Raw genomic sequence first — 71,875 nt, forward strand, 5'->3', positions numbered from 1 at the left:
GGTGGCATGGGTCTCGGCTTGGGTGGCGGTGACTCCCCGCTCACCATCTCTGCTTATAGTGCAGACCCCAAACAGGGTCTGTCCCTTGGCCTGAACCTAGGTCTTGGTGGAGGCCTGGTTGGAGACAAAGTTCCGGCGAGACGAGGTGGCAGTGGCAGGCCCATCAAGCCACCACGGAAAGACTTGCCAGACTCCCAGAACCAACATCAGCCAGTGCGGCGTGGGAGGCTGAGCCAGCAGCTACGATACTGCAGCACGATTCTCAAGGAGCTGCTGTCGAAGAAGCACACAGCCTACGCCTGGCCCTTCTACAAGCCGGTGGATGTTTCCTTACTGGGACTGCACGACTATCACGACATTATCAAGTGTCCCATGGATCTAAGCACTATAAAGGTGCGCGTCGAAGAGTTTTAGATACATAACCATTTAAAAATGCCACCATGTGCTCAATCAGATCTTCATGTATTTCTCGATCTTGCAGAGGAAAATGGATCATCGGGAGTACCGGGATGCATTGCAGTTTGCCGCTGACATCAGGCTAATGTTTTCAAACTGTTACAAGTACAATCCCCCAGATCACGATGTGGTGTCCATGGCCCGAAAATTACAGGTATGGACACTTCACGATCATGATATATGTCTATCTTCTTTAAGACGAACACAATCGGAAATATATTTAAAAATATCCTGTCTCTACCAAGCTTTATAATGGTAGTGAATAGGGGGCGAAATTGTGATCACGATTTAAGTGAGATTAATCATGCCGCCCTACTTTTTCTTCCGTTTATACTGAAAGTAAGCACGTCAAAAGTTGGATATTAAAGGTTTCATCTCTCTATTTCAGGATGTCTTTGAGTTCCGCTTCGCCAAGATGCCTGACGAGCCCCTGGAGTCCCTCCCACCTGCGTCCCTGGGCGGCGGCCTGGGCGGTCACTCCTCCTCTTCCTCCTCCTCTTCCTCCTCGTCATCAGAGAGTGACGTGAGCAGCGAGAGCGAGAGCGAGAGCAGCCCGAGCTCCGACAGTGAGGAGGAGAGAGCGCATCGCCTGGCCCAGCTTCAGGAACAGGTGTGTACACAGGTAGCGACTGAACTTTTCCAACAAAGTTCGCTAAAACCGGCACTGTCAGATTTGACGTATTTGTACGTTTACTGAGAGCTGCAGTGGCCGTGGGTTTAGAAACACAGTGACACTCATTCACTCGCTTGTCTGCAGTTGAGGGCGGTGCACGAGCAGCTGGCTGCGCTGTCCTCTACGCCCATCGTCAAGCCCAAGAAGAAGAAAGAAAAGAAAGACAAGAAGAAAAAGAAGAAGCCGGAAAAACACAAGAGGAGCAGGAGCATGGTAGAGGATGAGGTTGTCATTCGGCCGCCAAAAACGCCAAAACTCTCCAAGACACCAAAGAGCAGGAGCAACAGCAAAGCAGCGACTTCCACTCAGGGCAAGAAGGGCTCCAGTAAGAAGAGCAACAAGAGCAAGTACGTCTCCACTTACTGATTTACACAGTAGCTAATTCATAAATCATCAACACAAATAAATGTATCTTATTCCTTCTCATGTTTCCCTTAGATCCTCAAAGAAATCTCAAGCTGCATCGTTTAACCCCCTACCCATGAGCCACGGTGGTCTTACGCCACACTATGACTCGGAGGAAGAGGAGGAGACCAGCCCCATGAGCTACGACGAGAAGCGGCAGCTCAGCCTGGACATCAACAGGCTGCCGGGCGAGAAACTGGGCCGCGTGGTCCACATCATCCAATCGCGAGAGCCCTCGCTGCGCGACACCAACCCAGAGGAGATCGAGATCGACTTTGAGACGCTCAAACCGTCTACGCTGCGGGAACTAGAGCGATACGTCATGATGTGTTTACGAAAGAAACCACGGAAACCTTATGGTAAGAGCACATTTCATTTAAATTAGATTTATATAGTGTAGCTGATTTATAAAAAAAGATATAAACTTCCTCTAAAAAAAGAATGTTTGTTCTTGGGCGGCTAATGGGAATCTGAAGCTAGACTTTAACCCATAATGCTTTGTGTAGCCCCACCTTTCCTGGTTTCAGCACGCTCCTTAGGTCGACAGTCATCTGCTCTTTACCCTTCTGTGAACAAACACAATGCAGTTCTTTCATTCCTCCACTAATGTAGAGTCATCTCCCATGTGACTCGTGTGTCAACATAGGTACAGTGTTGAATAATTACATGGCAAGATGAAACAAAAGAAACGAAAAATACATTTATTTGATCAAAATACAGTAAAAACAGTATTGTGAAATATTATTACAATTTAGGAGAACTATTTTTTTTATTTTTTTATTTGAATATATTTTAAGATGTAATTTATTTCTGTGATGCAAAGCTGAATTTTCAGCGTCATTACTCCAGTGTTCAGTGTCACATGATCCTTCAGAAATCATTTTAATTTGCTGATTTGCTGCTCAAGAAACATTTCTTATTATTATCAATGTTGAAAATAGTTGAGCTGCTTAGTTTTGTTTGTGGAAACTGATTCATTTTTTTTCAGGATGCTTTGAATAGAAAGTTCAAAAGAACAGCATTTATTTGAAAGAGAAATCTTATAAATATCTCTTAATTTTAAGACTATTATAAATGTCTTTACTGTAACTTTTGAAAAATTTAATGTGTCCTTATGGAATATTAATTATTAACTGTTCAAAAAAACAAATCTGTAGTGTGTATATATTATATTGGCATTACTCTCTAGATAGGAGTATATGCAGCCTTTTTATGTTTTATTTTTAATTATTATTTTATATAACTTAATGGTAGCAAATGAGACATGAATGAGACAGAACTGGGGAAATTATGCATTTGGCATAATACTGATATTGATCTGATACTGATTCTCTCAAAAAGACTGCCAAATTTAGTGGTTTAGATGATACACCTTGGTGTATGACTTATAAATATCCACCTGAATACTGGAAACGTTTGTTTTTTTTTCCCTACTCTTATTTACATTCATTGTATCTTTGATTTAACATTTAAGCCACTGGTACAGGTAGAGACACCCTTGACTGATTATTTCTAGATAAAACACTATAAATTACTTAATATTCGACAATATTGTTGATTTGATTGCACTTACACTATCAGATGAGAACTGAATTGAGCTGGATGATGAGGACATCACTGTTTTCTCCAGAGCTGCTTTATAGATTAATTGAAATCATTCCATAATTGATGATCTTTAGTTACAGTTATTGAACCAAACTAAATCAACACTGAACTAATTTCAACTGAATAATGACACTGTTGTCTTTCTAGAGCTGCTTCAGCAGAATTGAACTGTTTACATCATTGATCATTGTTTATCACTGTAAACAAATTTGTATTGTATGAAGTGCTATATAAATAAAAGTTACTTAACTTGACTTAAATACTTCAGAAGTTGCATAGGAAATTTGACCAAATGTGTGTTTTGTGTTTTCCAGTGGCAGTCAAAGGTGCTGCGGGTAAATCTCGTGAGGAGTTGGCTCTGGAGAAGAAGAGAGAGCTGGAGAGAAGACTACAGGACGTCAGCGGCCAGCTTAACTCCGGCAAGAAACCACAGAAAACCAAAGGTAGGGACTCTGAGGTGTTCACAGATTCAATCAGAATCAGGTTAATCAAGACAGATTAGATTAACATCTCTCTCTTGCTCTTTCAGTGGAGAAACCCACTGCGGTGGAACCCCATGCCATGGCGTCTCGTCTCAGCGCCAGCAGTTCCAGCTCAGACTCCTCCTCATCGTCATCCTCTTCCTCATCCTCTGACACCAGTGACTCAGACTCAGGCTGAACCAATCAAAAGAAACAGACAATAATTAAAACACGCACTCCATCCTAGAATAGAAACAACTAGTGAAAGAGAGAGAAATATGAATAAGGAAAAGCAGGCTTTCTCTTTAGATGTATAGAAGCAGTGTGAGGTCAAAGAGAATTCTGGGAAATGTTGGACGGAGAAGGAAGTGATGGAAAAGCAGACCGGGGCATCCTTGTCTAATTTGGGACTCATTTCCGTTAGGCCATCCTTCTTTACCTTGTGTATATATATGTACAAAGATATATAAATATCTATTTTTCTTTTATAAAGAAGAATTTTAAGCAATTCCCTGGTAGGGAAGAAAACAAAAATCTGACTTTTTCTTTTGTGAATCTTCTTTTGTGTTGCTTTTTTTTCTCTCCCTCTTTTCGTTTGACCTATTAGTTGTTTGTCCTAAAGAAAACAAAAGGCTTGGAGTGGAAACTACTGTCACTTTTGTTTGCATGAGCGAGTGCGTGATGTGTACGTGTGCCATTGAATCCAGTGGTTTTCCCGCCCACTCCGAGTAATTTACACACTTTGCACATACGTGGATGTGTGGCCGCTTGGTTGTGCATTTGAATGAAAAAACAAAGCTCCACCTATTCAAATGGCATCTGTACATCTTGAAGTTAGGAGAACATGAAATGACATCATCCATCTCTGTTCGATGGGCGGCATGTTGGCTTTAGTGGCGTCTTAAAACTTGAATCTGATCACCTCTCCATCCAGCCTGCTTTATTCCCCATGGTCAAATGAATGGGTTCAAATCTGCATTAAACGTACAGAATCGTGCTCTTAGAATTCAGCTGGGCTACATGAGCATTTGTTTTTCTGGATGCTTAAATTATTTTTCCGTTCGTGTGGTTTCGGTCAGGATTTCAAGAGCAGAACAGAGTCTTAGATGCACTATCAGAAGCTGCTTAATAAGGTGTTGATATGAGTACTGTTTTGTAAATCTTGGTTTTTGAGTTTTAGTCTGGTTTTGTTTGTTCTGTTTTAGTGTGTTAATTATTATTTGCCCAGAGAATTAATGCACAATTTTTGATTTTTTTGATTTTTTTTTAACAAAATGACCCTCACATTCAGAAATGAAATGCTTGGAAATATAGTTTCAATATCATAACACATGCAGTTACACAACAACAAAACAATTTAAAATTTGTATTTTTTCTTCAAAAATGTGTACATATGTAAGTTTCATGACCTCGCAGCTTGCATCTGTCATTATGACCTGATTTCTGTTTCCTGTGTTATTTTTTTCTTTTTTTTTCTTTGTTTACTTCTGTCTTCAGCTCTTCTGTTTAGTATTGTGGCTGGTTTTTTCCACAGCTCATTCTGTTTTTTTAAGAAAACAACAAAACATAACGAAATGAAACCTCACGCTATAAGCATCATCTCCACAGATGCTTCATGCGACCGTAGTTCTCATCTGAAAAATGACACATTAATAAAGAGGGTGAGATGTTCTTAAAACAAAATCTTGTGGCTGAGTGTTTCTTCAGGACCATGCTTTTTCATTATCATATTTCTATATGAACTTCAATGTAATATGTATTGCATCCAGGGATATTATAAACTTATTTAATGCAGCTAGTTGCCAAGGTGACATTTCTTATTTTCATCTAACTAATAACTAAGGCCCAGTTTCACAGACAGGGCTTAGATTAAGCCAGGATTAGGACATTTAAGTAGCTTTTTAAAATGTTCTTTAGCAAAACACATTACTGGTGTGCATCTTGAGACAAAACAATGGCACTGACATATTTTAAGATATGTCAGAGCAAGTTTCTTTCAGTTAAAACAGCTCAAACATACTAGCTTAAGCCTTGTCCGTGAAATCGGGGGGAAAACTATTACAAATAAAATGACCAAAACTTGAAAATTAAAATGGCTATTATAATAAAAACTAATTGAAAATATTAACGAAATGATAATAGTTTGTTAATGATATTAAAATAACTTTATTTATACATAACCTAAGCGGCATTAAACTATATGGCCCGGTTTCACAGTCAGGGCTTAGCCTAAGCCAGGATTAGGCCTTAGTTCAATTAGGATATTTAAGTTTTTTATAAACGTACACTAGAAAAACAACATTACTGGTGTGCATCTTGAGTCAAAACAGTGGCAGTGACATATTTTAAGATCTGTCAGTACAAGTTACTTTCAGTTGAAACAGCTCAAACACGCAATTTAGTCTAGGACTAACTTAAGCCTTGTCTGTGAAACCAGGGGGTATATCATATAAATTAATTATTAAAGTTATTTTTTACATTAATCTGTAAAAATGCATTGCACTCATCAGGATACTATCCTGAGCTACATCAGAAGGTGGCAGTAGTTGTTTTTTTATGTCGAATGTCTCTTGGAAGTTTAATAACACCTGTTAGCATTAACATCTGTTAGCATTAAAGGGATAGTTCACCCAAAAATGAAAATTTGATGTTTATCTGCTTACCCCCAGGGCATCCAAGATGTAGGTGACTTTGTTTCTTCAGTAGAACACAAATGATGATTTTTAACTCCAACCGCTGCCGTCTGTCAGTCAAATAATGCGAGTGGATGGGAACTTCTACTATAAGAGTAAATAAAACTTGCTTAGACAAGTCCAAATTAAACCCTGCGGCTCGTGACGACACATTGATGTCCTAAGACATGAAACGATCATTTTGTGTGAGAAACCGAACAGTATTTATATCATTTTTTACCTCTAATACACCACTATGTCCAACTGCGTTCAGCACTCGTTTAGTAAGGTCTGATCATGCTCTGACAGCGGCAGTGATGTCTAGCACTCATTTAAGTATACGCGCGAGACATCACTGCTGCTGCAGTTGGACATGGTGTTTTAAGGTGATGATACTCGGGGCAACTTTTTGAGCAATGTTGCCGGGCAGTGTTGCCGAGCAAAGTTGCTTGGGCACTTTCCCACTGAGAATGAGCAACAAATATATATCTGGATACGTTAGATCGGTCGTTGGCAATTTTTTGAGATCCTCCAATCACAATGTTAGCAGTCGATCACGTGACCGGTTCGGAGATTTCAGAAAAAATTAAAACAAGATGGCGGCCTCTCACCGGCAGTGGAGCGGAGAAAAGGAGTGTGAACTTTTATCTTTTTACGCTAGTAAGTTGTCATGCGTCAACCCAAAACAGGGAATTTACCTCATATATTGCTTAAAATACCAACAACTGTCCGAAAGTAATGTGTGTATGCTGTAATGAAGCTATTGAATGATTTCAGTTAAATACTAAAAAGACGGGATTTTTTTAACGTCTCCAGTAACGTAGGCTGTAGGGCGTTTGACATTTGAATAGCTTTTGATGCGATCGACGCGGGTTCGAATCCGCCTTTTGCCGAACTCGCTCTTCTCCCTTTTCCTGTCACAAATCAGATCGGAAAGGCATTTATTTTTAATAAAAATGAAGAAAATATTTGAAAAGTTGAAATAAAGTGCCTAACAAGTGTTTATAATAAAGTATTTATTGAGTTGGCAATAGATTTGCTCCTCTCTGATTAGTTGCTGCCAACTGTCCGTTGCCCTAATTAGTTGCCCTGTGTCTCATCAGGTTGCCCGTTGACGGCAACATTGCCCAGCAACATTGCTCAAAAAGTTGCCCCGTGTATCATCACCTTTAGAGGTAAAAAATGTTATAAATACTGTTCAGTTTATCATAAAAACCAATCGTTTCGTGTCTTAGGACATCAATGTGTCGTCACAAGCCACAGGGTTTAATTTGGACTTGTCTATGCAAGTTTTATTTACTCTTATAGTAGAAGTTCCCATCCACTCGCATTATTTGACTGACAGACGGCAACGGTTTGAGTTAAAAGTCATCATTTGTGTTCTACTGAAGAAACAAAGTCACCTACATCTTGGATGCGCTGGGGGTAAGCAGATAAACATAAAATTTTCATTTTTGGGTGAACTATCCCTTTAACATAGCATTCCTTTTCATCTATGGCAGACGCTTACTTAGCAGCACAAGCCCCGAATGTGGTGGAGTAACATTCCTGTAGTGTGCTGAGGTAAGTTTAGGAACAGTCAACATGAGTGTATGGATGGGATTTGACAGTTTATTGGGTTGTCGAACAGATATTGTTTTGTAATGTACTTGATTTAACCTGAATTCTCCTTAATATTTTGTAGATGATAATGGTGTGAACATAATATTTTAGAAGATCTTTAGCTTTCCTGTACACTGAAATGGTTTTGGATAAAGATAAAAAAGTTGAAGTAGTGTTTTTACAGGACTTGTGCACTGTTCCTGATCCTATGGGTAATTGATACTAAATTATGAGGAAGTATCCATGGTCAGTGAAGCGTATGAATGCTTTCATTATTCAAACACTCTCTTCGAACAGCACAGCTTCTGCACCGAAGAACACTGAGATGAGGACACTCAGACTCGGACTTGTCCTGGTGGGCTTTGCGTTTTGTTGTGTTTCATCTAAAGGTGAGTTTAATAACCTGAAATATCTGTTATATGAAGACAGGACTGACTTGTAAGGACCAGTCTCACCATTTTACGGTAACTACCTAATCACATGCTCAGAACAATTGTAGCTTCTGATTTGTGTAAATCTGAAAGGGTTAGTTCACCCAAAAATGAAGATTCTGTCATTAATTACTCACTCTCATGTTGTTCCAAACCCATAAGACCTTCGTTCATCAGTACACAAATTAAAATATTTCGAGAGCTTTCTGTTCCTCCATAGACTGCAATGTTATTACCACTTTCAAGGCCCAGAAAGGAAGTAAAGACACTGTTAAAATAGTCCATGTGACTACAGTGGTTCAACCTTAAAAGGTGCCCTAGACTCTGCATAGTTGAATAACAAGAGTTCAGTACATGGAAATGACATACAGTGAGTCTCAAACTCCATTGTTTCCTCCTTCTTATATAAATCTCATTTGTTTAAAAGACCTCCGAAGAACAGGCGAATCTCAACATAACATCGACTGTTACATAACAGTCGGGGTGTACGCCCCCAATATTTGCATATGCCATCCCATGTTCCCAACATTATGAAAGGCATTAGACAAGGGCAGAACGTCTGGATGTGCACAGCTGAAACAACAGACTAGGTAAGCAAGAAAGGACAATAGCAAAAAATGGCAGATGGAGCAATAATAACTGACATGATCCATGATAACATGATATTTTTTGTGATATTTGTAAACTGTCTTTCTAAATGTTTCGTTAGCATGTTGCTAATGTAGTTAAATGTGGTTAAAGTTACCATTGTTTCTTACTGTATTCACGGAGACAAGAGCCGTCGCTATTTTCATTTTTAAACACTTGCAGTCTGTATAATTCATAAACACAACTTCATTCTTTATAAATCTCTCCAACAGTGTAGCATTAGCCGTTAGCCACGGATTACAGCCTCAAATTCATTCAGAATCAAATGTAAACATTCAAATAAACACTGTACTTACGCGATTAGACATGCTGTATGACGAACACTTTGTAAAGATCCATTTTGAGGGTTATATTAGCTGTTTGAACTTTTTTTTATGTTGTTTAAGGCAAGCGCAAGCTCTTGGGGGCGTGGAGCACGAGATTTTAAGGGCCACACACCCTGAATCGGCTCATTTCTAATTATGCCCCAAAATAGGCAGTTAAAAAATTAATTTAAAAAAATCTATGGGGTATTTTGAGCTGAAACTTCACAGACACATTCAGGGGACACCTTAGACTTATATTACATCTTTTAAAAAAAAGTTCTAGGGCACCTTTAATGTTATGAAGGGACGAGAATACTGTTTGATCTTTCCAAGAACCTCAATGCAGCAAAATAAAATACCTCATTGTTGAATATGCACAGATTTCTGGATGTATTGAACCCTCAAGAATGTATCTTAACTGGCATATACTGACTCTCATTTGAATAACTTTGTTCCCTTCAGATGTTTACGTGTTCCAGGGCATTGACGAATGCGAGTATAGCAAAGAGGATTTGTCTGACATGGTCTACAGAGTGAAACTGGTCTTCAACCAGAAGCTTCTGTGCAGTTATGACTCAAGGCTGGGGAAATATATTGGTTATGATGAATATGGAATCAAGAACGCCGATCATTTCAACAGTCAGATTTGGAAGATGAAACAGCGCAAGGAAGAGCTGGAGACACTGTGCAGAGCTGATGCAAGATTTTATGTCAACAGCACATCGAGAAAGGGTAAACAGTGTGTTTTTCATCCTTCTTTTATCTTCTGCTTTTTCATTTGAACACAATAATGACATTTTAAGGAAATGAAAGCAATGAGTTGAGATAGTCTGAAGTGATCCAATAGGTCATATTTAGTGGATGAATCTTGTTGTCTTTCAACAGTGCCGCCCATTGTTACCGTACGCTCCACTGAGAAGGCTCATTATGGTCAGCTTACCACCTTGGTGTGCCGTGCATACAATTTTTACCCACAGGCCATTAATATGACCTGGCTAATGGACGGATTGGAGGTCACTGGTGACGTGATCTCTACTGAATTCATGGATAATGGTGACTGGAGCTACCAGATGCATTCATACCTGGATCTGGAGCTCCACAGAGGAGTCGCAGTGAGCTGCCGAGTGGAGCACAGCGGCCTGGAGAAACCTCTTGTTGTTCAGTGGGGTGAGTGAAGATGGTGAGCTGTATTAATAATTGTTTTCGATAACTGTTGGAATTTACCAGTGGTAGTTGGTGCTGATCACCAGCCGATCTATGAATAAAAATAAAGCACAATGACACAATCAATCAACTTCATGCAGAGAACTGACCATGGGTTATTAATGTTAAAGGCTTAGTTCACCCAAAAAATGAAAATTTTGTCTTTAATTACTCACCCTCATGTCGTTCCACATCCGTAAGTCCTTCGTTCATCTTCATATTAAGATTTTTTTAATGAAATCTGAGAGACGCATGTTCTGACGTGGAACCTGGAAGTGCTGAATGCAAACGGTGTAAGAGAATGACACAAAAGAGAAGAGATTGTTGAATAAAGTTGTTATTTTTGTTTTTGCACACAAAAAGTATTCTTGTCGCTTCATAACATTAAAGTTGAACCACTGTAGTCACATGGACTATTTTAACAATTTCTTTAGTACCTTTCTGGACCTTGAAAGTGGTGGTTAAAGGGTTTGTTCACCCTCATTTCGTTCCACATCCATAAGACCTTCGTTCATCTTCGGAACACAAATTAAGATATTTTTGATAAAATCTGATGGCTCAGTGAGGCCTCCATTGCCAGCAAGATAATTAAATTAACACTTTCAGATGCCCAGAAAGCTACTAAAGACTTATTTAAAACAGTTCATGTGACTACAGTGGTTCAACCTTAATGTAATGAAGCAACGAGAATACTTTTTGTGAAAAAACAAAACAAAATAACAACTGGTAACACTTTAGAATACTGATCCTTCATTAATGAATAACTACACAGGAACAAATGAGTAATGCATTATTAACACTCTAGTAACTACTATTAACTAACAATAAACTCTGATGAATGAATTAGTAAGTAATAGTGCTCAGTTGAAGGTGGTATTAGCTAATCAGTAACTACTGTTTTTTCATACCTACCAGAGAACTACTAAGAACTACATGTTTGTAATTAATGTGAATGATGCATAATGTATAATTAATTCTAAAGTGAAGTAACCCACTAGTAATGACTGAAGTATTACCAAATCCTTCAGAAGAAATTACTAATTATTTGGATCAGTATTCTAAAGTGAAAAACATGATAACTCTCTAGTAACTACTGGAGTCATTGTAAACTTTTGATGTTTTTGTAAAGTATTGGATAGTAATAACTCAAGAGTTACTATATAACTCTAAAGTAACTACTTCTTATTTGGATCAGTATTCTAAATTGAAGATCATGGTAACCCAATAGTAATTAATCAAGTGTTACCAAATATATCATAAGGAATTACTGTACAAAAACATACAAAAACATCAAAAGTTTACAATGACTCCAGTAGTTACTAGAGAGTTATCATGTTTTTCACTTTAGAATACTGATCCAAATAATTAGTAGTTCCTTCTTAAGGATTTAGTAATACTTCAGTCATTACTAGTGGGTTACCATGAACTTTACTCTAGAATTAATTATACATTATGCATCATTCATGTTAATTATGAACCTGTATAGTTCTTAGTAGTCGTCTGGTAGGTATGAAAAAACAGTAGTTACTGATTAGCTAATATTGAACTACCACCTTCAACTGAGCACTATTAATTACTAATTCATTAATCAGAGTTTATTGTTAGTTAATAGTAGTTACTAGAGTGTTAATAATGCATTATTCATTTGTTCCTGTGTAGTTATTCATTAATGAAGGATCAGTATTCTAAAGTGTTACCTAACAACTTTATTCATCAATATCTAGTGAAGGGCGTTTTCAAAACACTGCTTCATGAAGCTTCGAAGCTTTATGAATCTTTTGTTTTGAATCAGTGGTTCGGAGTGTGAAAGTCACATGATTTCAGTAAATGAGGCTTTGTTATGTCATGAGCGTTTTGAAATTTCAATGGTTCGTGTGACTTTGGCAGTTTGATTCACGCTCTGAACCACTGATTCGAAACAAAAGATTCATAAAGCTTCGAAGCTTCATGAAGCAGTGTTTTGAAAACGCCCTTCACTAGATATTGTTGAATAAAGTCGTTATTTTGTTTTTGTGCACAAAAAGTATTCTCGTTGCTTCGTAACATTAAGGTTGAACCACTGTAGTCACATGAACTGTTTTAAATATGTCTTTAGTAGCTTTCTGGGCATTGAAAGTGTTACTTATCTTGCTGTCAATGCAGGCCTCACTGAGCCATCGGATTTTATCAAAAATATCTTAATTTGTGTTCTAAAGATGAATGAAGGTCTTACGGGTGTGGAACGACATGAGGGTGGGTAATTAATGACAGAATTTTCATTTTTGGGTGAATTAACACTTTATCTAAAATTATTAAAAACACCTTTTTTATTGAAATGAAGCTAAAAATGAAATAAAATAAAATTTTCCATTTTTCCATTTAATATTTATAAGTTAAAAACACTAAAATTACACACTGGAATAAATAAATAACTAAAATTAAAACTGAAATATAAATAAAAATAAATTAAACCTATATAGTAATTTAAAAAAATGAGAAAAGCACATAACAAAATGACTAAAAATGAAACTAAAATTAAAACAAAAAGTTAAAAAATAAAAAAGCTATTTAAAATGATTGATAAAAACTATAATAGTACATATAAATAATGTTAAAATAACACTAAAACTGACGAGGCATTCTGTCCACGACCTACCAAATATGGTCTGGTCCAAATTTTCCAACACTTCCACTTTTACCTCTGCAAATACATGTTACTGCGTGATGTTTGTGTTGGTGAAGTTCTGGTTCTTCTGTTGAACTGATGTCATGTTGGAATTACTGTAGAAATTTCCCACAAGTACCCACTGAGCAAATTACGTCCAGAAGACGTCTTTTTGAGGTCTTGTCTCAGGTTGAAAAGACGTCCACTGAGGGGCCAGAATGAAAGTTTTTATGACGTCTTTTTTTGACGTCTTCTGGACATCCGATATAGACGAACACACAGAATCACCAAAGGAGAAAAATCACAATTTTTAAGCCACCATCGTGGAGATGAGTGTTTGCTTTAGTTGGGCTCTTGACCCTTAACATATTAATATTAGAGTTTGTTTGGGCTGTTAACTAAGTCATAACAGCCAGACAAGTAAAGAGAAATGATCAGGTGTTGGTTATGGTCTCACATAACCAGTATTTGACCTGAATCACTGAACTCATGAAGAGCCCAATCTATGAGTTAGATTTACATTATTGATTACAGCATCACTGTGATTCTACAGCAGAAGATCAGCTTTTACAATATGATTCAAATGATTTCAGAAAAGGTGTGATGAACAAAAAAAAGTATTCATTTTAGGCACACACAGACATCAAGAATCAGCCTGTGAATCTCAACAGTGGTGACCATCAAAAGGCATGTTGCAGTGCATTCTGGGAGCCACCAATCAAAATTCACCCATGGCTCCCATCATGCATTGCTGCATGAATAAATTATGAGCTTAATTGTCTTAGTAATTTCCTTTATTCTCATATTTTATTTTGTTCTGTTTATGTGACTTTTTAGTAGCTTGTTTTCTAATGTTCAGAGTTGATCTGTTGATCAGAATATGTTGCTTGTCACCGTCATTGAGATTCACAGGCTGATTCTTGATGTCTGTGTGTGCCTAAGAGAAAAAAAAATTTATCATGTGAAATCCTTTATATTATATTGATAAAGCTGATCTTGTGCTGTAGAATCACAGTTCTGCTGTAATCAATAACATAAATCTAACTCAGAGATTGGGCTCTTCATGAGTTCAGTGATTCAGATCAAATAATGATTATGTGAGTCCATAACCAACACCTGATCATTTCTCTTTACTTGTCTGGCTGTTATGACTTAGTTAACAGCCCAAACAAACTCTAATATTAATATGTTAAGGGTCAAGAGCCCAACTAAAGCAAACACTCATCTCCACGATGGTGGCTTAAAAATTGTGATTTTTCTCCTTTGGTGATTCTGCGTGTTCGTCTATATCGGATGTCCAGAAGACGTCAAAAAAAGACGTCATAAAAAATTTCATTCTGGCCCCTCAGTGGACGTCTTTTCAACCTGAGACAAGACCTCAAAAAGACGTCTTCTGGACGTAATTTGCTCAGTGGGTAAAGTCCACAATAAACATGCATTTCTTTGTTATGATGTTCTGATGGTTTTCTTGCATTGTTAGTTTATTGATTTGCATGTAAACTCTTAAAATAGAGTACTTACTTCTGTCACCTTCTGTTCGTTCTCTTTCTCTGGTCTTTTCTCATGCTCAGACTCGACCTCTCTCGATACCAGAATTGCAAAATTAGCTGTGGGTTGCTCTTTTTTCCTTTTTGGCCTTATTGTGGCTTTTTCTGCTGCATACATCTACTACAAAAGAAAGCACAGAGGTAAACGTCTACCACTACTGATGCTGAAATAATGATGTGATCATCCAGGATAGATGTAAAGGCAATATTTAAACACTTTTCTTGTCTTCCCCCAGGTTTTTCTTCTCTTCCCCTCTTTTGAGCATCTTTTTCATTCATTTTGTGATGTTAAGGGTTGAAAAATCAACTTTTACATAGATTTGTGTAAATGTTTGATTCCACGTTGTATATTATTGCTCATCTTAATAAAGAATATTTTTTTTAACGTACCTATGCATGATTGCCTCTGACTCATATTTGCATATCAAAGACCAATGCTCTAAACAAAACATATATAGACAGAAAAAAGAAAAAAACAAAACAAAATATAAACCTCAATGCTGCAACATCAAATAAGTTTATAAAATTGTGTCTGTAGAAACATGCATATCTTTAGGGATTCATTGATGTACAGTTTTATTTTTTTAATCATCTGGTGTTGAATGATATCATTTAGGGAAGAAAAGCTGCAGAAAGAAAACTTTCTGACTGCATTTACTCTAACAGCCACAAGGGACTGTGGTTAATTGTTCTGTTCATTTCCCCAAACGCACAGCGGAGGTTTAGATTTCAGAGCAGGTGCAGTGTGGAGCTTATTCACTGTCATTATCACTCCTGAACTCAGAAGCCCTTTTGTGTTAAAGCTCTTTATGTTTCCCTTAAGTATTTGACCTAAGAACAAACATTTTCAATCAACAAAAACTAAAGCTTTTTTTGTAGTTTACGCATTTTATAAAGAAAGCAAAATATGAAGAAAATTAGATGGCATAGGAATTATATTATGTTCAAAATAAATTATTATATACTTATTTATATATGTTGTACATAGTACAATATAAATTAATTTAATTAATAATATTGACATATGTATTTAATAAATAATATATATTTATATACAGTGCTCAGCATAAATGAGTACACCCCCTTTGAAAAGTAACATTTTAAACAATATCTCAATGAACCCAAAAACAATTTCCAAAATGTTGACAAGACTAAGTTTAATATAACATCTGTTTAACTTATAACATGAAAGTAAAGTTAATAATATAACTTTTGCTACAGTATTCTGACTGATAAGTAAAGCTTTGCTGATCTTCTTGAAGCCTTCACCTTTCTGGTGTAAAGAAGTTATTTTCTTTCTCAGGTCTTGTGACATTTTTCTTCCATGTGGTGCCATTGCTGACAGCATGAAATGGGTTTTAACACCCTTTTATAGTCAACTGTCTGCTGGACACCTGTGTAATGAATAATTAGACTCACCTGTGGTTGAATTCTTGTTAAATTAGACATTTGTGGTCTAAAATTTAGCTTTGCTCCAGAGACTTTCAGTGGGGTGTACTCATTTTTGCATCACCCTGATTTGAGTAAAACTGAAAATTTTGTTATCTAAGTTATATTATTAACCTTACTTTCATGTTATAAGTTAAACAGATGTTATATAAAACTTAGCCTTGTCAACATTTTGGAAATTGTTTTTGTGTTCATTGAGATATTGTTTAAAATATTACTTTTCAAAGGGGGTGTACTCATTTAAGCTGAGCACAAATTTATATATATATATATATATTTATATATATATATATATATATATATATATATATATATATATCCCTTATTTTTATGATCATTATCATTCTTATTCTTATATATAACAATAAAAATTATTAAATTATAAAATTAAAACTATAATTTATTTTAAATAAGTTTAAGATTTATTGAGGGACAATTTTATTGTTGACCACAACTGCTCTAGAATTAAATTTAATAATAATAAAAAAAAATGCTCGTGTATTCTTTTCACGATAAAACCACAGACCGTAAAATATAAAAACCAAGGGCGGCTTGTATTTTGAAGAGGAAAGCTGGTCATTTTTTTCTCCAGTTGGACACTTCTGCCCTCTTGTGGTCAGTTATGGTATTGAGCTTTTTTTATTTTTTTTTATTTTATTTTTTGGTAATAATCTATCTAATTAGCCCATTATCACTCCCTCTCTCCTAACTAGTAACTGCAATCTTTACACTCAAAAATGCTCCTTGTTCAGTTTACTTAAAACGAGTCAAAGCAATGCAATTCTCAATCATTTCGTAAAATCTAATTTCATTTCTTTCAGCTCTTTTAAATTTGTAAAATGAAAAATGTTTACTTTTGTTTGGGGACTATATGAATAACACTAACACTTACCTCGTGTAGTGTGCTGGACGATTTATTTATTTGAAATTGAGTAGCAACAACAACAGTAAAAGTAAATTATATTTATAAAATTGGCGGAGCTTAATGACGACAGAAGGTGTAAAATAATTTTAGTCTAATGATTTCCATGCGTGTATCCAGGTCATTTATACTCATGTGCTCCTACAGCTTGACCAGGGTGACCAGAGGTTTGCCAACAACAGCTGCTTCAAACATTCTGCTGAACTTATACAAGAAAGTAAAGGTTTTCACGACATAAATGTGAGCGAATATTATTTTATTTTATTCATGTATCCTATCTTGTGTAATTGTAAATCGTTTTGTCCAATTCATGCCTTTGAATGTCAAGAGGTCGTGACAGTGAAGCGTGGGAAAAAATATCAGTGGTCTTTTAATGCCCTCTACTGGACATAATTAGGTACTACAACACACAGTTGACCATAATGGCGGCGTCCTCTCGTCTCATATCCAGGCTGACATTAGTGACGGGTGAGATTTAAAAACATTTACTTTGTCTTAATGGACCATCTGTATTTTATATAATTTAAGTCATAATACCATTTCAAAGTTGAACACTTTTGTTGTACAAGTCATACAGCTACCGTTCACTTTCAGTGCTCGTGAAAACAGCCTTTGTTTAGATCATGTTTTGAACTATTGAGTCTGTAAAAATGATTAACATTACATTCAAATGATTAACAAAACATTAAAAGCTACAGTTACAGTATTGTTTTCAGTATTTGTATATCTGTCTAACAATACATAAAATGCTTTTAGCTTTTTTTAACCATTATTAGTCTTAATGTTGCATTATAACAGTATGCAAAATTTAGTCATTTTGCTTCTACTAAAGTTTAAAGAAATTAATTGAAAGATATATACGTTCTTGTATATATCAGAGATTTATTGATCAGATTAATAAAGCAGTCATGGTCAGACAGTGTCCTTGTTTCAGGAGGTGGCAGTGGCATTGGCAGGGCCGTGTGTCAGAGATTCGCCACTGAAGGTGCTTCTGTAGTAGTGGCTGACCGCAATGAGGAATCAGCCAATCAGACCTTGGAACTCCTGTCACGTGACCACAAAGGTCAGGAGCACATGGCCCTGGGGGTGGATGTGTCATCAAAGGACAGTGTGGAGAAACTAGTGACAAGTATACAGGTATGACAGTTGTGTGTGTGTGTGTCGTTCATGGACTCTTCTTGAGCTCTGAGAGGTCGAACAATAAACCAGAATGTTCTTGATCTTGTTTTCTTACAGTGCCGCTACTTCCAGCCGCCCTCTGTGTGTGTGAACGCAGCCGGGATCACTCAAGATGAATTCCTTCTCAAGATGGAAGAAGATGATTTTGACAAAGTCATTGATGTCAATCTCAAGGTGCTCAAAGGTGCTTTTGGCACTTAAATCTTAAAGGATTAGTCCACTCTCAAATACACTTTTCCTAAAAATTTACTCACCCCCATGTCATCCAAGATGTCCATGTCTTTCTTCAGTCGAAAAGAAATTAATATTTTTGATGAAAACATTCCAGGATTATTCTCCTTATAGTGGACTTCAATGGCCTCCAAACGGTTGAAGGTCAAAATGACAGTTTCAGTGCAGCTTCAAAGGGCTTTAAATGAATACCAGACGAGGAATAAGGGTCTTACCTTATTGGAACTGGTGCTGCGTTCGTTTTGTAAGTAGAATAGGGAAGGCCTAGGACATACAGCGTAAGCTATAATGCAGATGTGCAGTTTTGGCGAAACTACTTGAAAGGCGATCATTTGTTTATATAAAGCATATACATTTACAATTTTTTCGAAAATGACCGACCGTTTCGCTAGATAAGACCCTTATTCCTCGTCTGGTATCGTTTAAAGCCCTTTGAAGCTGCACTGAAACTGTAATTTTGACCTTCAACCTTTTGGTGCCCATTGAAGTCCACTATATGGAGAATAATCCTGGAATGATTTTCATCAAAAACTTAATTTCTTTTTGACCGAAGAAAGAAAGACATGAACATCTTGGATGACATGGGGGTGAGTAATTATCAGGAAATTTTTATTTGAAAGTGGACTAATCCTTTAAATCTTTATTACTTACACGAAAGATTTAAGTGAGTCTTGTCAAGAAACGTGAGTTTCTATTAAAAAAATGTTTTTGATTTTGGTAAGCCATCACTTATGCTCACCAAGGGTGCATTTATTTAATCAAAAGTACAGTAAAAACAGTCATATTGTGAAATATTGTGACCATTTAAAATATCTGTTTACTATTTGATTAATATTAATATTTTTATATGTTAAAATGTAATTTATTCCAGTGATGGCAAAGCTGAATTTTCAGCATCATAATTCCAGTTTTCAGTCACATGATCCTTCAGAAATCATTCTAATATGCTGATTTGGTGCTCAAAAAACATTTCTTATTATTATTATCAATGTTGAAAACAGTTGTGTTACTTAACATTTTTGTTCAAACTTGATACATTTTGTTTTTCATTATTCTTTGATGAACAGAAAGTTCGAAAGAGCAACATTTATTTGAAATTGAAATCTTTTGTAACATTATAAATGTTTTTACTGTCACTTTTGATCAGTTTAATGCTTGCTGAATAAAAGTATTAATTCTTTATAAAAAAAAAATTCTTACTGACCTCAAACTTTTAAATGGTAGTATGTATATACAGTTCTTTTTCCTTTAAAGTTGTCCCCTTCTCCATAGTTTTTCTGAAAATGTTGAATAATCTATACAGTGTATCTGATCTTCTGTATTCATGATCTCTTTCAGGGCACTTTTCTTCTGACTCAGGCCGTCTCTAAGGCTTTAGTGTCTGCCGGGGCTGCGAAGGGCTCCATCATCACTGTGGGCAGTATAGTGGGCAAGGTCAAGCATTTACAGTAATGTGCTGAAGCACATCGATTCATTTACTCAGTTTTATTACAGTGGACATTCAACATTTTTACACCAAGGATGCTTAATAAAGTCATTAACATTTTCTAACCATAGGGTTTCTTAAGTGTCTCTTTTTTTGGCTGTAGGTTGGGAATATTGGCCAGGTGAACTACTCTGCTTCTAAAGCCGGAGTGGAGGGACTCACTCGAACCGCAGCCAAAGAGCTCAGCAAGTATGAGCATTTTACTGTGACTGGAACATATTTACAGACCTGCCATTTTTAAACACATTGTTACCATTTTATGTTTTGCTTTAGGGTTTGTGGTGCTGCTTATGTGTTAGTAATGGGCTGTAAACATGAAAACTTAGCTAGCTGACTTGTTGCCTCACTGTCTTATCAGGCAATGACTTTGTAGGCAGCGTTTGCACACTAAGGTACCTCACAAAATTGATTTCAGACAGACTTTCTGAGGCAAAGTAACTGATCTACAGAAAAATTCTTTGGTGAAAACTAATAAAATATTTAATTATAATAGTAATTTTTCATTAGACATGAGTTAAAAAGTGGAAAACATTGGACAAAAACGTACAAACTGACCAAAAACCAGAACTTTCAGACGTCATCTTTATTTTTTTAACTCAACTATCTCATAATGGAAAGCACAGGATTGTGGGATATCAAAGGCAGTGAAGGATAAATCTATGCAGCCTTCAGAAATCAATCAGATGAAGGTATCTCAGGAGACAGGAAGTGAAGTGAACACTGGATTCGGACATGCCTTGATACTTTCCTACCTGGAATGTGTCATCTGAAGGCAGCATTTTTAAGACTTCAGGATGCAGCCCATGTCTCTTTATGTTCTGTTTTTTAATAATTTAATATAAAAAATGTTTTGTGCCTTTTAGATTTGGTATTCGCTGCAACTGTGTCCTGCCAGGGTTCATCGCTACTCCCATGACAGATAAAGTACCAGAGAAAGTCATCGATAAAGTAAGGAAGAATATATCTGTCTTTAGATTAATAAAACAAGCTGATTATTTGTGCATGTGAACAAGTCATTTAGAGTTATTTCTTAAATGTGACGAGATTCTTTTTATTGATTTAAACCGGCTTTAAACTTTACTGAAGGATCTTAAAGGGATAGTTCACCCAAAAATGAAAATTCTGTCATTTGCTCACCCTCAAGTTGTTCCAAACCTCTATGAGTTTCTTTCTTCTGCTGAACACAAAAGAAGATATTTTGAAGAATGTCGGTAACCAGATAGTTGAGGGCACCATTGACTTCCATAGCATAGTATGGAGAAAAAAACACTATTGAAGTCAATGGGGTCCATCAACTGTTTAGTTACCAACATTCTTCAAAATATCTTCTTTTGTGTTCAGCAGAAGAAAGAAACTCATACAGGTTTGAAACAACTTGAGGGTGAGTAAATGAAGACAGAATTTTCATTTTTGGGTGAACTATCCCTTTAAAGGATTAGTCCACTTTTAAATACACTTTTCCTGATAAATTTACTCACCCCCATGTCATCCAAGATGTTCATGTCTTTCTTTCATCAGTCGAAAAGAAATGAAGGTTTTTGAGGAAAACATTCCAGGATTTTTCTCCTTACAGTGGATTTCAGTGGCTACCAACAGATTGAAGGTCAAAATTGCAGTTTCAGTGCAGCTTCAAATGCTTTAAACGATACCAGACGAGGAATAAGGGTCTTATCTAGCGAATCGATCGGTCATTTTCGAAAAAAATACAACCGTTTATGCTTTATAAACAAAATATCGCCTTGAACGTACGTTCCGCTTCCGCATTCTTCATAACGCTTACGCTGAATGTTCTACGCCTTCCCTATTCAAGTTACGGAAAAAAACGAAACTGGCGCCGCGTTCGTTCCGCAAGTAGAATAGGGAAGGAGTAGAACATTCAGCGTAAGCGTTATGAAGAATGCGGAAGCGGAAAGTACGTTCAAGGCGATATTTTGTTTATAAAGCATAAACGGTTGTATTTTTTTCGAAAATGACCGATCGATTCGCTAGATAAGACCCTTATTCCTCGTCTGGTATCGTTTAAAGCATTTGAAGCTGCACTGAAACTGCAATTTTGACCTTCAATCTGTTGGTAGCCACTGAAATCCACTGTAAGGAGAAAAATCCTGGAATGTTTTCCTCAAAAACCTTCATTTCTTTTCGACTGATGAAAGAAAGACATGAACATCTTGGATGACATGGGGGTGAGTAAATTTATCAGGAAAAGTGTATTTAAAAGTGGACTAATCCTTTAACCTTTTATTATATTAATTTATTGCATTGTCAGACCATTGCACTGTATCTTACCATATTAAAGCCACTTTTATTGTTACTTTAAGTACTATTTTGGTTATTTTGTGCAGCTCACATCCATTATTCCATTAGGAAGGATGGGAAAGCCTGCTGGTAACTATTATTTCTCCATTATACAAAAACATTTTCATAAACGCACTATTATCATACCAAAAGTGTTCTACTAATTGGTTTGGATGATCACTATGTATATGTATATAAATATAAAATTAGATCTATTTCTCTTTCACTCTTGTTTCTGCAGAAGTCGCTGATGCGTGTGCCTTTCTGGCTTCTGATGACAGTCAATATATTACTGGAGTCAGCATTGAAGTTGCTGGTAAGAAGCTTTATCTCTTACTGAACAGCATCTTCAGCAGAAAAACGTTTTATTTAGAAATATTCTGTTGTCAGTTTGTTTTGAATTAACATGGACTTTTCTCTTTAATCAATACAGGTGGACTCTACATTGGCTGAAAACAACGTTAAATGTCTTTGTTGTTCAACAACACGGTGCCTTTATGTCTGAGAAATTGTCCTTTTATAAATTTAATGTAATTGCTGTAAAAATATTGTGTACAGTGCAACAAATGAAAATTAAAATCTTATATTTATACAATTACAGTGTGAATATTTTATAAAGAACCCACTTTTAAAAAACAATTAAGTTGACACAAGAAGAAATGTGTTGATGTGTGGTTTAATGGGAATGCTTGGACCAAAACATCAAGTCAAAGAATTAAAACAGTTAACAGTTCAAAACTCCAAGCGCAAACAAAATTGATCATTTAGATGAAGAGTTTGTATGTGTTTGAAGGAAAATGGCCAAATTACATAAGGTTTCACCTAAGACATGAGAAAACTTTTGCTGGGAAGTTGTTGAAAGTTGAAAATGGGAGTTTGGCTCAGAAGAACGAGGCAGATCAAATATTACCAAAAGCACCACGTGACCATGACAACAGGAAACAAACGGGAAAAGAACAACAAAGGAGTCCAACAGCTCTTTAAATAGGTTATATATTACACAAACAGATTTTGAAGTACTTACATAAAACAAGTTTTAGCACCATAATTTTTAAAAAGGCAGATGTTTGTCTTTCACTGACAAAAACAATCCTAGCAGTATTGTCCTTGTGAGAAAACCACACAAACAACTTTTAATTCACAAATAATTTTTATAGCTTTTCATTCCCCTCTCCATGTTTTAAAAAAGAAACAAAAAATATACATAAAAAACAAACCACCATCAGTTTCCTTCCCTCTCCTTCCTCTTCCTGTCCCTTCTCCACTGCTGTCTGAATCTCGAGACATTTCGGTGTTTTTTTTTTTTTTTTGGCATCTCCACCTGCACTAAACTCTCCGAAACCTCTATTTGCGACTGAAATAATGCAATATTATCACAAGCAAGTATATATATCATACAGAGAAGGCAGATTTGCTTTCTGGGGTTTAATTTACATATTTAATAGATTGATGAAAAACTACAGGAAATAATTACAGATGAATACCACATTATTTTGTACTGCAAGTGTTGGTCATTTTCTTGAGAGCACCTGTTTGTTTCACAAAATAAATACAATAAAATATTTCTGTACAAATGGTTCTAATGCACAATTCCAGCCTGAACACTTCACACGAAAGGTCAAAGGTGACAAACAGATCGGTTTGTCATCAATACTGAATGCTGTGGGTCAACTCTGTGCAGATTGTCAGATAAAATGCAAATTTGTAAAAGGCACATGTAGTGAAACGCATAAATACTGGACTGGTAAGTTGGCAGCATGTCTATAAAAGTCGAAAATTCTTACAGATTTTATTACTCTATAATAAATGTACAACATTATCAAATTCAATACAATTTTACACTGTTAATGGCTTTGATTTCATTGCATCTTTAAATGGCCCAAGTCATTCAGGTGTGATTTTATTACAGCACAGAAACGCATTCTAATTTCACCTTCTAATGGAATTTTCATGCTCGGCTTCCGTTCCTCAGTTTAAATTTTGCACCTGCATTCTATTCTATAAGGTACGGGAGGAAGGGGCGGAGCTCTGCACAGGACTATAAAAAGGAACGATCAGGCATGGAGGTAGGAAGAGTGGAACGTCTCGGAAGAGAAACAGTGGGGAGGGGAGCTGTAGGAGAGAGGGGGCCGAAACGGGAGGGTCTTCCGCTTTAGGCCAGCAGTATCTGCTCGAACACACTTCTGTTACTTGACAGAATATTTGTCAATATCTTCTCTCCTGCGAGAATGGCTCTCTTCTCCTCTTGTTGTCCATCCGTTGCTGGGAGTGTTTTTCCCTGGGCGTGTACTTTGTGTGCAACTTTGTTTCACAACAATGTATGTGTGTGTGTGCATGTGTGTGTATGTGTGTGTGTGAATCTATGTGTCCCACTTCTTACACGTAATTTCAAATGTCTTTATAGTGTTGGCATTATGTCTAGGTTTTAAGTGCATGATTAAGTGAGTATGTTTGTGTGTGAGTGTTTGTATCTGTGATTGTATTCCCCTTTGCCCTCAGCATGTGTGTGTTTATCCCAGGAAACAGACGGGTCCCACTTCAAAACCAAATTTCTGATTGTCCTCCCCAAAGTCTGAGATCCTGATGTCCAGCAGAGGGAGCTGCTCCACCTGAGGTGTGTTCACCTCCAGCACTGTCCTGTCCAGACCTTTACGATACTGCAGGGGAGAACAAGAGAAGGAAAATATTTAAGAGGAGAGACAAAATACCTCTAATAACAGCATTATAATGAAAACAAAATGGTCAATAATAAAAAAAATAACTAATTATAAAATAATAATAATACTTAAGCATGCATTAAATTGAACAAAAGTTACAGTAAACACATAATTAATTTAATTTAATTCAAATAAACACTGTTTTTCATCAAATAATTCTGAAAAATATCAAAAGTATCAGAAAAAGCAGCAAAATTGTTTTTAACACTGATTATAATGATAAAAAATGTTTCTTGAGCACCAAATCAACAATAGAATGGTTGGTGAAGGATCATGTGACACTGAAGACTGGAGTAATGATGCTGAAAATTCAGCTTTTCCATCACAGAAAGAAAATGCATTTTAAATTGTATTTAAATTGTAATAATATTTCACAATATTACAGTTTTACTGTATTTTTTATCAATTAATTGCAGCCATGGTGAGCATACAAGACTTTTTAAGAACATTTTTAATCTTACTGAACCCAAACTTTTGAATCGGTAGTGTATTTAAAAAAAATTATGTTAAAATGTTATATTAAATGAATGTACTTTAATGTACATTTAGGACCAGATTTACTAACAGCTTGCGACAGCAAAAACCCACTTTTGGCATTAAAAAACTACTACCAGGATTTACTAAAGACACGCAGTAAAAAATTAGCACTGAAAAGACATGGACACATGGTTATTTTTCAACTGATCTTATTGCATATGCATTTGTAGGAGTTTCCTTTTCAGACGCAAAATTTATGGGGGGAGAGTATTAAAATGAATCACACAATACGATTTACTAAGGTTTGCGCTAGTCAATTTACTGGTATTTGTGCATGTCTTAAACCAGACGCTAATTTGCGTTGCTCTTGGTAGATTGCGTTGGTCATTATGGAAATGACAGGTAGCATTATTGGTCAGAACACCAGCTGTGTCTGCATAAATAGATCACACACAGAACTTTCCACTCCCATCAACGCTTTTTTGGAATTTCTCTCACGCTAATTTGTCCTGTTCAGTAAATCTGGCCCATAATGTTAATTTAGTGTAAAAAATATAATTTATGTTTTGAAATAGCAAAAGGTAACTTACAGAGCAGCCGTCGATGAGGGCTTTGATGTAGGGGCTGGTCTCGTAGCTCAGCTCTTCATCATTGGCTCCCTGGAAGTGTAGCGCCCTCTCGTAACCGTTGTCGGTAGTGAGGTCAGCCCAGGCCACTGATCGGTGGCAGTGGTAGGTTAGGTTTTGACGGGCCTGGACGCTGAGCAACCGCAAGAATCCCAGCTGGACTACACCTACAGGTTCTCCACTCGAGTCAACATATGAAAACTACAACACAAAGGAAAGTATTAATTCATGATTCAAAACATATTGCGCATATTTTGAGCAACACAATCTAAAATTTTGTTGTCTAAAAGGGCGTTCACACTGAATTCATTTTTGTCACTGTAAATCGCTCTCAATGTGAATGCCCTTTAATTAAGGGCTTTTGGTTTATTTATGCATATTAGTTGGTTAAATTAAAAGTTTTGAAGAGTTGAGGCCATAAACTCACCTTGTTGCCCTTTGCAAACTGACTGTACCAGGACCCAGGCTTCTCCTTTGGCCAAGAGTTCATCTTTACCTATGGGAGAATTTTTGGATGAATTAAACATGACTTTTTAACCATATAATGGTGAATGACTGCAAGTTCTTACATTCTCTACTGCTTTGCTGGGATACAAGCACGTCTCTCCACCAGCAGTGAAGTTACAGTAAACTCTGAAAGAGTCCCGGGCGCAGCCTTGATTTGGATCAATCCAATACTCGCCTATATAAAAGAATGATAATGATTAGATTGCAAACTGCCTCACCATTGGTCACGGAATGTGTCAATCATGTAATAACCATGACGATCATACCATCTTTCAGATCTGGTTGGCTGAGGTGGAGGTCCTGGCAGGTGCGGGCTGGGCTTTCTTGTGTTCCCAGTGGGAAGCGCATACTCTCGATCTCCTGGCGCAGGGAATTGAGAGAGCCAAAGATCTCCTCCATACCCTCATTTCCAGTCAGGAACTCTGTGCCCGTGGCGTCGGCAGCCTCAGTGTCAGTCTCAGAGAGCATCTTACTGGCGTCGATGGAGCGCTTGGACTTCTTGGGGATCTGAATGGGCAGCGGCTGGATGACATCACCAGGGGGACCCTAAAGCAAAAGAAGAATTCAGCTACATTTCAAGGATTTAGGAATTCTGGGATGTGCTGATCTCCTTTATTTTTTGTCTTAAATCATTGTTTGTTTTCAACAAAAATCTTTCCCTGCCAAATGATTCTTGCTTTTTGTACTGTAGATAACACAGACTATACTCACCGGTGGTCCTGGTGGTCCTTGAACACCTTTTTCTCCTTTAGGACCAGCTCCACCCTGTACCACAGAGACAAGACACACAAAATTAGTGTCAATTTACTGTAAAGTATGATGTAAGACAGAAATGTGAACTATGTATGATGCTTTATTTAAACATTACCTCACATAATATGGCTCATGATATAACTTCTCACACTCATTAGCAGACATTTTATGTTAAGTACAAATATTTAAGGAAGGATTTCACAAGGATTACTCACAGTGGCACCTTTAGCTCCTTTGACACCCCTCGGACCCTGTGAAAAACATCACATCCATTCAGCTTTAATCAAAGAAACCAATGTTTTGAGACTATACTTTGGTGCTTCAGAGCTCAAGTTGGTACTCATAGTTTATATTTTCAGAAAATTCAGAATTTGGTATGATAAACAGCTCTAAAAACCTGAGAAATAGTAATGAAAGTTTACTCACAGGCATACCAGCAGGACCTGCAGGACCAAGAGGGCCAGTTCCTCCAGGCATACCCTAAAATAAAACACATCAAGAAATGAAAGAAGATATTTAATTGTATGAAATAGGGTATGAACTAGGAAAGTTTTGCATGTGTGTACAAAAGTCTGGAGTTGGTAAGAAAGTAGTCTCTTCTGCTCATCAAGGCTGCATTAATTTGATGAAAAAAATACAGTATAAGAGTAATAATGTGAAATGTTATTACAATTCTATTTGTGTATAAGTTTAATTGAGATTTCTTGCAGTGGCAAAGCTGAATTTTCACAACAACGGTAGGTGACCTCCAGTCTTCAGTGTCACATGATCCTTCAGAACTTATTCTAATATGATTGATATGCTGATTACGTGCTCAAGAGACATTTATTAGTCTCTTAATGTTGAAAATGTGCAGCTTAATTTTTTTGTGATACATTTTCTTCAGGATCATTTGATAAAAATAAAAGCTAAACAAAATTTATTACAAAAATCTTTGTTTTTACTGTCATTTTTTATCAATGCATCCTTGCTGAATAAAAGTATTAATTTCTATAAAAAAATTTGTACCAACCCCAAACTTTTAAACAGTCATGTATATTCTCCTGTGGTCTGATTTAATGTGCGGACGTGACCAGACTTCACATACCGTTTCTCCCTTGGGTCCTGATGATCCCTGGGGTCCTGGCATGCCTCTGTCTCCCTTCTCTCCTTGTTCTCCTGGAGGCCCAATCAGACCGAGCATACCTGGATGTCCCTTCTCACCTTTAGCACCAGGGTCACCACGAAGACCAAGTAAACCTGGAGGACCCTGTGAGAGGAGAGGAAAGCATTTTAGTATTCAATATATATGCATATATTACATGGTATTAAAATAGTACTTCACTTTCATTAATGAGTTCTTTTATATTCAATACTCAATCCATTACTGTATTTTTGATAATACAGAAGGTCTTACCATCGGTCCAGGGGGTCCTCTCTGGCCAGCAGCACCTGGGGCACCTTGCTCACCCTGAATGAAATTATCGTTTATCAGTTTTACTACATTAGATTTTGTTAAATAATCAGAACTTTTACAGAAAAGAAACAATTCTGATTGCATAACTGTCATCTCATACCACTGATCCAGGCAACCCTCTTAGACCTTCAGTTCCTGGTTTTCCTGGTGGACCCTGTGCCCCCACGGGTCCAGTCTTTCCTGGAGGGCCAAGGGCACCTGGATCCCCCTAGGAAAACAAAAGAATGATTACAGGAGGAAAAGAACTACAGAAAGCCTGCTGTATTCTCTCTCAATTATATAGTCTTACCTTGCTTCCTTTCTCTCCTTGACGACCCTCTGGTCCTCTTGTACCAGGAGGACCCTAAATATGAACATTAACAACAATTTAGAGTCTAGAAAAATACCTTTTTATAGGATCCTGTATAATATTTATTGTATATCAAATATGTAAATGTAATATTACAAATGACTCTCTTCTAGGTCAAGATCAAGGTGGTCTTACTCTCTTTCCTGGAGGTCCAGGTGGTCCGTTCTCACCAGTTGGTCCAGGTGAACCCTAAAGTAAATATAACATGTTGATAAACACCTCATAAGGCCCAGAATGCATAAGGAAGATGTGCCCTTCATAAACAGGAAAATGATCACTCACAGCTTCTCCTTGTTCTCCGTCCTCTCCTCTGTCACCCTTTGCACCATCTTGTCCCTATAAGAGAAGTCAGAAAGAAAGTTGTTGGAACCACTGAGCAATGATGAATCATATACTATAACAAGACCAGGAACATGTATGAATTCATGTTGACTTTAATTGTCATGTATTAGTATATAAATGACAATAGCTTTACTTACTCGTGGTCCAACTTCACCAGGGGGGCCAGGATCACCAGGGAAACCAACAGGACCCTTAAAAACACAAATATCAGCTGCCAAAGAGTCACAGATAGACCTATCTCTTCTTTTAAAGCTATGTCATGTTTAATACGTACAGGGTTTCCTTTGGGTCCATCATCTCCAGTAGGTCCCTTTCCACCAGCAGGACCAGGGGTGCCAGGCTGCCCAGCCTCTCCCTTCTCACCACGCTCTCCTCTCGGGCCCTGTCATTAGACAAGCAAACCAATGATATGTTAGCTGTGATTATATCTACTATGTATTTTAAACAGGCTCAGAGGATGTTCAATTTTATTAAAATTATCACCATTTTTCCTGGCTCTCCACCAACACCAGGTGGTCCAGATTCACCAGGCTCACCCTGTCAATACAAATAAAAAGACGTCAAGTGTCATCAATCAGAACAATCATATAGTTGTCATTCATGCAATAAGATGAATTCTCCTATACTTGCCTTCTCTCCTATGGGACCTGGATTACCCAAACCTCCTGGAGGACCTTGAGGACCCTGCAAAATGAACAATATGCATGAAACAAAATAATGCCATTATACAAAATTAGCTGAATCAAGTATTTCAGAGAGTCAATGCATAGTGATTTTAAAACATATAATAATGAATTAGTATTATTTATCGTGCAAAATTAAGTTGCTTACATCAGCACCATTAGGACCAGCTGGACCACGTGGTCCTGGGGGACCAGGAGGACCCTACAGTAATAAACAACCAGAAAGGATTAGGAAATACATTCATTCTAATAATGACTCAAAACACCAGAAGATCACATGATGCATTATACATAACAACTGCACCTTTTGAACTCTCTTCGAATTAAAATATTAAGACTCACCAATGGCCCAACATCTCCTGTCTCTCCCTTTTCTCCAGATGGGCCTGGCAAACCCTAATGAACATCAATGAAGTATAAATTATAACTAAAGCATCCTGTGTATAGAATTTAATAGGTAAGTGAATAAAACACAATCTGTATAGAGTACCTGCAATCCAATGGGGCCTGGAGGCCCAGGGAATCCTCTTGTCCCTTCATCTCCCTTAGCGCCAAACGGTCCCTGCTGACCTCTGGCACCTGTCTCACCATCAGCACCCTGAGTAGAGATGAAGAGATTTGACATGGGGTTGATCACAAGCACTTGTTATTAAGCCCATATAAACCTTTTGACCACCTATGAATGGTACAATGAAATTATAATCACATTTGTTTCCTTAAAAATGCAATGTAAGCATGTAATATGTGTGAATATGAAATTCCTTTCACACTTACAGCTGCACCAGGCTGTCCAACAGGACCCATTGTCCCAGGTGGACCAGGAGGACCCTGTAAATATGCAAATAATTGATTATAGATTGATATTATGTTCACCAATACAAGGATTTTTTGCTTTAAGTGAAAGCTAATTTACTTACATGTTCTCCTTTGGATCCTTTAGCTCCCTTTTGTCCTGGTTCTCCAACCTCACCCTATACAAAGAAGAATGCAGAATGTATATTTTGACAAGAAAATCCATTTGAAAGTGATGTTTTGAGATCAAGATATGAAGAGGTCACTGACCTTGTCTCCATCCTCTCCAGCAGTACCTGGAGGTCCAGCAGGACCAGGAAGACCAACTGGGCCTTGGATGCCATCACGACCAGCTGGACCAATTGGACCTTTCTCTCCCTGTAAAACAGGATAATCTTGTGTGACGGGCCTATAAATAAAACTGTATTAGAGATATGGTGCAAACTTACAGCAGACACTTACTGGCACTCCTTTTTCTCCTGCAGCTCCAGGGGGTCCTTGAGGTCCAGGTCGCCCAGGTGGGCCGACAGGACCTGCAGTGCCAGCACCTCCTCTCTCCCCAGATGATCCCTGCATAGAAATTCAATACCAACATGTGATTTCATAATTCTCAAAAATGGTAAAATAATATGTTCTTCATTGTGACATAAAAAAAAATATATTTAAATTGTAAATATTTGTGAAGCACAATTGAAAACACATAATACATATGTTTGTATTTGTACTATTATGCTGATTTAAATAAGTTGATTGAAGTTGATTGTGTTGAAATATGAGACATTCATGAGTCAGAACTTAATGAAAGTCTTATATTCTACTCATGATATTTTGATGATATGCTTAATATGAGCAACATACAGCAGGTCCAGGTGGTCCAGCAGGGCCTTCATTTCCTTTCAGTCCTCCAGTGCCCTATGGAAGCACACAGGTAGAGCTCAGTTATTATATATAAAACATTTATGTGCATTGTTAAAGTGACCAAACACAGAGAAAAATAGTTTTACAATCTAAATTTCTCTGGTTAGAATGAGCAGGTCTTATTACCGGAGTTCCTGGGAGTCCTCTTTCTCCTGGGAATCCTCTCAGTCCAGGGGGTCCGTCTTTACCGGGGCCGCCAGGGGGACCGGGATCTCCTTTGGTTCCCTCTTTACCAGAGGGTCCAGGAAGGCCTTGCTCACCAGGTGGTCCTGGGGGTCCTGGGTGGCCACGCTCACCCATTTGACCAGTCTCACCAGAGGGACCCTAAACAAGAACTAGATTTGAGTAAAGCTTGCATAGTTCAATACATTTCTCAATTGATTTTAAAGATTTATTAATCTTTGAGGAATTTGTCAGAGAAGAAATCCATATTGCCTCTACCTTCGAAAGAAGCAATATGGAAGTCTCTACCATAAAACCTCTACATCTAATGAAATTATAAAACTCACCTGTGGTCCAACCACTCCTGGTGGCCCAGGTGGTCCAACTTTGCCTTGGAAACCCTATGAATGCAATGAAAACGGAAAAATAAATGTTGCTGCACATTTAATCTCACCTTGATCTCAGTGAATGTTGAAATGCACAAAAACAAACGATACGTACAACTTCGCCTCTCTGTCCAGGGTGTCCAGGCAGTCCATCTTTCCCTGGAGGTCCCTTCAAAAATCAATCGATATATCAATAAAAAATAGACAAAAACTTAAGTTGCAAGCATCAGATCCAACGTATAAACTGTAACTTACAGGAGGTCCCTTTGGCCCAGGGAATCCATTTGCACCTTGAGGTCCAGTTAGTCCCTGAAAAATGCGGAAACATTACAAATAAAATAAAGTTGAACTAAAAAATCTAAGCTGTAAATAAAATTTTAAATAAACATACTCTCTCTCCAGGTGGTCCAGGAGGCCCATCACTGCCTGATCCGCCCTAAAACATCAGAATGAATTGGTTATGTACACATAATCTACAATTGTTGGCAATGAAAAGATTTAATCATTTTTTTGAGAATAATTTCACTTAAATGGCGTTCATACCTTAGCACCTGGTTTTCCTGTTGACCCACGGGGTCCCCTCTGCCCTCTGGGACCCTAAATAAATATAAATAAATCTTTAGGCATTGCTTTAGAAAGTGAACTGATATGAAATCAGTCATCTGCTTGATCAAATCTAACAACAGCAAGTTGTTAGAGCACAAAATGTGTTTAATAAAGAGGAACAAGAATAAGATAAGCAATGAGAGGATGAATTAAAACAGGCCCTTACTGTCGGCCCTCTTAGTCCTCTTGGTCCAGGTTTTCCGATCAAACCCTGGAAAGAAAAAAAAATCAATTCTGAATTTTAGTCAGCTATTTTTAAAAATAAAGGAAGATAGCCTATGTGGAACTATTTCAATTATTAATTGTAAACTATTCAACTTTGACCTCAAATGCAGATGTTGCATTGACATCCATGTGACTAATGCTGCTTGTCTGGAGTTTTAGTCTAATTTAGTCTAAAAAATCTTACTCTTGCGCCCTTCTCGCCATTTGCACCAGGGAATCCTGGGAAACCAAGGGAGCCCTAAAAATACAAGCATTACATTAACTTAAAAAAACCCCATTATATTTGATGAAATCCACATCACACATGATGCATCATAAACAATATTATTTTTGTTTACCTTAATTCCTTGTCTTCCGGGATAGCCAGGAAGTCCAGGCACACCAAGTTTACCCTGGAATGACATAATTTAGTAAGATTTAATACATCTTTAGACCAACAATATAACATTATAATATTCATTATACCTTACTGTCAGCACCAATGGCAATACAAAACATAGCGAAAATTATATATAACGGATTAAAATCAGCAATCACCTCTTAATTTATATAATCAAACTAACCTTCTCTCCCAACAGGCCGATAGGGCCAATTTCACCAGGGGGTCCGACACGACCCTTTGGCCCCTCAGGACCGTCCTCTCCTCTTGGGCCGGGCACTCCCACCTCTCCCTGTTGGTGCACAACAAATCTTAGTGGGCAGATGAAATGGGTCAATACAGTCAAGTGCTACTAATGCTAACTCTAGACCTCATCATTTTACATTTGTGCTAAATCACATGCTACTTGAGTTTCTATTCACTGATGCTTTATATGTAAGACGTACCCTCTCTCCCTTCACACCAAAGTCTCCTTTGATCCCAGGGAATCCATCCTCTCCCTGAAAGTAAGAGCATTTTATTTATCACAGACCACTGAACCTGCACTTTTGGCACAAACAGGTAACAATTTACTGAAATGTTTCATTATTATAATGACAATATATTTGACTTACGTTAATGTTTTTAACAAAAATCACTCACCTTCTCTCCCTTATGGCCCTTCAGTCCACGGATACCTTGAGCTCCCTGTGAATGTCACAAAATATACAGTCGGATATCAACTAATGGCCATTGCCAAAGTTTCAATACATAGAAATGTCTATGACAGAATTGTTTATAAAGATTACAAAGACACAGGATAACAAACGTATCACTTTAATGATTTAATGTCCATTTAAAATAGCTCAAGACAACAAAAGCTACCTTAATTCAACAAAATAAAGAAGATATATATTTTACCTTCACTCCCCGAGGGCCAGGATAGCCAATAGACCCCTGAGGACCATTAGGACCCTAAACATATATAAAAACAAATAAAATAAAGGTCAAAATATGAACACACTGGGATTTGTGGGAATAAGAGTTCTGTTAGATATTTGATAAAGTGAGACGGTTTAATATATTATCTCTGTACTGAAGGCTAATGTAATTGCTGATTACACTCAGTATAAAGTGCACAAATACAAAAAGTATACAAATAGTTGTGGAACAAATTATATGGCCTCACCTGATTTCCTTTGGTTCCACCAGGGCCTTCCTTTCCGGGATGACCCTGTGGGACAAACACGAATGGCACATTCATTACCACAGGTCTTACATAATCATTTTTGTTTTGTCACATTAAGCAAACTGACAGTTGGTCTAAAATTATTAATTCCCATAAACTGAAAGTCTTTAACACACCAAAGTGGTCAAATAAAATCCTATCTAGCACTTACAGGAGGACCGTCAGCTCCGGGCATTCCTGGTAGACCTGGCTTTCCTGTGGGTCCCTGTTAGAAGACAAACAAAATGGCAGTATAATTGCATTAAATTCCTTTAAACATTATTGATGATTTCAGCACAAGACTGGACATGTAAGTGTGTTGTATCTTTTTTATCAAATGCAGACAAGGGCACATTTTGTAAAACACATTCTTTGACTATTAAAAATGCTTTGTGTTCTGCAATCATAAAAACACTCACTTTCTCTCCTGGCGGCCCATTAGGACCCTGTGGCCCTGGCATTCCCTGTTGCACACAAAAGCATTAATATTAAATACACTTCACTCTGATTTTTGTACATTTGTCAATAAATTTGTCATAAACTTCATCGTTCACCTGTGTTCCTGGAGCCCCCTGCTGTCCTGGAGGACCAGGCTCACCTTGGGGTCCCTTAAAAGTGGGAAGAGGACAATGAGCATGAGGCCGAAAATATTTAATGTTGATGTTTTTTTCTTAGACTGTTAATTTGTTTCTATTACATACTATGATTGCTGTTATTATGACTATTTAACCTATTACATACATATGTCACATTATATTACATCATTTTAAACTGTTCAAGAATGTGCATCTAGAGCAATGTCAGAGAAGTCAGATTTACTGACCAAGTTTCCTTTTGGACCATGTGGACCATCATTTCCACGTACACCCTGGCAAAGGAGATAATATGGAGAAATGAAAGAAAGATCGATATGGATATCCATGTACAAATATTTATTTTTCAAATCTTCCATTTTATGATGGTGTGTTGAAGTTGTGTGCAACCATAGCAATTATAAAATTGCCTTAAAAGACCTGATTTAACATTTTACTATGTAGTATTCGTATCTTTCAATGAATACTCACAGGAGGACCAGGAAGTCCAGAAGGCCCTTTAGGCCCCAGCAAACCACGGGGGCCCTACAAAATGAGTAAAACGTTAATCAAAGAACGAACAATAAAATCTAACTAAAACACACAGCCTTATGGATTTTAAACTGGAGAGGAAATCCAAGTTATACAGGCTGATACTATCATATATAACGTCATATCTGTGTACAGTGTCTGAGAAACAAAAACACCCACCGGTTCGCCGGGAAGACCTCTGGGTCCAACGTCTCCATCATCTCCCTGACAACAGTCAAGATGAAAACTCATTTTTTTGCTTTATGAAGATGATGATAGATATAAGGCAAATAATCAACAAAGAAAAAATCAACAAAGATCAAGAGGATGTTAGACAACATACATAATTAATATTTACTATTGTTATTGTTATTTACTGTAACAGTACAAATGTTAAAAAAAATCCTTGAGAAGTACCCTCTCTCCGTCCTCTCCGGGGGGTCCTGGGGGTCCCATTCCTCCAGTTTGACCCTGTAAAAAAATATTAAAAATTTCAATATTATAACTAAATAAATAACCAATAGCTACGATACAAATTCCAGTGAGTGAAACCCTTGCTGTCTACTGCGTACACATGAGAAGCTGCATTCCATTTTGGAATTGAAGGTGTCATAAACGCAATAAATTATGCTTCCTTAAAACCTCACTACCTTTTGGAACAGGCCTTTTGATTTACATAAACAATATAGTTCATGAATATTTAATAAATTTCAGCCCTTACCCGATAACCCTTGTCACCAGGCAAACCAGGAAGGCCATCAAAGCCACGGTCACCCTAATATAGAAACACACACACATGCATGAACTGCTTGTCTAAAAAGACTCAGTCAATGTCAACATGATTGCCTTTCAGAGTTGGAAGACACATAAAGCTGAAACCACACACAGAACACAACAAAAACAAAAATGGTTAAAATATCCAACCTTAATTCCGGTCTCTCCAGGCATTCCTCTGGCTCCATCAGCACCAGCACGACCCTGCAGGATACATCATATATAAACAAATTGATTTTTATATTTCATAAGAAAAATGCAGATGGTGCTATCATGGTGTTAGCTCTGGGTAGTTGCCAGGACGTTACTATGTAGTTTCTAAGGTGTTCTGGGTTGTTGCTATGTGGTTGCATACTGCCTTGAGTAAAAAAAAAAACACTGTTAAGTTATTTTGATGTTCTGATCTCTAGATATGGCTTGTGTTAATGTAAATCTATAGGTTTGGTTTTCTATAAGTCAGGAACACTGTAGGGGACTCACCCTCCGACCAGCTTTACCAGGAGGACCAGACAATCCTTGAGGACCTCTGGGGCCCTGCAAAAACACAATAGGGATGCATGATAAATGCAGTTCTATGCAAGATATATATGTACATTCTGACTGTCAGAGCATTTCAGGATGGCTCAATGTCTGGCAAACGTTCTTGAAGGAAAGACTAACAATTATAATAACAGAGAAGCACAAATGGAGGGTCTTACCTGAGGACCAGGGTCCCCACCTTCTCCCTTTAAGCCAGGACTTCCAGGTGTTCCCTATTTAAGAACCAGATAACAAACACCACAAAAAACACACTGATCACAACATCAAAATGTAAGCACTTGACAAAAAACATATAAAAGTGTAATATATATATTATTTATTTGCATTAAGTTTCTTTTACCAAAGGTCCAGGACGGCCAGTGAAACCCATTGGCCCTGGTGGACCTTTCAGAGCCATCTAGACAGAAGAAAACGCCATTAATTCTAAATTAAGTCGCATAAAGTTAGACCTCAATGTGAAAAAGCAATAAATAAATGTTAAATGATTGTTATATGACAGTTGCAACTAACCCGAGCCTGAGACAGAATGGCTTGAGCTTGGGCCTCCTGTGCTGAGGCAACGGGCCCTTTTTCGCCACCACTCTGTCCAAAACGGAACTGCAAGAACAGAAAAGAGGTTTGCAAATCAAGGCCCAGTTTGGACTAACTTATATGTGGGAGCTGAGGGGGAAGCTGGTTAGGAATAAAGTTATCTGACATCCTTTACTGTAATGGTAAAATGGTGACATCTAGTGGTGAGATGACTTTATGAACACTGAGCATCGAGAAAGAAAGTGGAGAGAAGACTTACAGGAAGCATGACAGAAGTTCCAGGAGGTCCTGGGACACCGTCCGCTCCAGGTAGACCAGCCTTACCAGTAACACCCTACAGAAACAACCAATTTGATTTATTAAATACTTTCAATTATAACTACATACTCTCTACACCTAACACACTAAATATATTTATTCACAAGGAGAGTTAACATGAACTTGGAAAAACCTAGTGAAACAATGAGCACTACAATGTATGTATATAAAGTTTCAAATTAGCATATACAAAAAACTAAAATGTAAACACACACACACAAAAAATGTCTACTCACCCTCTCACCAGGATCACCAACAGAACCAGGGGGTCCTTGAGGGCCAGCGGGGCCAGGGAGACCCTAATGCAGAGAGAAAATTACATAAATAAGAGTTTATAATCTAAACAAACCACAATTGTGAAACTTAATTTTTAACATAATTTTTTATAAGCATGCAGTAACAAGCTACTTCTGCTAACTAACACTGGGCCCCGCCCCAACCTTGGGATGGCCCTGTGTAGTAAATATCATATACTAGGGTGAATTCAGGTTGATTGGGACACATTTTTGCCATTGAAATGACTGGGAAAATGTTCCTGAATTCACCGTATATGAGAAAAAATAAACTGCAATGCACGATATGGAGGCTGTAGGAAAGGATGTTCTGCAATTCGGTTAAAAAGGAATGGGAATGCTAATTAACCATTAATTCATTTAAAAGAATAAAAGTTAACATACTGCTGGTCCTTCTGGTCCAGGTGGTCCTTCAATCAGCATTCCCTGTGAGGGTGAGAGTGAAAAAAATTAAGAAATTAAACATCTAGAAAAGACGTAATTATGCAATAGGGCTATATCAAAATGGTATTCTGTAGCACCCTCTGGTGGCCTGGGTGAAGTACATGTCTAAACAGGTTTCGAAGTTGTTTTTACACTTTCCAAATGTTAACCTTTATCATAATGGTTTTGGCTAATGTTTTGATTTTGAAATTATAATGCTTACAGGTTCAAGGACAGCAGGCTCTCCCTTCTCTCCCTTCAGGCCATGCACGGAGGTCTGAGGAAAACAGATATGTAACCCAAAACAGAGCCCAGTCAATATACAAAAAGAAGAAACCAACAGTCCAAGATGTGCAGATAGTAGCTGAGAACTGTACACCCGCCAACATTATAACCTTTGAGTGGTTATGAATGTGGCTCAAACTTCCCATGAAACTCATGATAGGCCTTGACTGACAATTTATGTTATAAGGAAGTCAAGTAAATACTGACCAAACAGTCTTAAAATGCCGCTTATCTGCTGTTGTGAGGTCATCCATTTAAATGTGGCATTAGAGACTGAAGTAACCACTTTATTTTTATATATGCAGATAATGATCTACAAGTCTACAGCACATTAATACATACTGAAGAATTCTGGCGCTGAAGTCAAGCTCAAACAGTCGTGGTGCCTTTCCAAGAAGATACTGCTGTTCTATGCTGATCGAGATTAAGGCAGGTCTCAGATCAGCATGAGAGCAGCTGAGTCAACCAATATTAATGGGCTATACTGAACTAAGCACTCTATGCAGACTTGCAGAGGAATCTTGTGCAAAGGAGCAATGTTCAAATCTTGTGATAAACAAGGTTTGCTGACAGGGGAACCATTTCCTGTTGATGACATAACTTGGTAACCCATTACTCTAAGCAAATTTGATTTAGTCTCAAGTAAACATTGACTGCAAATACATCAACTCTTTTTGAAATTGAAGTTCTCTTCCAAAACCTAGTGCGCTGCCTTTCTATCTACTGCCTACCAATATTGTTATTGTAAACTAAAATAAAAATAATTTCAGTTAATTGAAATACAGGTTAATTTAAATAAAAAAAAATATTAGATTAAAAACTTAAACTCAAAAAACGAAAACTAGAAATCTTGCCTTTGCAGAGAACTGAAATAATAGAAATATAAAAAAAAAAAAAAATTACAAAAGCACATAACAAAATACTAAAACCTAATCTAAAAATGAAATATGAAAATAAATGCTAATTCAAAATGTTAATAAATACTATAATAGTATATAAACAATACTAAAATAACTTAAAATCTTAACATAATAAACTGATATAGGCTCGTCATGTTAATATTTGACTCGCAATTGATTCCAACATTTTGCTAAATACCTGATAAAATAATAATTATAATACATAACTCATACAAATATTGTCAATATTACTTATATTATTAAGATATTTAATTAGATTATTACAAACAAATTTTACCATAACCAGTATTTAATAAAATGCAAATATATTTAAAATCCATATTTCTTATTATCTCAACACATTTGCCAGCTTAGATGTCAAAAGAAAAGATTCTCAACAAAAAAAATATTTCTGCCTAAGTATGGGTTTTGGAACAGAGTTTAAGTCTTAGACCTGGGGCTGGTTGCATAAATTGCTTGACTAACTAAAAGTTAGCCATCTAATTTTTTTCTTCTTCTTTTTAAAGTCAGTTACATAAAAGTAGATCAGTCTAATCTGAATCAGAAAAGTAAGACTGATTACCTCTTGTCTAACTGCTAGAATAGAAACCCTTTATTGTCATTATACCATGTACAATGAAATTAAAAAAGATTAGTTGGTCAAACTAGTTCTTAAGACACCGTCTTAATATAGTTCATGCAACTGGCCACAGAACTTCGACTAGCACCAGAGCTTAGCTGGTCTTAACAACTGTCTGCTTGATGCCTCTGCAAGACTTAAAGCCATAGCAAATTCAATTTAAGCTTTTATCAAAGCTTTAAAGGGAATTTGCTGGAAAGCACAAGGTAACTTACACCTCCCTCATCTGTCACAGCGGACAGGGCAGGGCCTAGGGTATCTTCCGTCTTGCTTTCGGAGATGGGCTCATTGTAGTCCTTGTAGGAATAGTCATACTCCTTCATTCCAAAGTCGCTTGTTATATACTCCTCAGTGAAGGGCTCGTCTGGCGTTTGAGACACCCTTCACCACCTGTCTTGGTCGTATCTAATTCCTCGACACCGACAGTCTCGTCGACCTGGGCCGTACCATTGGGAGCAGAGGTAGGGGTGGAGTGGATGGTTTGGAGGATGGAAGATTATATGGTGTGATGGGGCAGAAATGGTAGAAGATATAGAGAGAAAAATGGAAATGAGAGAGCAAAGAGACAGAATAATCAGAAAAATAGATCTTACCTGTTGTAAAAATCAAGAGGAACACACAGATATGGGCACAGGTTTACACACACACACATAGCACACAGACTGATCTCACCAAAACTGTCTTCTTCATGTGTAATTTTACAAAGAATTAGTCTTTTTTACCGCTTTGTTGTTCAGTCCAAACACCTGTTCACACCAAGAACAATAACATAAAGATAACCATAGTAATAACTATATTAGCATCCACACCAGCTGAAGAAAATATTCCTTTTGTTAAAATCAAAAAGCTCAAACCGGATGGATTTTAATTGGCTATGTTGTTGACTGACAATGTTTTTATCATTCATCAACTGGAAAAAGAATCATTCTAAAAATGATTTCAATTATATAATTTCTCTGTCTCGTTATACTTATAGCTGTGGTGTGGACTTCCCTATTCTTACAGAATATGACCGATTATTAAAACTTTGTTAGTTATCGTTCTTGATGTAAATGGGCCTCATGAAAGCACTTGTCCATTTCTTCTCCGTCATCATGACATTGACTAAGCAAAATGTGTGACCATAAATATGACCGTTGTGCCTCAAGATGAAATTAAAGTCTTTTTTGTGGTGTATTGTCCAATATTGTTGATTTACGAGATCACAGGATCACTCAAGTCTATGGCAACACACTTACTTTGAAGCAAAAACTAAAGCACTACTTCCTACAAGTTTCTTACCATTATATTGTTGACTATTTCGTTTAACATGTAGATTGTCCATTTCCAAACTATTACTAAACATATTGTTTAATCTTAAATACAAACCTGACCAAAAAGTCCCACTCTAGATGAAAAATGATTTAGGTCTACCCATAACTAACCCACTTAACTCATTGTTCTCATTGTATTTATGAAGTTTATCAGTTTCTCTGACCTTACAGATTGGCAGTGTCTGACTTCCAAAAATATCTCACTCTTAAAAGGAGCTGTCCAGCAATGAATGCATGGTATTCATTCCATATTTGCACCATTTCTTTTGTGATCTCTCAAGATTTTCATTCTTATGTCAAGACACATTCGGTTTTGATATAAGAGCAAGGATAAAATCTTAAGGAAAGTGAAATAAGAATCACAAAAGAATATCTGATAAAATGGATGCTATGCATTCATTTTGCTGTTAAGTACAGCACTTATCATGGCACACGTGGCTGCAGAATGGTTAATTGTTAATGTAAAATCAACACAGGCTGGTCTCACCTCCAGTGTAATGATTTAAAGTAACTGAGAGACTCTTACAGAGACTGTTGACTGCTCCATGTCTCTCAGCTATCTATGGGTGTGGGTTACCTGGTTAATGGTTTCTTCATATCCAGTCAGATCACTCTCTGGCTGTGGAGACGCCTCTTCTTCTACTGTGTAATAATAATCGGTCTCTGTGGGGGTGTGGTCAGCCTCTGAGTAAGCAGGATCTACGTCCTGATTGGAGGAGGCCAAGAGGTGGGTGGGGTTGGGGGTGGAGGCAAGCAGATTTGAAGGGGAGAGATTGATTAGTGTAATAACAAGCTCAGATCTGGTGAACTTGTTACATGCAGAAAGAAGAGATCAATGTGCTTTTGCCGATATCTTCTGGCAAAAAGCCATTGTTCTCGCGTCATAGTAAAATCAGAACAGGAAACTTTTGCAGCTGGAATCAAAAATCTTGGAATAAACCTTTACATAGTGAAAGACTTATTTTAATCACCAAGATTTGCTGTCCCAGACAGATTTTCCCTTTAACCTGATTTGATTTAATAAGCCACATTGCCATGTCAAGGAACAAATATTGTCAAGTTGGGTCAAAACTTGACTTTATAGATGTTGACGTTGGTGCCAATGGTCATTGGACCATTGAAACACAACAGACACAATTAATAAACAACTTTTGGACATTTGTCCACAATCCATCGGACAGAAAGTGCAGCATCACAGAGTCAATATTTAAAGTAGAATATATATTTCTGTGAAACTGCTTCGCTCATGTTTCATTCACATATTACTGACAGGACAGCATTTAATAAACAACACGTAAAAGAGAAACAGGCTGAAATCAGAAAGTGAGATGGAGAAAGAGACTCGTTGTGTCATGTGTAACATTGAGCTCTACCAATGACTCATTAAACTGTGGGATCTTAGGACTACGTTTCTCAACTGATCACATGCTTTAATCGACATTACCTGGTAAACTACTTTCTACAAACTAACCAGTTAGAGAGTGTAGATTTGGAGTGACAGGAAATAAAATGGAAGAGAAACAAAAGACTGTACAAATAGCCATGCGGTGATGACACAGTCTATACCGCTTATCATATCCTTCTAATGATCGCTCAGATCATTTGATATATGAAAGGGTGGAGGAGAGTCTGTATGTCTCCAACCTCACAGCTGGTCAATGTCATGATACCTTTAAGGTTTTACACACTGAATTTTTATGCCAAACCTGATGGAAATCGAATTGAAGATCAAAGTGGCCTTTACAAATCTTGTCTTTTGCGCCTCCTTGATTCTGTTTTAACATCAATCCTGAGATGTAAAGAAAATGTATGCAAAACCTGAAAGGTACGATGTAGGATCTTATTCAAAAAGCACCTCAGAGTATGTGTTGCATCTGTTATAAGACAAATCCCAGATCAACCTTTACTTTGAGATTTGAATACAGTCCTGAACCAAGATGATGAGGTTGGAAATACAGCTCTTGATGGCCAACACGGGCTCTTGATTTTGTACCTGTTGATAACCATTGGTGGGTTTCTTCTTGGGTATTTCTGGAGAAGAGACGATCATGCCACTCACAGCAGCCTTGTCGAAGGGTGGGAAACTTTTGGTCTTTGATTTGACGTTATTGACATCCAAGACCTTAGGTTTTGAAGGGAGAGGCAAAGGCGCAGGGGTAGGTTTGAAAACAACAGTTTTTTGAGTGACGGCTGCTACTTTATCAGTTTTAGCAACTTTGGTCTGAACCTTCTCTACCACAGTTTTGGTCGCTTTAGACTTTGCGGGTGCTCCGTTGGCTTTCGTTTTGTCTTTGGTTGGTTGTGGTTTGGCTATTGGTTTAGCTTTTCCCGTCTCAGTTTTCGTTACTTTGCTCACTGCTGCCTTTTCAGTCTTCACTGTTTTTGCACCATTAGTTTTAGCTTCTCCGTTTGCTTTTTTCTCCACAGTTGCCTTCCCATTGCCGTTGTTATTGACTTTTCCATTGCTGCCAGCCTTAGCGTTACCATTAGCGTCTTTCCCATTGCCGTTGCTTTTGCCATTGCCATTGCCATTACCATTTACTTTAGCCTGACCATTATTTTTTTTCTCCTCAACAGCCTTTCCATTGTCATTAGCCTTCTTTTTGTTGTCATTCTTTGGGGCCGGCGTTACTTTTGGTTTGGGTGCTAGTTTAGAAGCCAGAGTAGGTTTTATCTTTGAAATCAATAATTGCGCTGCAGTAGGTTTGGTCTTTGCAGTTTTGACTGATGGAGTTGGCTTGGCTTTAGCTGGTTTAGCTGGAGCAGGTTTATCTGATTTTCCACCAGCAACGGCTTTGGCTGGGGCATTTTTTTGCTTATCGGCTTTGCCGTTGTTCACCTTGCCCTCCTTTTTGATAAATATCGTTTTTATTTATTGTATTAAAAAGTGTAAGCGTTCATGAAAAGGGAGTGAATGAGAAAGAGATAGAGAGTGGAAGACAACAGGGATGGGTGGGATTGAAAGTAGTGGGGATGGACAGAAAAAGAGAGAGACAACACAATGAATTTAAGATCGCTGGCGCTTGAATGACTGACAGAGATTTCAATGGCATTACTGGATACAGTATAATGTTTAGTCAGATTTAATTCTTCATAGCTATATAATCTGTTTAGATTTAGTGAACTTCAATTGTACCTAAAGAAAGATAAATAATGTGATACTGTTTTCTCCAATAATGCCAATCTCCACATTAAAAAAGCAGCATGTTGTGCGCATGGGGATGTAACGCTGTGAGGCACTGGGGGAAAGTATGCTCAAATAGCATCTGTTGATAAAACTGATGCATGGCTGGTACACTGTGCTGCTCAACTGCACAGAAAGAGAAAAATTAAAGGACAGGAAGTGAGATAGTCATATTACACCATTCATAATCCCATTGCCAGCATGTATTGGAATCATTAAAGAAAACTGTTTTAGACAAATAACATAAATAATACTAATTCAAATATTATTAGTTACTTTAATCAATGTGAAAGGACTGAATGGTGTAAAGTACTCAGAATCAGATGACAAGCAGAAGCACAAACTGCAGAGAATAAAACAGGCATATTAATTGAAGACTTATCTACACATACTGAGCTAGTAGAAGTTATCTTTACTCACAGTGAAATACAGACTTCAAGATATTTAAATGCTAGATACAGATTTGACTGTCCACAGGGCAAGAAAAACAGCACTACAAATAAGTGAGAGTACAATGTTGGCCAAAGTGAAAGTAAACCTAAGAAGTGAAGAGATGGATATGAATAAACACATAGACACAGACGTTCGTTGTACATAATAACAAATCAGCGTGACACAAGACACAAGAGAACTCACAAGTTTTGTTACTCACACAACAGGTGAAATGTGAAAACATGCAAATACATGTAAGAATATAACAAGATTTTAGGAAGAGTAATGCCATGCAACTGTGAAGAATAAAAAGGTACCTCTGTGTACCTGAGCTATGATTAACATGAAAAAAATATCACTGAAAAAAGTAAGGTAAAACAGAATTAAACTAGCTAATGTAAATATAAAAAGAAAATATACATTTAAATATAATTTAATAATGTAAATTATAAAATCACTAGATTTCCTAAATATAAAATTTATTCTAGATATTATATACTTGGATGTATGAACACTTCCCTCTCTGTGAAGTAAATCAGTGTTTCTACTTTCTATACAGCTGTTGGTTTAACACAGTGGGGCCATGACCTGTGTGTGATATAGTGTGTGTGTGTGCGTGTGTGAGTGTGTGTGTGTGTGTGTGTGTGTGTGTGTGTGTGTGTGTGTGTGTGTGTGTGTGTGTGTGTGTGCCTCCAGTGCCCCTTTAAAATCCACATACACACAATCATGTACTGACCAACACAAATATTTTGACACTATACAGGTACAAATATATGACAAAGGACAACATGTAGATGACACAGGCAACATCAATATAGTTTTACAGGTAATGGGTGAAGTGAAACGAGGTGGCGTACGGAAAGAGGTGGGACATCACACATGACGAAAAACAGGAGTGAACAGAAAGGAGAGGATGAATTTATTCAATTGAAAGCGATGGGAACGTTTAACATTACACTTTCTGTGTTCAATTGTGTCATCACATCTATTTGTTTTTGTAAAGTTTAAACTTTTATAGAAATTTAAGATGTAAATATACAAATATTTGCTATTGAATGACACTGATGTAAACAACAACCCTGATAATGTTGTAAAATTTGCATACTGACTTCTGATTGGTGCTCTTTCTACATGTATTTGCATATTAAAGGTGCCCTAGATTGATTTTTTACAAGATGTAATATAAGTCCTAGGTGTCCCCTGAATGTGTCTGTGAAGTTTCAGCTCAAAATACCCCATAGATTTTTTTAAATTAATTTTTTAACTGCCTATTTTGGGGCATCATTAACTATGCACTGATTCTTTCAGCGCGCCGCCCCTTTAAGAGATGCGCTCCCTCTGCCCCACGAGCTCTCGACTATATATACATCGCATAATCAAAGTTCACACAGCTAATATAACCCTCAAATGGATCTTTACAAGATGTTCGTCATGCATGCTGTATGCATGCTTCGAATTATGTGAGTAAAGTATTTATTTAGATGGTTACGTTTGATTCTGTGTGAGTTTGAGGCTATGCTCTGTGACTAACGGCTAATGCTACACTGTTGGAGAGATTTATAAAGAATGAAGTTGTGTTTATGCATTATACAGACTGCACGTGTTTAAAAATGAAAATAGCGACGGCTCTCTCGTCTCCGTGAATACAGTAAGAAACGATGGAAACTTTAACCACATTTAACAGTACATTAGCAACATGCTAACGAAACATTTAGAAAGACAATTTACAAATATCACTAAAAATATCATGAATATCATGGATCATGTCAGTTATTATTGCTCCATCTGCCATTTTTCGCTGTTGTTCTTGCTTGCTTACCTTGTCTGTGCACAGATCCAGCCGTTAATACTGCCTTTCCTTGTCTAATGCGTCGAATGGGCTGGCATTATGCAAATATTGGGGTCATACATATTAATGATCCGACTGTTACGTAACAGTCGGTGTTATGTTGAGATCCGAGTGTTTTCCGGAAGTCTTTTAAACAAATGAGATTTACATAAGAAGGAGGAAACAATGGGGTTTGAAACTCAATGTATGTCTTTTCCATGTACTGAACTCTTGTTATTTAACTATGCCGAGGTAAATTCAAATTCTGATTCTAGGGCACCTTTAAATTCTGATTCATCTTTTCTTTTTTGTTAAGTTACTAATCAGTTTTCTTAATCATCATGCACATCTAAACAATTTTAAGTATATTTTTCTAACTCCTCTGTCTTGTTTTAAGTATAAACCTTATCAAATAGACTTATTTTGTTACAGGGATGTTTAGATATTTTTTTAAATGTAAAACAAGACAAAAATATTATTTTTTCCAGTGTACCTGAATCTTTAAGACAAATGCAAATCTAGTATTTCTCAATAACTTATGTCATTTCTTTCTCCTCCTCTCTTTTCTGATTCACTCCATTTTCACGCTCCCTCTTTACCTGTTCGGTGAGGGTCCCGGCTGGGACGGAGGGAGGGACGGATTGGGAGGGAGGGACACTCGTAGTTCCTTCATAATAATAGGGGTATTCATAATCATCCCGCTCTTCATCAAAGTACTGAGAGACATGGGGGGAGAGAGAGGAGGAGTGAAGCCAGAGGAATGCAGGGAAGGAGAGAGAGGGCATGTGAGTGACAGGAAGAGAATGTAGCAAATGACAAGAGTGAAAAAAGAAGACTTTGGACAGAGAAAACAAATGGAGGAGAGAAAGGTTATGGATAAGTAAAGTAAGACGTAGGAACTAGAAATGAGGATGAAAGCATGATGGTTTTATCATTTGTTCATCAGACTCATGGGTTTGAGTAACACTTTTACATGTTACTGCATTACTGCAAAACACATTGAGAACTTCAATGAACGAAAAAACATCTGAAAAGCTAACATAACAGTATACTGTAAGAAGAAATAAAGCTATTATATGCAGTTTCAGCATTTAGAGTGAAATGGTTGTTGTAAAACAGATGCAGACTGCGTTAGAGTAGAGCACCTTTGATGATGTGGAAGAGCTGTGGATGTATGAAAATGTATTGTAGGGCAGTGATGTGGATATCTGACTCAAATCAGGGGCGCTAAATACTGTAGGTGAAATATAATACTAATGTGCTTTGAAACATAAACATTCTAGATTTTCAGAACATGAATAATTAAGCTGGCATTCTGATGTGAGATTTTGTGAGTAACATTTACAATATCGTTTTCGGCCCATATTTACCCAAGCATTTAGTGCAAATCCAATCCAAGTCAAATACAGGTACAGCTCTTGGACGGCATGATTATTGACTTGATCAAGGCAGATTCTACAGCAAATATTTGGTCACTTTTTTGAAAAAGCAAAAACATTTAGCATACATTTGGTGACTTAAGCACTGAGTTTGCATTAACATACTGTAAACTAACCACCATCAAACACTTGCTACTAGTGAAACTCCATCTATATATCTCACATCAGGACGCTTTTCCCCATTTTGAAAATGTGCTGTGGTACTCACGTAGGTGTTTGGGTCCTGGGACTGGACTTTGGGCAGAGGGGAGTCACAGTCAGGGCTGTAGTGCTCGCAGAAGTCAAAGGCAGCCTGAGGGTTGGATGCGATCAGCAGTTGCTGGATCTCACCCTGGAGAGAAGAAAAGAAAAAGCAGGGATGTCAGTTTGTGGCCTGGAACCTGAGGTCAAAATCAGGCCAACTGAGATAATACAGCATTTAGTATGTGCAAGAATCATTTTTTTGTGAAATGAAAGGTATGAAATGAAAGGAGTCTTGATTTTGTCTTTTGGGCTCTACTGGAACACATTTTCATGCTTGAATGTTCAAGAAACACATTATTTTTCACATATTTTACATTTTTGCAGGCACCTCACTTCCCAGTCTGTCAGTAACGCTCTGTTTAGTTCCGGTCTCTATGAAGCCCCTCCTTCTGAAAAGCGCAATGTGCTCTGATTGGTTGGCTGGACCAGTATGTTGTGACCACTTCAAGTGTGTTTTGGAAATGTCAGAACTGTTTCACATGTGAGTCACTGATTATGTCATATAAGATTGAAGTCAACATAAAATGACATTTGCAACCCATTTAACGTCCAAAATGTGACATATTTTAGATAAAAATAAAGAAAAAAGAGAGGAACTGCTTGAACTAGTACAGTGTTACATGTTGTCCAAAATCTAATTTTTTAGATTTAAGTTAAAGAAAAAAGAGAGGAACTGCTTAGTCAGTTGGTACGTGATTTTTTTTTCCTTTAAGTTAATAACTTTTTTAAGCAGTTACATCAAAAAGTGGATTGGTCTAATTTGAATCGAAAAGTAAGACTGATTAGCCCTAACTAATTGCTAATGAACTGCACGCGTCTTGCGGAAGAACATTGTAGCCGGAGCTACTTTTCTCCGTGTATGTCTATGGTGAGTCACACAGTTACTGTGATACTCTGCGGCAGGTCCTACCAGTCCGGTCTGAAATAGTCCGAATATAAACACTTATTATAAGTGTACCATAATGATTCAGGGTAAGACAAAAACATGGTTTGGAAAATGAATTCATGTTGTACATTCTCATTACATAATTTTTGTAAATTTTGAACACAAAAAAAAATTGCGGACAGCAGCTTTAAAGGGTTAGTTCACCCAAAAATGCAAATTCTGTCATTAATTACTCACCCTCGTGTCGTTCTAAACCTGTAAGACCTTCGTTTATCTTCAGAACACAAATTAAGATATTTTTGATAAAAGGTTTTTTTAATCCCCATAGACAGCAATTTAACCACCACTTTCAAGGTCCAGAAAGGTAATACATCATTAAAATAGTCCACGTAACTGCAGTGGTTCAATCCTTAATGTTATGAAGTGAACGAGAATACTTTTTGTGCGCAAAACATATACCGAGTCAGTGTTCTGACGTAGAACCTGGAAGTGCTGAGCATAAACAATGTATGGAGAATGACACAGATGAGAAGATAATGTTAAATAAAGTCGTTATTTTTGTTTTGTTTTTGCGTAAAAATTTTTTCTTATCTTAATTTGTGTTCCGAAGATGAACGAAGGTCTTACAGGTGTAGCAACTACATGAGGGTGAGTAATTAATGACAGAACTTTCATTTTTGGGTGAACTAACCCTTTTCTGTGCATTAAAAAAAACCTCCAAAAATGTGTCTTAATTGTCATCTATCAATCACAAAGTGTGTATCACAGAATTCCTTGAAAACTCATTGCACAAGATGTACCAGACCTGGAAGACCTCCTCATCCAGGAGACGGGCGCCAAAGACTGTGATGCCCTTGGTGTCCAAGACTGGGTTGTTGCTACGTGGCAGAGTTTTGGTTATGCGATTCTTGCAGTCAAGGATCAGAGTGATGTTCTTCTTCTGCACAGAAATGGCTATGCGGTGCCACCTATGGGATGAGATGAGATATTGAAGGTTTTAATGAGCATGAACTGGGCAGACAGTCACAAAGCAGTTCCTGTATATAGTTTGTGAGTTTGCCAAGGGCAAAAATGTAAGAAACCTTTGTGCCTGGATACAAAAATTATTAGTCTAAAAAGTGATATTTACTAATCAACCAACAATTTACACATCACACTGCTTGAAATCTAACAGCAACACAAATAACTATAACATCTCTGAAACAGTTATAGACACAGATGGGCTGAAGGGGCTCAGCAGGGGTTGGTTACTGACTTGCCGTCAGCCAGGTTGACCCCTTTGAACAGTGGGTAGTCCTCTGGGGCGGGTTTGCGATTCTGGTCCTCATACAGGAAGATGGGTGAGCGCCCCAACTCCAGACCGAGCTGCTGTACACCCTGCTCGTTGTAGATGGACAGCAGGAAGGCCTGAAGACCAGCCTTGGCCTTTACCAGAGTCATAATGGAGAAGTTCTCCGGGAAACGTCCTACAGGAAAGGAACACGAAGATTTGAGACAATAAAGCCGCTTATTTCAAGCACAGACACATTTGCAGTCTGAGGGAAACCTATGATTCAAGACTCAACTTGCAAAAATTGTACTCATTTCATTGACACTACCATTCAGATTTTGTGTTAACTTTGCAACCATCTCATTAGCTACTGAAAAGCTCTCATCCTGTTTTAGAGGAGTAATTGCATGTTAGCGACCCAAATGATTTTCACCCAGACCCAATAATCTTTCTAAGCATAACAAAACAACATCCAAATAAAAACTCTTGAAACCAGTCTGGGAATAAATCTGTCACAAAATAGTAAAAAATAATGAATTACAACCCAAATACCCAGCTGATAAAAAAATGAATCCCACATAATATATAATACATAAATGTAATATTCTTTCCAATTAATCAAAATGTAAAATTCCTAATTATATATACGAACGTTGAAAAAAGTATGCAGTCTCATCACTCTCCTAACTTGCCAAGCCTCAAATCATAGCCTTGTCTTTTTTGATTTCCTTCATATTCCAGACACTGAATACTGAAATACCACTTTCACACATATATCACTGCAATATTGTATAGACAACTGTGTGTCTATGAACCCATGTCTTCTGGTTTGGTTTACATGATTAAATGTTATTAAATCTATCAGATATTAAAGGAACGTACCTGAGAATAGTTGTTTGGTGGGGGCAGAGATCTGAGCTTTCTTATTGATGCGGTAGGCATGATCAGGAGTGCCGGCCCGGCGGGAGGTACAGAAACCCGGAACCTTCTGCACACCTTCAGGGAGGGAAGGCAACTGCAGCACCCGCAAAACATCTACTGGATCTGCAGGAGTGAAAGAGTTTCGTTTTTTAGACTTCTAGATTCAAAGAAAATACCAAAAGCATACATTCTTTTAGTCTGAGCTTTGCAAAATAATACTACCTTATTTTTAGAAAAGTTAAAAAATGCACTTATTTCTGCAAACACCATTTTACACGGCTCAAAATATTGCCCATTTAACGTATTTGGAAAGTGGCGTTCAAAACAGATGTTGAATCCTTCAAAAGGCCCCACACAGACAGGTTTTAAAATTTTATGTCTGTTTCCATCTTCCTATTGCTCTTGGCAGCTCTGTTGCTTTTTATGGGATCATCTGAATCCTGATGCCATCTGCTCAACCCACAATGTGTACTACATTATTAACTGTCTAAAACTATGTTAAACTCTCTAACAAGGCTTAATGTATTTGCAATACGTATTTGAGGTTAAACATGTTTGGCTCTATCTCCATACACTCTTTCAAGCTCTTGACAAATCCTTTATTTCCTTTCCATTTTAGTGCTGGTACTTTCCTCTGAGGCTCTGCCAGTGTTTTTGGTCTCTATAACCACACTGACCAAAATATGGTTTGTGTAGTTACCACAATGTGTAGTTAAGTCATTTTGTATTTAGCAACTAGCATATTCATATTACAGACTGAAAATAAGAAATTCTACTTATGTAAACTAATTAGAATGTGAGTATACAGTTAGCCATACAAAGACAGATGCTCATAAGAGGGAATAGACTAGAGAAAAGTAGTGTTACGTTATTCAATACAATACTGTGGAAACAGCATGAAAGAGGTTCAAGAGTGCAGGGATACCCTAAAATGGGACTTCTACCTAAAATGCAATGCTTCCTTGATTCTCAAAAGGTCAACCTATTCAAATGCTGGGAGAAAGAGATGAACAAGAACGAGAAAGTCTCTGGTCACTGTATCGGTTTCCAGAAAAGACAACATACACAATGTATGCCACTGTTTGAGAGCTAAACCTATATGTCCACTGGGCCTTCTTGGCTAAATCGGATGAAATAAGGAGGGAGAAGCCCAAAAAGCATTTCCCAAACAGAGCAAGATTAGGAATAAGGTCAAGCATAAATAAAATAAGACATAAAAGAGAATAAAAATGTTATGTATCATTGAATTAGGTCCAAAATAATCATTTGATTATACATTGATAAAAAATATATTAAAAATGATATATTACATTCTTAAAAATAAGGGTTTTTTCAAAGCAATGTCTAGAAGAACCATTTTTGGATCCCCAAAGAACTTTTCAGTGAACCGTTCTAAAAGGAATCATTTTGTGAACATTTTTCAACTATAAAGAAACTTTTGTTCTATGGAAGGGTTCCATAGAAGTTAAAGGTTCTTTATAGGAACAATTGATGCCAATAAAGAACCATTTTTTGAACATTTTTCAACTATAAAGAAACTGTTGTGGAATGGAAAGGTTCCATAGAAGTTAAAGGTTCTTCATGGAACCAATGATGCCAATAAAGAACCATTATTTTTAAAAGTGTATGTTAAATTTAACAGAATGAGTATTTATCTCACACACACTTTCCTCAAAGTTAATAAAAAGAAAAACAGAAAACATAACATGTGCACTCTCTATTGCTACACTCTCTATCTCTAAAGCTGTCATTGATTTTTTGAACTGACACTATGTGGAATGAGCGGCCAAATCATCTCAAAACAGCCAAATATCAGCTGATTAATCAACCTTAATTGGTTTATTACTACTACTAAGCCATGTATTTATTGCAAACACACACCAAAGAGCTGGGCCAGAAGTATGTTTTACATTGTAAACATGTCCTTGAATGTTTGAAACCAAGAGTCACTAGATGCTCTCACAAAGTGTTCACACAAACAACCAGTGTATGCTCACACACACTGCAAACACACGAGCAGACAATGGCTTTCAATGAACAAGACCTAGTGCAAACATTCCAAACAGTAAGTCATTGCCAGTCAAGGTGACCCCAAACATTTCTAAACAAACTTCCATCAGAACTCTGTCATGAACATGCGATGAGAACATTCCAGAAGACCCAAGAATCGGATCCTCCATCTTCTCTTTTTTGACCCTCTACTGTCTTCTGGCTGTCCTTCTTGTGAGCTTCAAATAACTGTGCTAAATACCAGCAAGCCATACCACCTGACACCTTGACCTTTCAACTCTCACCTTTACTGTCTCACAAAGATGCCCTTGTTTTGAGTGTGATGGACAATTTGAAGCAGCAGAGAAAGAGGTGTAGAATGAAGTTGGAGAAAAGGTTCAACATTTCTGAAATGTTGAAGCAGGAGACACTTCTGAATGTATCAAACAACTGTGACAACAAACCGCAAACAGATTCATCTTCAAAAAGATGCAAAAGACATGAAGATAAATCCATCACACCGTCGGGATCTGTCTCTCCTGTCTCGTTCTCTCTTCCCGCCAACCGCAATAGTTAGGCGTGCATGTACCGGCCTGTCTGGAGGTTATAATTTAAATCATGGCTCTCTATATTTATGATTTATTTATAATACACAGACAGCTATGCCATCATACCAACTCCTGGCATAATATGGGGTTACAGCGACATATATATCAAACGAGCATTTAATGTTCACAGATTGCCAAGTGTGTTAGTGTGGTTGATCTTGATGAAAGGTTAAAAAAAGCCTGGCACAAGTGCATTAGCCTGACTACTGATGCATTTCTTTCCAGGAACTGAAATAAGGGTGTTTTTTTTACTGATAATTTAGTGCTTTTATTAAATAAACCATATGAGATTTTTAAGAACGATTAGAGAACAAGCAAGCAATAGGCCAGTTCATTTGTGCATGTCTATTCAACTTGTATTGCAGAAAGCAATTCAATTCAACTTAAAAAAAATACATGTAGCCATATTTTCAAAAGATTCTTTGCTATTTCGATTGATAAATGTTATTCTCATGCCCTAGAGATGGAGGGCCCCTTGGAAGTCGGCTAAAAACTGTATTAGAAATATAAACTGCCTTAAACAAAGGCCATAAATTGATTATACATTATAAGTCTGGGTCTGTGTGGTTCAGTATGAGTCAGTGTGGGTGCACAGAGTGCCTCTGCTTGGCACTGCCAGGATGGGTAAACTGACCACATGGCCACTATATTAAACATCATGTAAACTAAAAAAGATTGAGCGTTTATACAGACTTCCCACAGCTACTGTACACACCTTTCACTGTAAACCAAAGCATATATTACCCAGACAAAAATTAATATACTTTACCGGAAATATCCTAAGAATTACTCAAACTAAGACAATATGGTTAGCAATGTTTTGCAAACATTTTGAATCATAATTTCTTATTTGGTTATTGACAATTAGTTTGATCACCTTTATATTATCTTAAGCACAGAAGTGTGAAAACACTTTCATCAACTTCAAACTATAAAGATGCCACCATATATCCAGAGCTACAATCATGAGACATGTACAAAAAATGTACTAAGCCAGACTAAAGGATGAGGGTGCTTATTATGTGCTCAGAGAATCTTTTAGATGTGGTGCTACTGAGTTAAAAAGCTTGAGCATGTGTTGGGCCCTCTTGTGGTGAGTCGTCTGCATTCCAAAATCAAATGATTTTAAACTAACCTTGAAATACAGAACTTTTGTGAGGTATAAAACCTGCTGAAACAATTTCAGTAAAGTCATTTTCATTGTATGTCAGAACATCGGCATAATTCAAAGAAACATGCTTCGAAAGGAGATCCAGTGATCTATGTAAGGTATTAATGGCTCAAATCGTTACGCCAACTTTCTATGACCTTCTATGAGCCAAAAAAACATCTATTTCCAAAAAAGATTGTGGCGGACTGAACCTTGAAGACATGATGACTACCTATCTCTCTGAAACATACCACAAAGCTGTGCTTCTTCAACCAAAGGAACTGTATTGTTGTCAAAAGAGCCATTTGTGGAAGTGTGAGGCTTCTGGAGGCCCTGTTGTGGTCAAAGTGTGGAAAGGTTCCTACAGCTGAAAACCCTGCTGTTGGATGACTGGAGTTAGTTTTGTTTGTCAGAAATGTGTGAAGAATAAATAATTGTGCACTAAGTCTGATGGCCTAGAAAACTAATAGCACAGCTTGCCACAAATATTCATTTGAGTTGAGGTATCATTCATGTACAAACAATACAAACAAGTTTAATAGGCCTACCAAGCATTCACAATAGTAATAGTGACCTTTTGTGCCGTTTCCATCCATAAATCGCATATTCAACAAATCTAATACGTGATCTCATTAAACTTTGGCCTTCGTATTCCAAATTTACTTCAAGTTAGGAATGAAAATAACACACAATGACATGCTTGCTTTCATTTCACGAAATTGTCAGGAATGATGGACACACCCATGAAGACAGTCTTTTCTCACGTGCTACGAATATATACACGAATATTCCGGGCATTTCCCTTACACACAGTGGCTCCATTCAGTCCTCAGCACTGCATTTGGTCGATGGTGTTTTGGTTAACAGAAGCGAGACAGACTGTTCTTTGAGAGTGCTGCCTTTGAAATGAGGTTGAAGGAACATCCATGTTAAATAAATATTCCCCACCTAGAATCACTACGCTCTCAAAACAAAAGTCTGTCTGCTGTCCCAAATACAACAATATGGAACAATGTTGAGAGCTTAAGGACACTAGCAGAAATAAATGGACTTGGACATAAAAGGAAAATCCTAAATAGTGGCTTTGGTTTCCATAATATTTTGGGGCTCATTTTAAGCAAATAATCTAGGTTTCTTACTGGTAATTTAAAAAAGCATAGATGATTTATCAACTAGAAACAGCAGGCTGAGGATTATTCACAGTGCAACTTTCACTGGCCTAAATCTGGCATACTGTGGAAAATTCTTCAGGTGTAACAGACGTGTGCGTTTACACAAATATCACTGAGCTCACACACGGAGACACTAACTCATTCACTCCATCTCTCTGAACCACAGGGCAGAATAATAACCTACTCATGCGACGTACAAATATTCAGACTTCCTCCAAATGCTCAAGGGAAGGAACGGCGAGAAAAAGCGCGATCAAATCAGCAATCTGGAATTACATACATGCCTGAGGGAGATTAGGTGCGCGCCATCATCTAATGTTTTGTTTTTAACTTTTTTTTTTTTTTCAGTCAACTACTTCGCACATTAAAATATTAAAATAAAATCTGTACTAAGTTCAGATATGAAAATAGATTATATCGGTTTATGTCTGCTGCTACTTACTGTACAAGTAACGTCTTTGGAAAAACAGCCGAATCTCGAGCGCCACTCACCTAGTAGTGGTGGACACTAGAATCGCAGTTTTTCATTATTGTTTCCAGCTAACGATTTTTATAAAGTGAACTATTAATGTGCAGTACGTCTTGTCGGGTGTTGTAAATTAAATAAATAACTGACTAAATAAAAAGGGGGATTTTTTTATAATAAAAAAACTATAAGGTTTATGAAAAAGAGCGACAATCTTACTATTAAAACTAACTTTACACAGTGCGGAACAGGTGTCAAATAGTCTAGTAGCCTACATGTAAGGAAAAATGCCTAACAAATTCAACAGGGTGATTAGGACACCGTCGCAAAAGTCTTGGAACAACTTGAAGAGATTATTTAAGTTACTTAATAAAACAATAAATTAAACTGAAATAGGCTATTTATTTGAGAAATTATTTTAAAGAGATCAGAAGAGACATTTAGCGATAGTGGTCGTTTATAAAGTGTTGCTGTATTATTCAGAAATATTATACATTCAGAAATATTCTGAATGCCTAGAAGCATCCTAGAGAACGTAATTAATATAATAATAGTTAGGCTTAATAAGAACGTAAGCCTAATATGTTTAAAAACCAAACCAAATTAAAAAATAAAACTGTAAATAAAAATAAAAATGTAAACTATATCCTTTGACATAAACGGCTAGCTTTAGGCTATTCATTGTTTGCGCTAACAACAACAAACGACACCTCAAGGTGCTCGCTGAAATGAAGGATGTGAAACCCTGTCAGTGAAAGCACCGTCCTATCCTATGCCCCCGCCGGGGATGCCACACTACATGTGTGCCAACGAGGCCTGGAGCTCAACTAAAGGGCCTATAGTGTGTATATTTCAGCTCTTGACAAATTCTGACATGATAAACGAGTGATGTTAACTGACGAACCAACATAGCCTACCAATGTGAGCTAACTAAATGTGAACAACAATCACAAGCATATCTATCAACAAAATTAAGAGTAGCCTACAATATAACTGAGAAGTGAAATCAATAAAACTTATTTAAGCATCTTCTTGAAAACACAAATAGCCTACACCGCAGCTAGTCACCTGTAATCTAAGCGTTTAGCCTATGGAGTGCGTAAAAGCGCATCAACAGCAACTGCTGCATTGAGCTATAATGACCTGTGCATTAATCATGTCAAATCCCACAAACACCCCAAAAAAGCAAAAAGCTCACCTGCTTCTGCCAGAGCAAGGCACAGGAGGAGCACGAACGAGGTCTCCATGCACCATGGCCTCCGCTTCTTCCGAATATCCATAGTTCCCAAGTTTTTTGACCGGTTTGGTTGGACTACAAGGCAGGACAATTTCAAAATTAGCTTTTTCGTTCTTTCTCTCACAGCTTTTAGGGAGCTTTTAAGGAACTTGGTGCGCCTTAAGAGACGCACACCCACCTTGTTCTTCAATAAGTTATCTGTGTTATGTACAAAACTTAAATAGAAAGAAGGGAACGGGTAATAAATATGCAGTTTTACAGCTTGAAACCCCTAATGCTAGAGCCCCATTGAGTCTGAGTGAACAGAAAAGCGGAGAGAGCAGAGAGAGACTTCAAATCACTCTCTCTCAATCTCTCTCTTTCTCTCTCCCTCTTCTTACTTTCTCCCACGAAATGCGAGGGAGCGTGTGTGTGTGTGGCGAGAGAGAGAGAGTGAATGAGAGGGTAGAGAGTAGAAAAGAGGGAGGGAAATTCATGCATACGGACTTCTGCGGCTTTCTACACGTTCGTTACGTGTCGACAGACTTGCATTTCAAGAAATCATCAAGGATCTATATGTCCCAAAATATCTGCAATCATCAAATGAGCTGTTTTATGTTGACGTGCCAGCGATTGGCATGTAGATAAGTCAGTTTATTTTTCTCTATTTATTTCTGTTAGACAGCTGAACCATGTAGGACCGATGGGTCCGTAGGCATGAAGAATTTCGGCAGCCAATCAGATCCTCATCCGCTCGTGACGTCACACACCCTCTCTTTCCTGCCCTTTTCACAGCTCGGTCCAAATCGGTTAGTCAAAATGACCACGCCAGCAGGTACGAAACGAAATGAACCTTTAGCCCTGTCAGCAAAACTTCATTTCAGTTAGTCATAGACAATTAGTGAAGAAATGTTTATTGTATGCAAACTATGAATGACTTTCAGTCCGTCTACTTTTTCTGTCAGTAATTTTTGGCGCGCAAATTGGTTCGTCTCGCGCGCAACGTCATTTCTCTCAAAAACAGAACAAAACACAGATTTTTATAATACATATATGATGTAAAAGTCTAAAATAAAGTGATATGACAGTAAGTTACGTTATGTTTGGCCGACATACTCATTCTGATTCTAAAGAAGAGCTCGAGCAGCAGTTTGTAATCAAGCAAACTCGCGAGAGTAGGTAATCTTACTTATAAAAGTTGTTTTATTCAAATTCATTCCACTTTTGCACAGCCCCAATGTCAAAAGTGGCTCTGTTTACAGGAATTATAGCCTATAGTATTTGCTTTTGCTTTAAGTAGCCAAGTTCTTAAAAGTAGGCCTATATAGGCTATTCTAACTCTTAAGATTATACTTTAGTAACATGAGTCAGAAAGCAATGAGTGTAATCATGTGCTCTCTCTCTAATTTTGCTATTTGAACTCCAATACACCAAAGAAACTAGTTCATTTTGATGTCTCTCCTTCGTTTTCTCTCTCACTGCCTCCTATAGATGCAGTAAACGTCAGTTCTTCAAAGTAAGGGATAAAAAAGGAAACCCAGTCTTTTATTTAGGTTACGCCTGTGCTCTGTCTAAGGATCTTTATAAGCCACTTGCTTTTGAAGAAACAACCCTTATATACGAGTCTGAGGTTCCTCAAACGGATAGAACAAAAAGGTCTACAAGACAAGTGCATAAAAATCTAACATTTTTTGAATGGTTGCCATTGACTGGTAATATACTGTCAGCAGCCACTAATCACAATATGGCCTGCACTTTGTGCTTTTATGAATATTAAAACTCCTAGTAACACTAGGAGCTGACAAGAGCTTTTTCCTTGCGGGGATATTCTAATTTGCACTGATTCAAATCAGTGCTTCTTATGTCCTGTGGCCCATTATGGTCTAAGGGAGACAATCCATAAACAATCATGGCATGTGTTTTTGTAAGGCCTCTGGCTGGTTCACTCTAGAGTTTCTATAATAAAACAGTATAATCATATGCTTTAAATCTGTGGTGTTCCCATTGACACAAAGAGGCCAGAGGAGAATGTGAGAAAGAATAAAGATATTTTTAAAAATGTGAGAAAAGATCATGGAAAATGAGGATGTGGGTGGAAAGTGGGAATCAGGTGTATTAAACTACTACTGAAGATAATATATAGCAAATCAGAGCACTTGTATAAAGGGTTGTGTGGGTATGCAGATTAATCTTCTAAATGATTGTTTTTTTTTTTTTTTTTTTAAATTAGCACTCATGCTAAACCTAACTGCTAGTGAAGATCAAAATGAGCAGTTTGTTGTTCATAATTACAGTTTAATCATGAACAGCATTTAAAAAAAAGAAAATCTCTAACTAAATGCAACTAAAACAGCTAAAAAATGGCATCCACTTGGTCTGTCTGAATCTATTGTTGAGCATGTGAACATTGAGATATTCAGCAGTTGCCGTACAGGTGAACACGGACCTTGAGAAGGTACAAAAATACATCTGGGGTTGAAATGGCCTGAGACCAGTTTACATCCAAAAAAACTGAAGCGCAACTTTGACTCAAACACTGCAAAGTACCTTGAGAACGTTCACATAAATAGACGACTGACATAACGTCTTGGCATGTGTACAAACCATGTACAAGGCAAAAGTGATAAAACCTATTATTAGAAAGAAAAAGGTAAAAACCCACTCAGAAATCCTCAAGACAGATGTTTCCCACCTTGAGTGAATTCAGCTGTTCAGATTAATACAGCCTACTAATTTGTCCAGAGTAATTCCAGGGTTTGACGATAGGCCACTAGCCATGCGGTTGTGTAGGTTTTGGTTGGCCACCCATGCTAACAGATTTTATGACAACATCTGAGCGAGCAAATTAAATTCGCCGCGTGTGTGAGAAAATGAATTATCTGCCGATAGGGCTACGTGCCGGGCACTAACCAGTTCAGTGGGGGGCACACGAAAGCAAAGCTCAAGTTTTCCTTGGAGACAGACACGGCAAGTGCTTGCGGACAGCATGGTTATTTCCAAAATGGGGACCTTGTAATTACAATAAAGCGACCAGATTATATTGCAGACTTCCTTAAAAAGTCTGTATTTTACTGGGCAGGGCTGCAAACCACGCACACACACCCTAGCCCACTACAACACACCGAAATAGATCGGAGAAGGGGGGAAGGAAATAGATTGGCATGTGTATGTTCGTGTGTGTGTGTGTTTGCGAGGAAATGGACTGGGTTGGTACAGGGTTACAGCAGGAGCATTGAAAATAATTGCCTATGTATGTACCTCTGTATTACGCTACACAGAGCTCCCAGTAAGTAAAGAGCACAAAATGAGAGAGCTAAAGAGAATGGATCAGTGATTTTGGATACCGGCCTCATGTACGCCCAGATCGGCCTGTGGAATGGGAAGGGTGAGATTGAAGGCTGGCTAGAAGGTTAGCAAATGTTTGCAAGCTTAATGGTTGCTGTGCCAGCTTGTATATGAGAGCTGCATATGGCTATCAAACCATCAGCTATGCTAGTAAGAGTTTAAAGCACCAACAAATAAATGTTTGTTTGTTTATCAGATTATTATAGTATGTGCGAACATGAACACTCACATAAGCTTTTGGTTTGACTCATTTTTTCTGACTTTCCAAATGTGGCTGCGCCTCAGATCATTTAGCACAATTATGCATCATTAAGCAATTTTTCTTCAACTTCTTCAATCGTCTCAGTAATGGTGACTATTAAACAATATTAAAAGGCTACTTATATAAGTATACAGGAATAGAACATACATTGAGAGCTCATGTAATGGACATTTCAGAACAAAAATGCAATAGTTTCTCATAAAAAAAGAGTGCAAAAGGAGACTTTACTTTTGTTCACCTCAGATTTTCTTCTTGAGGAAAAGACCCAAAATACTTCCCAAGTATTTCCAAGACCAAATAATATGAACTATGGTACAAACATTGATTTAATAGCATTAAATTCATACATTTGTCTATTTTTTTTCCTCCTTTTTTTTCTATTATTCTTTGGGACAAAGTTGAAATTTCACTGAAATATAAATAACTCACACATTAATTTTTTATAGCTGTTATGAAAGCCATTTATAGGTAATTTTTGCTGGCATAGATAAATGTTTAGTAGTTTGTCATAATATAATGTTTAGCATAGCTCAATGTCCAGTGTCATAGACCTAACTATATTTATTCCAAACAGGTGAAACAAACAAGTGTGGGAGAAAGACAGAGAAGAGAAAGACTGACTTTGGAAAAAGATGATGTGAAAAGAGAGAGAACAGGTACTTAACTCTTTGAGAAGTCACGGAAAACTTCACGGAGGGAAAAAAAAATCATTGGAATGAATAGGGATGGTGAGGGGGTCCTATGGCATGCAGCGGGAGAGAGGGAATGAATGAGGCCTATTGATGGAGGGAGAGAGAGAGGGATCAAACAGTATTTACCCAGAGAGAGAGAGAGAGAGAGGTGGAATTGAGGGAGTCATGAGCAGAAGGGAGGAGGTCGATTCATATGACCCACTGACTGAAGTGGAAATTTGGGGACATACTGATGAGTCAAGGGAGGGGACGGTGATGGAGAGGACAGAGAGAGAGGATTTTCTGGATGAAATACTAAATTGCATTACAAAATCTCATTTGAAACAAGCAGTAAAAGAGGAACGTCCATTGTCTTGTAGTTCCATAAAGTAAAAAAGTAAACAATTAATAAAATAAATTTATATAATAATAACAATAATTTAAACTACAAATTCTATAGGAAATAGATAAAAATGATAAAAATTATCATTAAATGACAATACATGTAATTTTACTATAAATGTCAAGAAAAGTAAAAATCAAAAATGAGTCACTTAATAATTTATGGGAAAAGAGCCTTGCCCATAAGTTGGTTTTTGGTTGGTGTTTTAATGCCATGCCAGCTTCCTCGGCTATAGAGTGCATTAGTGCCCGCCCCCTCTTTCAGTGGTGCTAGTTCCATGAGTATTTTTTTCATATATTTTTCCCATAGGGAGTCTCTGTTAAAGCGTTATAAGCCATGAACTAAGTCAACCAGTTACGAGGTGAATCAGAACATTATAAACTTTCATTTGAATTTAAAAAATTTGACAAAAAGACAAAAGGTACAAGATTGCATACTTAACAGCTTTAGTGAGGGAAAAAACTACAGCATAATCAAATTAAAAATGACGGAGAAATATAAAAGCACTCATTTAAAAATGTATATAAACAATACATTTTAAGTGCATTGCAAAATATGCATACAAATATTTAAGTATTTTGAGAATCGACTAGATTGTGTCATTCACAATGCTTCTTGGGAGTGGGTGGAGCTAAAGTGCAATTTTGCCACATGTTGCTTTTTTTTAACTCTCTGATTGGTGTAATTTTCTGTACAGCATTATGGGTAATGTAGTTTTCACCAGGAATTACTCTTTTAATTTTTTTTTTTTTAAATAAGTTGAATATAAGGTCTTTAAAGTTTACTTACCCACAAAAACCATCACAATGTAAATGCAAACATTTTCTTTTTTTTGCAAAAATACAAAATCTGGCAAATCTAAAAACAGAGTGCTTTTAGATGAATGATTAACATGGATATCTAAGATGATTGAAAAGGAAAAATCTTCAAAAAGTCTAAACATTTAAAAATGCATCTGAGCATTACAAAAACCATCCCAATTTGAAATGTATTCACTGAATGGATGTTTGCTCTAGCCAGGTGTCATGATGGGTTCATCATGTGCCATGCATGCTTCCTATGTAGAGAGCTCCAAACACGTTCCTGGGTCAACATTCCTGTTGGAAAATTTAATCTTAACCACATCCCTACCCCTAAAACTAACCCTACCCCATAAATTATCCCTAAAATCAGAGGGAAATGATAGGTGAATAACATAGATGTAGAAGCACCTAACCCAGCTTGTAAGCCTAAACTTGACATAAACTGTACAATTGTCACTGAAATCTGATTGGTTAACTGAAATGTTGTTCCAGGAACTCAGGTGAAATCAGGTTATGGTTACACTGTAAATCCTAATGCTCAAAATACTTAATTGGTTTGAGTAGGACAAACTTAAATTAAACAAATTAGTTCAGTTAGATTAACTGTTATGAGTATTTAGAACTTTCTTTTTCTTTTGAGTTCACAGCACTGATATATTTCAAGTAAACTGAACTGTTTCATTGTTTTGAGTTGTATGAACACTTTTCTTTTAATTTAGATTAACTTAAGTTTAAGTGAAACTGGGCTGGGATTTATATTTCCCATCATGCTTTGCCCATGGCACTTGAAAGGGAGAGTAAATACTAAAATTAAGTGTTATATAATGCACAAGATTAATGGTAAGGGAGATTTAGCAGTAATTAGTGTTTTGTTATGCTAATTTAGAAGAGTTTCTGTTAATGTGGGTTTTTGAAGAGTTACCGTGACAAGCGGTGCATGCTGCTTTGAGAGCAGGTAAGTTACATGTTTTAAGTTGCTGTACTCATTCAGAAACGTCTATACTATGCTATTGTTAACATATTAGACAATTAGCACGTTGGCATTTTCTGAATTTTCTTATTAGGGTTTACAGTGAAATAAATAACATTTATTTTACAAGAACTCAAAATAAAAAAGTTAATTAACTAAATATTTTATGTTAATTGCTATTAAAATGTATGAGTTTTTTTAACTCAGTACTTCAAGTTAAGAGCAATTAACACACATGAGTACTACAAACTCAAAATTTGGTAGTTCTGCTTACTTAAAACTGGGAACATCATTACTCAAAAAATTTGCTGTAACTGATTACCTCACATTTTTTGAGTTAAATGAAAATCTGTTTAAACATGGTAAAATGTGTTAAAGCGAGCTGAAAGTGTCATCATATTAGATATTAAGTAATCACATAAGATATTAAGACCTTTGTGAATCATAAGTGTTCCTATTCTGCAGGAATCCGTGGAGTTTGGTGCAGATTCGATGTGGGGTTCCACTGCGGTTAGAATGCCACATTAGGTAGCTGCTGATTAGGGCCGTAGACAGAAAGACATCTGGCAGCCTTTTGGAAAAGTTTACATGTCATTTAGAAGAAAGTTTTTACAAAAACAACAAGCAATTTCCAGAACACTAATTGCAGGAAAAACACTCCCGATCAACATAGGGCAGCTTGCTTTAGTCAAACACACAATGATGAATGTGATGATCTATAAGCATGAACTAGTTAGCTTAAATTGTTTAAAAGTTACAGTAAAGACAAAGAATTCTGAACAAATATGTATTGTGGTTTCCACAAAACTCAACTGTTTTAAACATTGATAATATGAAATGTTTCTTGAGCAGCAGATCAGCATATCAGAATGATTTCTGAAGGATCATGTGACACTGAAGACTGGAGTAATGATGCTGAAAATTCAGCTTTGATCACAGGAAAAAATTCTAAAATATATTAAAAGAGAAAACAGTTATTTAAAAATGTAATAATATTTCACAATTACAGTTTTTACTTTATTTTAGAAAAAAAAAAATGCAGCCCTGGTTAGCCTGAGAGACTTCTTTCAAACATTAATAAATTCTTTACCAACTCTAAAGTTTTGAAAGGTTGAGTATATACATAGTGATTAAGATATCTGCAGAGCTGTAAGAGACAAACGTCTTATCGTTACGCTGTGCTCTACAGCATGTGTGAAACAACAGGTCTGTTTGTCGAGTCAGGGCTAACACATGAGCTTGAGGTGTCTGCAGCACAGACTAGCCGCACACTGTACCGTAATAATGCACCTTTGTAGCCAAACTAAAGCTAAAGGTGAGGAGAAGAGCTCCACAATGGGACCGGTCAATGAGACACGCACTGCAGGGGGAGGATGAGGAGGAAAGGGAATGTACCACTTGGGTGTTGAGGAAGGGGGTGGGGTGGCCAGGGTAAAGCACAGAGAACAGAGGGGTCTTTTGTGAGGCAGGAAGGGAGAGACACACAGCGAGCGGTAGGTACAGTAGAAGCCTGATGGGAGAGAGGAGAGAGAAGGAGAGATTGAGAGGTACGAGAGACGTGATTGTGGCCTTTTCAAGACAACCAGAGTGACTCCGAACTTGGATATTTGGTCCTACAATATGGTTAAACTGAACAAACCAAATCAAATATAGTTTGTTATTAATGAATTGTTTTAACTTGTGTATATATTTAGCAACATCCCGTTAATATAATATATATATAATATTATATATATACAGTCCAAAAGTTTGGAACCACTAAGATTTTTAATATTTTTAAAAGAAGTTTCGTCTGCTCACCAAGGCTACATTTATTTAATTAAAAATACAGTAAAAACAGTAATATTGTGAAATATTATTACAATTTAAAATAACTGTTTTCTATTTGAATATATTTGACAAAGTAATTTATTCCTGTGATGCAAAGCTGAATTTTCAGCATCGTTACTCCAGTCTTCAGTGTCACATGATCCTTCAGAAATCATTCTAATATGCTGATCTGCTGCTCAAGAAACATTTAATGTGTACAATTGTACAAAATATTTGTGTACAATTTTTTTTTTTTTCAGGATTATTTGATGAATAGAAAGTTCAAAAGAACAGTGTTTATCTGAAATCTAATCTTTTGTAACATTATAAATGTCTTTACTGCCACTTTTGATTGATTTAATGCATCCTTGCTGAATAAAAGTATTCATTTCTTTAATTTCTTTTCAAAAAAATAAAAATAAAAATTCTTACTGACCCCAAACTTTTGAACGGTAGTGTATAATGCTACAGAAGCTTTGTATTTCAGATAAATGCTGTTCTTTTGAACTTTCCATTCATCAAGGAATCCTGAAAAAAAAGTACACAACTGTTTTCAACATTGAAAATAATCATAAATGTTTATTGAGCAGCAAATCAGCATATTAGAATGATTTCTGAAGGATCATGTGACACTGAAGACTGGAGTAATGATGCTGAAAATTCAGCTTTGCATCACAGGAATAAATTACTTTGTCAAATATATTTAAATAGTACACAGTTATTTTAAATTGTAATAATATTTCACAATATTACTGTTTTTTTACTGTATTTTTAATTAAATAAATGTAGCCTTGGTGAGCAGACGAAACTTCTTTTAAAAACATTAAAAATCTTAGTGGTTCCAAACTTTTGGACTGTACTGTATGTATATATATATATATATATATATATATATATATATATATATATATATATATATATATATATATATATATATATATATATATATATATATATACACACACACACACACACATATATTATATATAACCGTGTGTGTGTGTGCTATATATGCACACTAAATGTACTGTCACATTTTGTTAATGTAAAACAGTTATAATTATGATATATGGTCAAGATTTGCTTTTAAATGAGTATCACGATCTTAGTTGACTCAATAGTCACACTACAGTTCAAATTTTGGGGTTGGTGATATTTTTTAATGTTTAAAAGAAAGCTTGTTTCCTCCATGGATTTAAAAAAAAAAAGGGAAATTGCAAATTTTTTCTCAGAAAATTGAGATATAAACAGAAATGTGAGAAAAAAATTCAGAACTGTGAGATATAAAATTGAAATTAATCTCACAATTCTGACTTTTTTCTCGCAATTCTAAGTTTATATCTCACAATTCTGAGAAAAAAAAATTCAGAATTGTTAGATAAAAATCAAAATTACCATTTGTATTTTTTATTCCTACACAAGCTTCCACTTATGTTCACCAAGGCATTTATTTGATCAAAAATACAGTAAAAACAGTAATATTGTGAAATATTATTACAAAAGAACTGTTATCTGTTTGAATATATATATAGTTATTAATATATATATAATAATATTATATATATATATATATATATATATATATATATATATATATATATATATATATATATATATATATATATATATATATATATATATATATATATATAGTTATTAATACCCAATATGGTAACACTTTAGTTTAGGGTCCAATTCTCACTATTAAAGTTGCTTATTAACATGCATATTACTAGTATATTGGCTGTTTATTAGTACTTATAAAGCACATATTAATGCCTTATTCTGCATGACCATATTCTACATCCCTTAATCCTACCCAATACCTAAACTTGACAACTACCTTACTAACTATTAATAATCTAATTAGGAGGGTTTTTTTGGAGGCAAAATTCATATTAATAATTAGTTAATAGTGAGAATTGGACCCTAATCTAAAGTGTGAACTATAATATTAATATGCTGATATGGTCTTCTTATTATCAATGTTGATGTTGATTATAAATGTCACAAAACTGTCACTTTTGATACATTTTTAATGTCTTAAAAAAAACGTAACCCCAAAATTGGTGAAATCTCTAGAGTCTCATAACGCTAAGATCTGCAGGATAAAAATAGTGATATCTGAGTAACCAGGTCAAAGCCTTCACAAGACAACAATCATACATAGAAAACTTAACAGCAGGAAAACTAAATGACATAAACGTCAGTTACTCCAATGTAGTTGGCTTTTCCAGCCGCGCCACAGCTGCCACAACAGCATCTAGTGAGTGACAATCAAGAAACAAACAGTGAATGACAGGAATAATAAACTCGTCTCTTTTCCTTGCAGATCTTCACTCTCTTCTCCACCTTATCAGATAATCTACAAAATCTTTTCTCTTTTCCAGCTCTGGCACATTTATTTCCTTTATTTTCAACTGTTCTGTTTGTTCACATTTTAATAGCAGGAAACAAAATGAAGATGTCATTATTTTGGAAAATAATTATTCCCAATAAATACATTCTGCACTGGATAATTACAAAATAAACGACACAATCAGTCAGCAAGTGCTCTATTTTAAATCAACGACCAACATGTATTTCAAAACACAAAAACCTTGTCTTCCATTCTGCTGTATTTTTGCCAGTTTTTTTTTAAATAACGAATTACAGTGTTGGTTAGTATATCCTCATGCGCACTTGTTTTCTTTTCCTCTCCGTGCTCTTACACAAGAAAACTTTACATTTCAAGACATGAACTATAAGTAGATGTTTTTAAGAAAACAAAAGGCTTTGGACGTCCACACTGCCACACAGCAGAAGACTGCAATTTGTCTATATTTTAGTCTACAGCAAACGTGCATTACTTTGCTAAACAATCACAGAATGTCAACAACTATAAAAAGCCAATTCTTCAGCACAGATCTGAATGGGGAAAATATTAAAGTAAATGACAGACAGAATAATACATGACTTTAAACAAATGAGTGCTGGGTTACTCTAAATAAAAACTACCATCTACTAATTATTAGTTATTTTCAACAGTGTAATTAGATTACTGAACTAATTACTCTCTCTAAAAAATATTTGCATTACTTATTACCTATTTAATATAAAATTGCATAAATTATTCTTGTACTGACTAAAGGGGAGAAGGTTAAAACATGTTTTAACATTAGACGTTAGATTTTGATGTTAAATCCACTATTGTTTCACATTGTTTTTAATGCAATTACATCAGAACTAACTTGAATTACAAAAAAATTAAGAGTAATCCCTTACTTTAATTACAGTAATTAATTATTTAGATATGCATTACACCCAACACTGAAACAAATGTGTTCATATTGAGGAGCTCATAAGGTCCTTACAGGAACAGATTCACATTTCAATATATTTCACCACTGTTTAAGAAAAATAATAATTCGGTTTAAGGGATGAAAGAAGTGGAAATCAACATCCAGGACTTTCCTTAAAGATTCAGTATCCTTATATTTAATATAACATTTCACTTGAACTATGACTTGACGTGTTTGTGGCCGATACACAGCAGTTTGAGCAGTTTTATGTCACAACTTTGTCATTTCCTTACATTTTTGTTTAAACTCACAAACCAAAGTGCTAATTTGCAAACCTCTTATGGCTGATACATATTGCTAATTTGCAAAAACCCTCGTCTCTGCAGCTCTAATTTACCAAATGCTCATTAGTGAAACTCCTCCGTCATATAATGATCTCATCACGCGTCCACTTCTTGTAGTTAGTGGAATATTTACAGTTGCAAAATTTCCTTCCAAAGAACGTTTAATTTTAAGTATGTATTTAAAAATATATCTACTTTGCTGGGAAATTCCATAAGGAACAGTGATAGTCATTCAAAGAGAGCAGTGAGGTTTCTGTCCTGCATTCACCTCACACCGGCTGATAGGTGGAGCTGCCTTTTAACTTAACTGATAACTGAGTAGCTATTTTAAGTTTAATAGAGCTGTAAATGCATCGTCACGTTTCACTAATGTCAAGCTGCGCTCAAGGAACCTATACAATAAAAATATAATAACAAAACAAAAAAAGCCTATTTAAATTAGACCCTTTTTGCTTGAATAGATAATGTGATCTCAGCAATAACACATCTTTCCCCACAACAATCAACTGACTGGATGAAAGGTAGAATTAAGAGTAAAAATGCTTGTTATGCCTTATTGTAGTCGTGAGATGTGCTAGAAATAGCTATTGTTGCAAACAAAACTAGAAAATGGTTAAGGATTAGGTTTTGGCGTCAGTTTTAGAACTGCAGAGTGTTTACTGCGCAAATACTAACTGTGAAAATATGCTGCCCTCATCATTCCAGTACAGAGGAGTCATTGTAAGAGCTCCACCTGACGGCGGACGGAGGAACTGCAGGCGCATCTCACACAGGAAAGAAGCTTTTGATAAGAGTGCAGGTTCAGGTTCAAAAAGACGCATATTGAATATTAAATATATTTTATTCTCATCATACATTACATATTTGGCTATGAATAAATGTAAGATAGGTTGAGAGACCGATTATTTGTCTATTTTATAGCTTAATATGAGATCCAGATTTCGCTGACAAAAAAAAAAGAAGCTAAACCTGGACATTCAGACTACATCTTTTTATCAATTCTACTTTTTTGCGTGCGTGGCCTAGAATTTAGAAAAGAAGGAAGAAGGAAGTGAGGGAGGAGTCAAAGTTGAGGCAGAGTGTCATTGGTACATTACAGGAGTGACGTTGCAGACGCCCTCCCTCTAGCGGCCACAGCGCGACACTGCAGCGCCAGCAGCGGCTCAGAGCCCGGGGGTCCTGCTGGACTGAAGACCAAACCAACTCACCTACGCGCCTGAGGGACCCCCAAAACACACAAGACTCCACTGCCTCAGAATTCAAGA

At 36.8% G+C, this 71,875-nt stretch overlaps 4 protein-coding genes across 8 annotated transcripts in view; 3 read left to right on the forward strand and 1 right to left on the reverse strand.

Moving 5' to 3' along the window:
* brd2a (bromodomain containing 2a) overlaps positions 1 to 5,283 on the forward strand; it is a 12,231-nt gene extending 6,948 nt beyond the window's left edge. For 2 of the 3 annotated variants that reach the window (XM_048202880.1, XM_048202878.1), the window contains exons 6-12: positions 1 to 393; positions 482 to 610; positions 845 to 1,078; positions 1,214 to 1,476; positions 1,568 to 1,893; positions 3,454 to 3,582; positions 3,669 to 5,283. The exon at positions 1 to 393 is cut by the window's left edge and continues 72 nt beyond it. In XM_048202880.1, coding sequence (XP_048058837.1) covers positions 1 to 393; positions 482 to 610; positions 845 to 1,078; positions 1,214 to 1,476; positions 1,568 to 1,893; positions 3,454 to 3,582; positions 3,669 to 3,799 — 1,605 coding nt within the window. In that variant the 3' untranslated portion in view covers positions 3,800 to 5,283. The remainder of the gene's footprint in view (positions 394 to 481; positions 611 to 844; positions 1,079 to 1,213; positions 1,477 to 1,567; positions 1,894 to 3,453; positions 3,583 to 3,668) is intronic. The other variant, XM_048202879.1, reaches the window with a different exon arrangement.
* Positions 5,284 to 7,774: 2,491 nt separating this feature from the next.
* On the forward strand, positions 7,775 to 15,040 carry LOC125275697 (SLA class II histocompatibility antigen, DQ haplotype D beta chain-like). Of its 3 annotated transcripts, none has more exons than XR_007186490.1 (6): positions 7,775 to 7,835; positions 8,059 to 8,263; positions 9,721 to 9,990; positions 10,144 to 10,438; positions 14,677 to 14,793; positions 14,889 to 15,040. XR_007186490.1 is itself a non-coding variant. In XM_048202881.1 (6 exons), the coding sequence occupies exons 2-6, from the start codon at positions 8,104 to 8,106 to the stop codon at positions 14,912 to 14,914; spliced, it is 855 nt and encodes a 284-aa protein (XP_048058838.1). In that variant the 5' UTR covers positions 7,775 to 7,835; positions 8,059 to 8,103; the 3' UTR covers positions 14,915 to 15,040. The 3 variants fall into 3 exon arrangements, 2 of the variants coding, with proteins under 2 accessions (XP_048058838.1, XP_048058839.1); XM_048202881.1 differs by having other exon boundaries at positions 10,144 to 10,425; XM_048202882.1 differs by having other exon boundaries at positions 8,172 to 8,263; positions 10,144 to 10,425.
* Positions 15,041 to 17,337: 2,297 nt separating this feature from the next.
* hsd17b8 (hydroxysteroid (17-beta) dehydrogenase 8) lies at positions 17,338 to 22,809 on the forward strand. The gene is made up of 9 exons (XM_048202884.1): positions 17,338 to 17,491; positions 17,958 to 18,160; positions 18,260 to 18,376; positions 19,772 to 19,867; positions 20,023 to 20,108; positions 20,783 to 20,867; positions 22,262 to 22,304; positions 22,456 to 22,530; positions 22,648 to 22,809. Exons 1-9 carry the CDS (start codon positions 17,446 to 17,448, stop codon positions 22,665 to 22,667), a joined length of 771 nt encoding a protein of 256 aa, XP_048058841.1. The 5' UTR covers positions 17,338 to 17,445; the 3' UTR covers positions 22,668 to 22,809.
* Positions 22,810 to 22,874: 65 nt separating this feature from the next.
* col11a2 (collagen, type XI, alpha 2) lies at positions 22,875 to 59,194 on the reverse strand. The gene is given in 66 exon segments (XM_048202883.1): positions 22,875 to 24,871; positions 25,999 to 26,235; positions 26,462 to 26,530; positions 26,604 to 26,716; positions 26,808 to 27,087; positions 27,253 to 27,306; positions 27,510 to 27,545; positions 27,721 to 27,774; positions 28,382 to 28,543; positions 28,691 to 28,744; positions 28,851 to 28,958; positions 29,040 to 29,093; positions 29,235 to 29,288; positions 29,382 to 29,435; positions 29,579 to 29,632; positions 29,716 to 29,823; positions 29,925 to 29,978; positions 30,072 to 30,125; positions 30,273 to 30,326; positions 30,467 to 30,520; positions 30,615 to 30,722; positions 30,899 to 30,952; positions 31,042 to 31,095; positions 31,187 to 31,294; positions 31,379 to 31,486; positions 31,775 to 31,828; positions 31,961 to 32,158; positions 32,344 to 32,397; positions 32,498 to 32,551; positions 32,638 to 32,691; positions 32,774 to 32,818; positions 32,926 to 32,979; positions 33,155 to 33,199; positions 33,398 to 33,451; positions 33,552 to 33,605; positions 33,777 to 33,884; positions 34,039 to 34,092; positions 34,235 to 34,279; positions 34,493 to 34,546; positions 34,761 to 34,805; positions 34,972 to 35,025; positions 35,219 to 35,263; positions 35,354 to 35,407; positions 35,623 to 35,667; positions 35,864 to 35,917; positions 36,083 to 36,127; positions 36,320 to 36,373; positions 36,624 to 36,677; positions 36,827 to 36,880; positions 37,157 to 37,210; positions 37,375 to 37,428; positions 37,557 to 37,613; positions 37,727 to 37,813; positions 38,007 to 38,081; positions 38,302 to 38,364; positions 38,743 to 38,784; positions 39,005 to 39,058; positions 40,821 to 40,987; positions 40,990 to 41,041; positions 42,496 to 42,624; positions 43,912 to 44,766; positions 49,010 to 49,132; positions 50,736 to 50,898; positions 51,186 to 51,396; positions 52,083 to 52,244; positions 58,705 to 59,194. Coding segments are annotated over 66 exon segments (6,147 nt in total). The 5' UTR covers positions 58,787 to 59,194; the 3' UTR covers positions 22,875 to 24,724.
* Positions 59,195 to 71,875: the final 12,681 nt, after the last annotated feature.

The sequence above is a fragment of the Megalobrama amblycephala genome, linkage group LG9 (assembly GCF_018812025.1).
Source record: "Megalobrama amblycephala isolate DHTTF-2021 linkage group LG9, ASM1881202v1, whole genome shotgun sequence".
Taxonomy (NCBI): domain Eukaryota; kingdom Metazoa; phylum Chordata; class Actinopteri; order Cypriniformes; family Xenocyprididae; genus Megalobrama; species Megalobrama amblycephala.

What these genes read in the sequence shown, in the direction of transcription:
- LOC125275697 (XM_048202881.1), top strand. Translation starts at nt 8,104, where the DNA reads ATGAGGAAGTATCCATGGTCAGTGAAGCGTATGAATGCTTTCATTATT. An exon ending in CAACAGCACATCGAGAAAGG is followed by an intron (nt 9,991 to 10,143) that starts GTAAACAGTGTG and finishes GTCTTTCAACAG; the next exon opens with TGCCGCCCATTGTTACCGTA. An exon ending in CTACAAAAGAAAGCACAGAG is followed by an intron (nt 14,794 to 14,888) that starts GTAAACGTCTAC and finishes GTCTTCCCCCAG; the next exon opens with GTTTTTCTTCTCTTCCCCTC.
- hsd17b8 (XM_048202884.1), top strand. Translation starts at nt 17,446, where the DNA reads ATGGCGGCGTCCTCTCGTCTCATATCCAGGCTGACATTAGTGACGG. An exon ending in CAGGCTGACATTAGTGACGG is followed by an intron (nt 17,492 to 17,957) that starts GTGAGATTTAAA and finishes TCCTTGTTTCAG; the next exon opens with GAGGTGGCAGTGGCATTGGC. An exon ending in TCATTGATGTCAATCTCAAG is followed by an intron (nt 18,377 to 19,771) that starts GTGCTCAAAGGT and finishes GATCTCTTTCAG; the next exon opens with GGCACTTTTCTTCTGACTCA.